The sequence below is a fragment of the Myodes glareolus genome, chromosome 1 (genome assembly GCF_982192425.1).
Source record: "Myodes glareolus chromosome 1, mMyoGla1.1, whole genome shotgun sequence".
Taxonomy (NCBI): Eukaryota; Metazoa; Chordata; class Mammalia; order Rodentia; family Cricetidae; genus Myodes; species Myodes glareolus.
Genome location: NC_142026.1, coordinates 76,622,548 through 76,694,636, shown reverse-complemented (window position 1 = coordinate 76,694,636; position 72,089 = coordinate 76,622,548). Strand labels below are relative to the sequence as shown.

The 72,089-nt window shown below is 38.1% G+C and overlaps 1 protein-coding gene across 1 annotated transcript; it reads left to right on the top strand.

The window, feature by feature from the left end:
• The first annotated feature begins 27,156 nt into the window (after positions 1-27,156).
• On the top strand, positions 27,157-62,353 carry LOC125411817 (uncharacterized). The gene is made up of 6 exons (XM_048452200.3): positions 27,157-27,362; positions 28,517-28,635; positions 28,874-28,952; positions 56,293-56,378; positions 59,254-59,380; positions 60,283-62,353. The coding sequence occupies exons 3-6, from the start codon at positions 28,916-28,918 to the stop codon at positions 61,878-61,880; spliced, it is 1,848 nt and encodes a 615-aa protein (XP_048308157.2). The 5' UTR covers positions 27,157-27,362; positions 28,517-28,635; positions 28,874-28,915; the 3' UTR covers positions 61,881-62,353.
• Positions 62,354-72,089: the final 9,736 nt, after the last annotated feature.

Below are 72,089 nucleotides of genomic sequence, written 5' to 3'. Positions count from 1 at the left end.
TCTGTTCCCTTTCTGCTTCCCCCTTCTTTCTCTCTGTCCTCTTTTCTCTCTTCCTTCTCTCTCTCCCCCTTCTTTTTCTCTCTCTTTCTCTCTCTCTCTCTCTTTCTCTCTCTCTCTCTCTCTCTCTCTTTCTCTCTCTCTCCCTCTTCTCCCCTTTTTCCTTCCCCTCCATAATTTAATAAATATCCAATTCTATTCTGTACAATATGTCTGTCCATGTGCCTCCCACCTGCCACCTGCTCAAACCGCCGGGCCCGCTGGGCCTCCTGGGCCCAGCCTGCCGACGCACGGCTGGGCCAGACACCTTGGTTTGTGTACCCAAGAGCTGCCGGGACCCAAAAATCATAACACAGGGGTTATGCTTACTAATGCCAGGATGGTTGACAATGGCCGAGTAACTGAAGAAGCCTCTGTGTCCCTGAATCTGAAGCATGCATAGATCAGTGAAATAAGAAAAATTAGAAGAAAGGATCCCAGAAGACAAGCTTGCTGGACTGGGCAGCAATTCAAAAACTCATCTGGACCTTGGAATCGAAGACTCTCCCAGAGCATGTGACCCAACCCAGCCCCACCCTCTCTTGTATAAGTACTCCCCTGGGGGAGACAGAGCCTAAGCCTTCCTGTCCCTGGCTCTGCACTCTCAGGTGTTGCGTGTGTCACTTCCTGCTCTTGCACCATAAAGATGTTTTCAGGTCACTGGAGTCATGGCCCTCCTCATGGTCCACCACCCCCTGGTCCAGGACACTGTCACCCTGATTTTCACCATCACCATGGCCCTGGGCACCATGGTCCCCACCATCACCATGGCCCCGGGCACCGTGGTCCTCACCATCACCATGGCCCTGGGCACTGTGGTCCTCACCATCACCATGGTCCTGGGCACCCTGGTCCTCACCATCACCATGGCCCTGGGCACTGTGGCCCTCACCATCACCATGGTCCACATCACTGAGAAATGAGAAGACAAGACGAGAGGACACAAGATGAAGAGGTTACACAGAACCCCCAGCTGACCCATCTCCCCGTCTTACCCAGAATTTTCCCTTCCAAATAAATAGCCTCCTGGAGGCCATGTTTGTTCTCCTCAAAAAAAAAAAAATTGTGTGGAACAATTTAAGGAATATTGGTATTAGTTCTTCTTTGAAAATCTTGTAGAATTCTGTGCTGAAACCATCTGGTCCTGGACTTTTTTTGGTTAGAAACTTTTGATGACTGTTTCTATCTCTTCAGCAGTTATAGGTCTGTTTAATTTGCTTATCTGGTCTTGATTTAATTTTGATAAGTGATATTTATCCAGAAAATTGTCCATTTCCTTTAAATTTTCCAATTTTGTGGAAAACAGGTTTTCAAAATATGACCTGATGATTATCTGGATTTCCTCAATGTCTGTTGTTATGTTTCTTTTTTATTTCTAATTTTGTTAATTTGGCTATTCTGTCTTTGCCCGTTGGTTAGTTTGGATAAAGGTTTGCCTATTTTGTTGATTTCTCGAAGACCCATCTCTTTGTCTCATTGATTCTTTGTATTGTTTTCTTTGTTTATATTTTGTTGATTTCAGCTCTCAATTCCATTGTTTCCTGCCACCTAGTTCTCCTGGGTAAGTGTGCTTCTTTTTGTTCTAGAATTTTCAAATATTCTAATTTCCTTCTGTGGGTGTTTTCCAGCTTCTTTATGTAGGCATTTAGGAGTATGAACTTCCCTCTTAACACTGCTTTCATTGTGTCCCATAAATTTGGGTATGATGTGTGGTCAGTTTCATTGAATTTTAGGAAGTCTTTAACTTCTCCCTTTATTTTTTCCTTGACCCATTGATGCTTCAGGTGAGCATTGTTTAATTTTCATGTGTTTGTGGGCTTTCTGGAATTAGTGTTGCTGTTGAGACAGTCAATCAGAGGCCCAGTCAGTCTGAGGATGTAGTCTGAGGAGGCAATCTGAGGAGAGGGTCACCCTTTTGGTCTGCGTACTGGTAGAGGTAAGAACTCCCTAGTGGCTGCCTGTTCTGATTCTCTGATCCTTCATCTTTCACTCGCTGATAGGAGACTTCAAGTCTGTATTTTAATAGCAATGAGAATTCGTGCTACTTTCTCTTCTTGCTACCATCCCACAAAATTTCCAATATACCCTAATTGCTATCTTTCAAACTTGTGCCCCCTGGTTTCATTAACAGTTAATATATACACATATGAGTATGTATATGCATATATTCCTAAACTAAGCAGTCATTTTAATGTTACTGGTATGTATGCTTTCAAGCCTGACCATTTGGTGTTCAAAAAGCAATTGTTGAGCTCTTCCTGAGGGGAGACTATTGAAGGGAGACTTCTGCTCCCTGCATTCTCCTGCTGCCTGTAGTTCTCTATGTAGGTTTGAGGCCATATGGGGTTGTCCCCATACACTTTTGCGTGTCCATTTTACTTGTGGTTTCTTTGCTCACATTATGTGCATGTGTTGATTCTGATTTTAGAGATTCAGTTTCTGACGTTACTAGGTGTGTTGGCTACTTTTGTTTGTCAATTTGACTACATCTCGATTAAACTACAGTTCCAAAATGGACAGGACACCTGTGAGAGAGAATTTTTGCTTGATTAAAGGGGGTTAATCTACTTGTAGTTCGGACTGTTGAGGTGGGAAAGCACATGTCCTTGAAAGCGATCCTGAGATTGAAAGTTATACTTTTTATCTATGCCACACCTTTTCCTAGAAGGCCACATAAGGACAGGGAAGAATAAAGCATTTTGTTCATTGTCTGATTGTTAGCTCATTTCTTTGCTAGCACATTCGTTCCTTCACTGGCATTGAATCCTGCTTCTTTGGGATCCCAGCATATACTGAAGAATAACTGAATTATTCAGCATTATAGAACTAGAAATGACTGGATTTTTGGATTTTCTGTTCACAGCTAGCCATGGCTAGATGAGCTGAACAGCGGCCTGTAAGATATTCCAATAAAATTCCAATAAATCTTCTCTGCGTGCGCACACACACACACACACACACACACACACAGAGAGAGAGAGAGAGAGAGAGAGAGAGAGAGAGAGAGAGAAAGAGAGAGAGAGAACTTATATGTGTATATATAAGGATAGGGATGAACTCCATGATACAACTAAGTGACTTCTAGCACTTCAGACTACTGTCATGACCACAAAGAACTTATTGATAAAGTTGACTGGCTCCAGATGTAAACAAACAGTCTAAATGTTCCTAAACATGCTCTGGAAGAGAATCTTCTTTCCAGCTGCCATACATCTTGAGTTGAGGAAAACTGGACTGAAGTCCTCAATATAAGGTGGTCTAAATTACAGAAAACCTCAAGAACCAGCCTCAGACAGAACAGGCAGGCCAAGTAGGGGTGTTAATTGGTAGAGAATGGGAGCCTGTAACTGGGTGTGTTGAAGATGTATTGAAGGGCCATACTAAAGCTGAGAACTTTGAATCTTCAATTCTTAAATGCTTGTCTTACTTGAGGAATTAGTACCCTCAGTTACACACCTTGATTTATTGCCTTTTCCACATTTGATGAAGAAACTAATCTTCCATTTTCTGCTAAACCAGAAGTAACTATCTAAGAAGGAAATGCCAGAGGGGATAATACTGATGTTCATCAAGGTCCACCAATAGTTGCCTCTAGACCTATAAGTAAACTTCCAGCAAAGCAGACTTTTAGAAAGGCAGTAGAAAAAGTAGTAAATGATTACCGCGACATCACTAGAGGACTTAATGACTTTGCTAATTTCTTCAAGCATAAGTCTGGGGAAAATGTGTAGGAATCAGTTTGAATGGTGTGGGATAATGGTGGAAGGAACATAAAATTAGATACGGCCAAGTTTATTGATATCCCTCTGAGCAGACATTCGAGGTTTAATATGGAAGCTCACATAGTTTTAAAAGGCATCAAAAGTTTATTTGAATGATTGACTGAAGCATTCATCAAAACATGGCCTACTGAAAAGGAGATGCCTGACATCACTGGGTTTAGGGTTAAACGAGGGAATTTAAGGCCCAGGAAAATTGCGATGCTAGAGAGGGTATGCTGTGTAAATCCTTATCCTCAACAATAGGAAGGCCCAGAAGAAATGTTTTTCACTAATCCTGTAAGACGCAAAATGGTAAGATGGGCACCAGCACATTTAAAGAGCTTGTCCCCATTATCCTTGTGCAAAACCTTGTGGTTGGAGACGTTGCTGTTCTATTGGATAAATTAAATGCACTGCATCTAACAGGGTCATGAGGTAGCTTGGGTCACATGGCAGCACTGAATCAATCACCACAGGAAAGGTGACAGTATTTATCATGATGTGCAGCATAGACAAAAAATGTTTATAGTGTCCTAACCCTTAATGATCAGCATATTCACATTGAATTCTATGGTGGCATGTCTCTTTCGTACCTTTGTTACTGGCCAACCAATCAGTCTTTCCAGGCATAAAATAGAGAAGAAATCAACTGAATTTTTGTTTGATCTCATTAAGCAGAAAAATTCTCACACTAATGAAAGAAAGGCTACACTTTATTGTGGAAAAAGCAACCTAGGATACTGAATGTATTCCAGACTTGAGTCAAATTGCACACCCAGAAATTCTTCAAAGGGAAGAACCTTCATAAAATACCTGAAAGTTTTACTATTAGCCTTTATCTAGTCCTTTCTCAAAGAGTCCTACGTCCATTCACAAGGTAACCACACCCTGGGGTAATTCAAGCAATCCTACTTTCCAAGGTCTGTTTCAGAACTGATGCTGATTCCGGTGGATCCCAAGAAACATTGTAGCCCTCCAGTTAAAGTAGAGGCAAATGGAGGTCAGGTGATTAATGAAGTTTTGCCTGATGTCTGATTCACAGTAGATCCAGTGGGTCCCTGAACTCTCCTGTAGTTGTTTACCCAGTTCCACACCAACATGCACTGGGTTTATGAACTATAGAAGCATGTGAAGGGAGCCAATCTACAAATCCAAAACAGCAGGACATCCATGACACAGGACAACAGGATAGCCAAGAGGCACCTCAGTAAAGCCCATTATTGGTGTTGTAGCAGAAACCAGAGGCCTTGAGCCTGACCAGTGACTTATGGTAATGAACAAACTAGAGGGGAAACTGTGTTTCTCAATGATCCACACTCTGGGGTAGGCTTGAAATCTAATCTAGAGAAAGTTTATGCCCATAAACAGTGTGCCTTTTTGCACCAGCACACACATGTTGGGTAGCAGGTTGGTCTTATAAGATGCATTTTCCAGGGCTAAGTATGACCATTGACAACATTCCTCTGAGAACAGCCTGCACAGTACCTTAAAGTGCTACAAAAGCTAGCCAGCAGGGAAAGTTGCCTGTTATGTTCAATATTCCTCTCTCTATCTTGAAACCAAAGTGGTGTCTTCAGCTACATGTATTCATGATGTCCAAGTAAGAGTGCTGGTAATGGCCTATTTTGTTTTACAATGGGGCCTCCCTGTCCCAGGCAGATAACCGGCACCTGGTACAGAGAGTTCCATTTAATAACCTTGGTTACTGGGAGCAATATTATTTAACCACGTGGTACACCTCTGTATAAAGTTTTTAAAATAGTGTTTACTATTCCTTTGTATGATAGGGGGATTTTATTAGACTACTTCACAGATCTTTACTTTTTGTTGGCCCACACACTCTTCATCCCTTCTCCCTGCTCCAGCCCAGTTAATTTACCACACAGTATCCAATGTTCCATTCTTTCATAACATGATTTCTACTATCCTTTCATTGTAATTTTTAAAAGATTTATTTATTTATTATGTATTCAGTGTTCTGCCTACATGTCTCCCTGCAGGCCAAAAGAGGGGCACCAAATGTCATTACAGATGGTTGTAAGCACATGTGGTTGCTGGGAATTCAACTCAGGACCTTTGGAAGAGCAGGCAAAACTCTTAACCACTGAGCCACCTCTCCAGCCCATCATTGTAATTTTTTTTATGAGTTGCAGAATGATAGGTTACCATGCAACTTTTTCACAGACATTTCATCTGAGTTGATCTTTCATCAGTCCCCTCTCCCAGAATTTTTGAACAATTGTGTCCCCAGGATTGCCACTCTAAATTTATATCATGTGTATTCTACTGTCTATCCTCTCTTCTCCACCTCCCAATTTATTTCTAGATTCCTGGCTTATACATGTAGTCTTACTTGAACAATTTGATTTTTTATTTACACCTAGATTATATGGTTATATAGATAAGTATCACATTTTAATTTACCCATGTTTCACTTCATGGACATCTAGGTTGATTCCATTTCCTAGATACAGTGAATAAAATATCAATGAAGTCGATGGGTAAGTGCTCATTGCTAAAATGGCAAATTTTTGGAGTTCATGCCCATGATGGTTATTGTCCATCAGTTTTATTTGAGATTAAATCCTTTCATCTCGGAGGAATCTCCTTAAAGCACAGGGCATGTAAAGAGAGGTACAGGAATGGGATGCTCTAAGGCAGTGGTCCTCAAGCTTCCCAATGCTGCAACCGTTCAATACAGTTCATGTTCTGATGACCCCAATCCATGCAATTATTTTATAGTTATTTTATAATGGTAATTTTGCTACTGTTATGAATTGTAATATAAATCTCTCATATACAGGATACCTGATATGAGATCTGAAAGAAATAGTGACACAAGCATTGAGAGACACTGCATTAAGGGGGGTTGGTATATTCAGTTCTCCAGAGACGCTATTAAAACTCAAGAATAAAAAATTTAATAGTTTCAGGAAGTCACAGAAACTGACAAGATTCGCTAGTGCCCTCCTGCCTCAAGAATATATAATCTGTAAAATCTGCTGACACTGAAGCTGAACTGCACAGATGATACTTAGACCAGCCCTTAGGAAGATACCAGTCAAGCTGCATGGACCAGACAAGATAAGACAAGTGGCCTGGAGGGGGTAGTAAGTAACTTGAAAGATACTTCTAACCTCTCCTGAGCTGTTTGCAAGCTATACAGTGATCCTCAGGTTTCCAACTTCATTAGCCATCAACAACACAGGGTGATAAAACTGTCATTGAGGTCTTTGTACTTCTATGAGTAACTCCTCACTCACACTCTTTTAAGTCATCCAATAAAACTAACTGTTCCTCCTAGATTTAGAGATGACTCAGTGGTTGCTAGCACTGTCTCCTCTTTCTGAAGACTCACTTTGAATTTCCAGCACCCTCACGTGGACACTCAATATGTAGCTTCACTCCAGGGCATCCAAAGCCCTGTTCTCAGTCATTGGGCACAAGAAAAACACACTGCATGCAGACGTACATGCAGAAAAGAACACATCCTTTAAAAAATCTCATTGCATCATGTTCAGCTTCGTTGGTTTCTCAATGTTGATTTATCATTGCTTCCTTATCTGTGGTAAGATGTTTGTCATTGGTTCCACAGAAATAGTGCCATGTATGATGTTTTCTTTTTCATTTTATCTATTCATTTTTTTGAAAACATATACACTGATTTCAGGTATTGATTCTGCAGTTGTCACTCCCACAACAGTGTATGACCTCCTTCTCCTAACTATAACCCCAGTAGCACAGACAATAAGAGCAACAATAAATAAATGAGACCTCCTGAAACTAAGAAGTTTCTGTAAAGCAAAGGACACAGTCAATAAGACAAAAAAGCAGCCTAAAAGATCTTCACCAACCTCACATCAGACAAAGGACTGATCTTCAAAATATATAAAGAACTCAAGAAATTAGACAGTAAAATTCTAAATAACTCAATTTTAAAAATGGTGTACTGAACTAAACAGAGCTTCTCAACAGAAGAATTTCAAATGACCGAAAGACACTTAAGGACATGTTGAACTTTTTTAGCTATCAGGGAAATGCAAATCAAAACAACTATGAGATATCATCTTACACCTGTCAGAATGGCTAAGACCAAAAACACCAATGATATCCTATGCTGGAGAGGATGTGGAGTAAGGGGAACACTCATCTATTGCTGGTGGGAATGCTAATTTGTGAAACCACTTTGAAAATCAGTATGGCGGTTTCTCAGACTCTTAACTTTTATTTTGACCTTTGTCTTCACCCCTCCCCCTCTAACCTCCAGTTCCCAGTCAGCAGAACTCAACACAGACTTTTTGAGTTTCTCTTCAGCCTGGCATCTACAGTTCTCATCTAACTCTAAAAGTCTCTTCCTAACACGAGAAACCTATTTCTCCAGCTGTCTAGTTGTCTTCTTATTAAATTCCCATCTACTTTGCAGGTATAGAGAAAAATATGGCCACAAAATATCTGTTTTTTGTTGGTTTGTTTTACTGACTTTAAATGTGTGAATTTTCAGGCCCTCTCTGTTTTTTTGCCCTAAAATATTTCCCCCACTTTTTCATCCATAAAATAGCTGTTTTGGTCTCTTTCCTATGCCTAATTTATCTCATGTTGCCCTATAAGGATTCATAAAATTGCCAATCTCCTTATATGTTGTATCTGTGGTTAAGAACTTTCATTTTCATGTGACAATGACTTCAATTCAAACTTTTATCTTTAAGGATAATTTAACAGAAATAAAACAAAGTTCTTACACTATAAAGACAACTAATTTAAATAATAAGCCATTAAGAATAAGTTTGCTTTAATTATAAGCTATTAAAGATAATTAAGAAGTACAGCCTAATGATTAATTATCTAAACAACTAATTTATAAACTATTAAGAATAAATTTACTTTAACTATAAACAATTAAAGATAATTTAAAGACACAACTTAATTAATCAGCTATCTTAAATTATAAACTGTTAAGGATAACTTTCCTTAAATTGTAAACCATTAAAAATGATTAAAACTACAATTTAATAGGTAGCTATATACTCATCAACTCTAAGTATAAACTATTAAGGATAAATTTTACTTAAATTTAATTAATTTAGTTAAAGTAAAAATAAATAAAAACTAATGAATTTACTTAACATATAACCTATTAATAATTAAAAATACAGATTAATGATAAATCTTACAAATATTCAAATATATTCAAAGAATCTTGGAATATACTCTCTTCTATATTGAAAACTATTTTAAAAACTTACTATTATTGATATAAATAATCCATTACTTAGTCCCCTGCCAATTTTAAAATACTTTAACTTTTCACAAAAACCAAAACTATGTCCTGTTCTAATTTCCGCCAGGACTCTATTCTAATTATGTATACTTTGGAGGCAATCATCTTTCTTTATCTGACATAAAGACAGGATCAATTTCCCAAGTTACTCCTTCCCAAATATAATCACAAACCCAAATTTAACAACTATAATCATTGGTCCCTATAAGGCTATGGCTAAATATAACAAACACTCTTGCCAAGGCTTCAGTTGCCTTTTCAGTTTTTCTCATTAGGTAAAAATCAAGCCACTGGCATCATTTCCTTATGCTGATGCCAAATCAAAAAATAATTTACTTTGCTACCTAATTTCAAATAAAAGATAGCTCACCAGACAGATTTCAAAATAACTTGTTAGTATTTCTTCATTCAAAGAAACTTACTCTACAATGGCTAATCTCAATAATCAATCACTTATGTCTCGATAAATGAATTAGAAAAAAGATATTTTAGAATATAAAGTTTTATAGGGATATAAAAGTTTGAACAAATAAATTGTTGGATTTGAATATAAGGTCAGGAGAATAAAATCTTATGTTGTGATGCTTAGATAAAGTAAATGGTATAAGATGTACAGGTCTAATATAAGTCTAAAATGATGACAATACATATTAAGGTAAAAAAATAAAAATTTAAATAAATCTCAAAGGTATAAATTGATCAATGTATGAAAATATATTACGGCTTAGATAAAAACAATGATTCAAAAAGAAAAAAGGTAACTTAAGATAAATAAAATATACATTATTGGGGTATGTAAATAAAAGTCATGAAAGTCTGAGGATGATAAGGTTTAAATTAAAAAATGATTTAAAATGCATAAAAACTTGTTTAGTATTCCCTTATCCTATGATATTTATCTTTTAGGGCTTCAAAAGTTCAAAGTTTAAGATTAATATATTGTAATAAACTCATGAGACAATGACTGCTTGTTGTTCAGCCCCAGACTTGGGTTTCTATGTTCCCTTTGGTCATTTCTTAAGTATAGATTAAAAATGCTTCTGATTTTGATGAAGATCTCTTCTTGATTTATACACAAGCAATCTTTTAAATGAGTAAAAATATTGCTTTTAACCAAAGTTAAATTTAAGTTTCCAAACATATATTATGACTCAAAAGATGAGTCTCCTTGCCTCTTCTACAACATGAATTTCAATACAGACTACAAGGAATAATCATACTAACATATCTGACATTTTTATCTCTTAGAGAAGGTTCTTATAAGCTTCAGGAAATCAGCTTGGGTCCACTAACATCATCAGAGGTCAAAATGAACTCAAGTAAGTATTACTTGTCTACAGTTTGTTTTCTAAACTGCCTACTTGAAAAATTTTGGAAGGCAGGGTTGGGGGGGGTACTTTTTCTCTTTTCCTGAGCTGGAATACCCTTCTCTTATCTGCTAAAACCGTACACTTAAAAATTCCAAATGTGCACCTAAGAGAAAAGGTTTCCTCTCTAAAATTCCTTAACTTCATGTTCTGCCTAAATATACACTTATTCCACCAACTTTTTAATCATTTAAAGGGTTACAGATTGCTCAGTCATACTCTAGAGTGCCAACCTCATCTTTCTGCAGCCCTGCACCCAGCCCTCCAGCTCATACTTCACTGCACTCTCCTGCCTTCCTCTCAGCAAAGACTGATACAATTGATGCCTGCATGGGCAACAAATGAAACAGCCTGCCCTTCCCAGATTTGCTGTGTTCCAGCCTTCACGAACCCCAGGTTTGTGCTCATATCTGCAGCAAGCAACCATGAGCGACTGCAGTATCCCTATGTCACTTACCCCCTTATCTATATTGAACTCTACAATTCTCGGGCTGGACTGTGTTAAAAAAATGTTCTATTACCAATTGTATAAATTCTTCTCATGATCCTGTAATGTATATACTATCAGAAAATCTTATGTTCTTCTGACTTGTTCATGAAAATCTTGCTATGTATACTTTGAGACAAGTTGGTACTGCCCTCTCGTGGCTTATTATTGCCTTGATTACAAATTTGACTTGTTAGGTGTACTTCAACTGCAGCCCTGGTCCTACTGACGTACTCCTCTAATTCAGGTAAACTCTTTATCTAACAATGCTTCATCAAAATAGATATTAATCAAATTAATACAATTAATCAAAGACTTGGAGATAAAACTACAATTCTAAATTCAACCATTCTTTTTTGATAACTCAGAATTATACATTTAGACATGCTTAACCACATCATGTCTTCTATTATAGATTCCTATATTATTTCTCTGCCTTACCATAAACCAGAGATATTCTGAAATCATATACAACTACACTTACAAGATGATTAAACTAATTCTCAGCTTACCATCAATAAAGTTTATTGATGTATTATTAATCATATATAGATTATTGATATTAAATATTGATTAAATAAAATTTAAGTATTATTAATTACATTATCATTACTTATCATTAATTCAGTCACTTTCAGACTTTTTAATTATCCACATTACTCGCTGCCCTAAGACTGACTTACATGCTTCTCTTTTTAAACAGAAAAGGGTGAGATAGCAGGAGCATTTATCATGAACTATTGAGTGTCATGATGCAAGTACAACTTATAGCCATTGATAATTCAGATGTAAACCCACCCAAGAAATTATTCTCACATGGAGGAACCCTGTCTGGCAAAACCAGCAGGGTAACTGACTCTGAAAACTGTTACTTTCAACTGTAATTTCATTGTGCAGTAACAGCTATGATAGCTCCCCATTGCCATGCATTTTCATGTAATGTGCACATGTAATCTCATGATTACATCTCAATCTTATGAGCACACATATTTGTAGATGGTCAGAAGGATGATTTCTTTCTACACTATGTCCTCCACATTACAGTGAGAAACTTAGAATCCCATTTTCTTATCATTGCCCTTACTGACAGAGCAAGTTGATAAGACATGTGTCCTTCTGGACATATCACAATGGATCTTTTACAGATTTTATTTATGAAATTGCAGATGTCTGCCCTTGTAGGCTCTAAGCCTTCCAGAGGATTTATGATGAATTAGGGCAGTATTGCAGGTGTCTGTCCTTGTTATATCTTAGTCCTTAAAAAGACCTGACTAACCATGTCCAGATATTATTGATCACACTTAAGAAATGTAAAATAGTGCACATATTCTTTACCTTTTTCTTAGATCTCTCAATGGTTTAGTTCCCTCCCCCATAACCTGTATCAGCCCCCGCCCCTTTTTTCTGCCTATGGTGGACAGTGGAAGCCTGTGTGTGGGTCATTCTTGCAGGCCGGCAGGGGGCGCTAACAGACGGTATGGAACTACTTGCGCTGGGCCGGGAATCAAGCTCAGGTCCTCGGGCAGGGCGGTCAGGCGCTCTACCCCCTGAGCCGTCTCTCCTAATGGCTGTATCAGCCCCTTTAAAAGATGGCCAGGACCTCCTCAAAGCTGCAACTGAGTTTAGTTACAAATTAGCTGATAAGTTTGCTATGTATCTTCAGAGAATGCCTGTGTCCCAGAGAATTTTCCTTTTAGTTTTCTTATTACAAACAAGTTGTTAGTAAGTGGAGGTGTACATACTTGGGATTTGGTACTGGCGGAAGAATAAGAATATGCTTTGGGACAATGGTTTGTACCCTGTCAATTGTATTTTAACAAAGTGCTAATTGGCCAGTAGCCAGGCAGGAAGTAGAGGCAGGATGATGAGAATTCTGGGAGAGGAAAGTTTAGTCTGGAGTCGAGACCCAGCTACAGAGAAAGAAGATGTGACTGCCTCGTCAAAAAAGCCACGTGGCTAACATAGACAAGAGCTATGGGCTAATATAAGTTATAAAAGTTAATAAGAAGCCAGAGGTAATAGGCCAATCAGTTTATATTTAATGTAGACCTTTTTGTGTTTATTTGGGATGAAATGACTGTGGGATCTGATAGGACAGAAACCACAATCCACAAGAATATACAGAGAAGAAATAAGATTGAGAAGATATAAGATAGGAATGGAGAACGTAGAGTCATTAGAATGTAAAATGCAGAGGAAATAAGATTGATAGAATTGGGACAGAAAATGAGAGCTTAGAAATTATAGATAATTAGGACAATAGAATTTGAACTAAAGAAGAATAAAGGTCATGTGAAATGAAGAGCATGTCCCTCAGATTGTGTGTGAAATTACTATAGAGATCTTTTACCACCTTCTTTGCTCCTGAGAAGCAGTTTACCTTGCAGCCTTGGGCAGGGACTGGAGCTGGACTCTTGGATATTATACATTTATCTCAGCACTTGGGAAGAAGGCAAGCAGATATTTGAGTCCAAGGCAAGCCTGGGCTACAGACTAAGTTCCATGATAGCCAGGACAATGCAAAGCTCTGCCTCTAAAACAAATGAACAAGCAAACAAGCAACAACAATAACAACAATAACAAACAAAACAAAAAAAGATAACGGAAAAAGACAAAAAAAGGAAACGGAAAAAAAATACATGATCCTAAATGTATACAAGTTCTCTGTCCATATCATGTTACTTGTACGTATGTTTTCAAGGATGGGCCATGTGATATTGGATAACCAACTGGTGTATACTTCCTAAGGGAAGACCACGTCTCCTGTTCCCCGAATTCACCAGTTGCCTGTGGTTCTCTACACAGCCTTGTGGGCGTTTTTACATCCATGTTGGCATGTTCATTGTACTTGTCATTGCTTAGCTCACATTATGGAAAGCATGTTGGGGAGATGTTAGAGATGTAGCTTCTGGCATTACCAGGTATGATGACTACACTTGCTTGTCAGGTTGACTACATCTAGCATGAACTGCAGTTCAAAACCGGAGATTACTTTTGCTTGGTTTAAAAGTGGGGGAACCACTTGCAGTCCAGACTCTTGAGGTGGGAAGACACACACCTTAGAAAACAATCTTGAGTCTGGACCTTTCACCTTAAATCTAGGCCACACCTTCTCCTGGAAGCCTATATAAGGACAGGGAAGAATAAAGCATTCTACTCATTGTCTATTCCCTGGCTCATTTCTTTGCTAGCTCATCTATTTCTTCACTGTCATTGGAGCCTACTTCTATGGGATCCCAGAATATACTGAAGACTAGCCAAGACATTCAGCATTGCGGATGAAGTAGATTTTTGGATTTTCTGTTCACAACTAGTCATTGATGAATTAGCTGGACAGCATCTCTTAAGTCATTCCAACAAATTCCCTCATAAATGTGTAGAGATAGAGATCCATTTTATATGTGCTATTACTCAAAAAAAAGCTTGTGTTAATTTTTTTTACCACATTCAAATACACTTCCTTCACTGTCAATTCTAGCAGTCATTTCTTCTAGAGATAACACTGCATTTTTAATAATCTTTCCTTGTAGATTTCAGGATTTTAAAAATACCATTCAATTCACTGCTGACTTTAGACTATGGGTAAATATCCATGAATATTGTATTTTCCTGGTATTTGTTGGTTTAAAATGATAGGAGAAGACAATTGGAAAATAGATGCACATTGTTACAAAATGTAGATGTGAGAAGAACTTGATAGATCTGGGAGATGAGGGAGCCTCTGTCTGAGAGATTATCCAAGGGAAGACTAGACAAGACTGTTGTCGTCTTCTACTACAAATCTTGAGCACCACATTCTGAAGACCACATATAGCTATTTGAGCTTTATCTACTTTAAAGAGTTCACATTGAAACACAAGATAGTGACCTTTGAGTGGAAGCTTCAGGTATGTAAAATGTATCTGTTCAGAAGCCAGTGTTTATTTGCGGAAATGCCATTTCTGGATAATTTCTTTAGGGGAAGCATTTAAACCATGGGATATTCATCCCATCCTATAATGACCTTGTGCTTAGTTTCCATGAAGTGGAAAATATATTTTATCAATTACAGACATGAACAAAATTGTGTCATGGGTCACATTTAGTTTCCATATTTAATATTACTAAAATTGAAATACAGTATCTTACAATGGATCCTGTATGTTATAGGGCAAGAGTCATAAAGTGATGTGTCATGTGGAAATGTCCTGATCTTTCCCATGAAAAGTCATACATTGCTATGCCCATTTTTCCTTGCATTCTCATGCTGACCATTAATCTCCTATGCATCAAATTTTAAAGACTGTAAATTCAGCTGAAGCTTTCTGGCTAGATTTGGTGCTCAGAAATACTTCAACTTTTATCTTCACAACAGATGAACTTCGAATGGCCAAAAGACACTTAAGGACATGCTCAGCCTCCTTAATGATCAGGGAAATGCAAATCAAAACAACTTTGAGATACCATCTTACACCTGTCAGAATAGCTAAACTCAAAAACACCAATGATATCCTATGCTGGAGAGGATGTGGAGTGAGGGGAACACTCATCCATTGTTGGTGGGAATGCAAACTTGTGCAGTCACTGTGGAAATCAGTGTGACAGTTTCTCAGGAAATTGGGAGTCAACCTCCCTCAGGACCCAGCAATTCCACTCTTGGGAATATACCCAAGAGATGCCCTATCATACTACAAAAGTATTTGTTCATCTATGTTCATAGCTGCACTATTTGTAATAGCCAGAACATGGAAACAACCTAGGTGCCCCTCAATAGAAGAATGGTTAAAGAAGGTGTGGAAATACACACATTAGAGTTTTACTCACTGGTAAAAAACAATGGCATCTTGAATTTTGCATGCAAATGGATGGAAATAGAAAACGCTTTACTGAGTGAGGTAAGCCAGACCCAAAAAGAGGAATATGGTATGTACTTACTCATAAGTGGATTCTAGCCATAATTAAAGGTCTTTGAACCTATAATTTGTGATCCCAGAGAAGCTAAATAAGAAGGTGAACCTGAAGAAAATCATATAATTATCCTCCTGGATATTGGAAGTAGACAAAATTGCCAGGCAAACTTGGGTGCATGGGGGTGGGGGAGTGGAAGTAAGGGGAGATGGTTAGAGAGAAAGGAGAGGGGGAGGATTGAGAATGGCTTGGGGGAATGGGAAGGAGGGGAGGGAGGAAGGATGGATATGGGAGCAGGGAGGTATATATCTCAACTAAGGGAGCAATTCTAGGGTTTGCAAGAGACTTGATTCTGGAAGGGTTCCCAGGCCCAAGGAGAGGTCCCCAGATTGTTCCCTCGGCAGCAGAGGAGAGGGTGCCTGAACTGGCCTTGGCCCATAACCATACTGATGAATATTTTGCATATCACCATAGAACCTTCATCTGACGATGGATGGAGATAGAGACGGAGACCCACATTGGAGCACTGAACTGAGCCCCCAAGGTCCAAATGAGGAGCAGAAGGAGGAAGAACATGGAAAAGGAAGTCAGGACCGCAAGGGGTGCGTTCACCCACTGATACAAGGGGACTGATCTATTGAGAGCTCACCAAGGTCAGCTGGACTGGGACTGAAGGAGCATGTGATCAAACCAGATTATCTTAATGTGGCTGACAAGGGGGCTGACTGAGAAGCCATTGACAATGGCACTGGGTCTTGTTTCATCTGCATGGACTGGCTTTTTGGGATCCTAGTCTGTTTGGATGCTCACCTTCCTAGACCTGGAGGGAGGGGGGAGGAACTTGAACTTCCCACAGGGCAGGAAACCCTGACTGCTCTTTGGACTGGAGAGGGAGGAGGAGAGGGAGTGGGGGGAATGGGAGGGGTTTGGGAGGAGGGGAGGAAGTGGATATTTTTATAAATAAATAAATAAGTAAATTTAAAAAATATTTTAAATTCACAACAGCTTTATTTTTTTTATCCTGGCTCTCAAAATTTTGCTGTCACTAAATGTTCAGTTACATGTACTGAGGCATATCCTGATGTTTTCACTCATGACTATTAAAATATTCTGGGAATGTATTTTCACTATTCATTTCCTTTGGTCTTGTGGCTACTACAAAGTTCCTGGAGTTTAACTAATTGCCCTGTTCCATCACTTGCACCTCGAGCTTTCTAGACAGTGTGCACAGTTGCCCTCCATCATTCTCTGTCCCATCCCTAGTTACCCACATTTTCATTCCATTAGTTCCCTTGAATTTCATGTATGTTTTGAGACAGGTTTTGGTCTGGTAGCCAAGCTATCATGTATTTATAATTCCAACTGCCAGGATTTATAACAGTATGGTTTTTCTACAAGTCACTTCCCTTCCTCCAGCTCTTACATTCTTTCATTCCAAGTTCAATAATTTCCCCTGAGACTTGACTATAGAAATAAGGATATTTTACTTCCATGCTGTGCACTTAGCAGTCTCTGAAGTAACAGTTTCCTGTTGCAAACAGAGTTCTCTGACCCAGGCTGAAAGCAGCACCAGACTACGGTGTGAGCAGACCATTTAAATGCAGTTCCAGTATTTTTACATGTAGCAGGCTGTCAGGCGTAGGTTCCCTCCTCGGACCTGTGATCTTTCCAGTCATTGTCCATTTGCCAGTTTCCACTGCCATCTGTGTGTTTGTGGGTTGACCTCAGTTTGAACCCAAAAGCCTCTGTTACTTACAAAATAGTCTTGGCACTATTATACTGATGGGCATACCTTGCCTGGCAGGTTTGTATTTCAGCACAAAGGTTTGGCATCTGGGTAGAGATACTGATATGTCTTCTCACCCAGTAGCCTGCAGAGCATATTCAGCACTTTGAATGCTACAGCAGGTTATCTAAGACAGTATTAGATACTGAGTGGTCTTCTGACTTCTCATCAGATTGTGTTTGAATGTAGAAACCCAAGTGATATAATCTTGGATTTTCATGTAGCTTATTAAGAGGGTTGTAAGCCTTGAGCTTTCTCTGGGAATATTTTTAGTTTTTGAAGTAAAGAATTTTATTTCTTGTAATTTGTGAAAATGTGCCTTCTGAATTTTCTTATTCAGCACATTGAAAATTCTCTCTGTCTCTCTTGCTCTTTTGTAAGCACTAATTCACTGTGTTGAGATAGTGTGGAGGGACTGGATACCCTTGTCTCTTTTGATTAGAGTAGAATGATGGCAGTTTTCTTCATTTTCTGTGATGTTAGGTTCAGAATTCTGGCTGTTATCTTCATGAGGCTAAGGTATGTTCCTTCTGTTCTCTTACTGGTTAGAGCTTTTATAATGAGAAAATGTGATACTTTTCGCCAGGGCTTTTATGAATATTTTGACAGGTTTGTGTGTCTTCTCTCACTGACTCTACAAATTTGGGCCTTGAATTGATTAGTTTGTGGGTGTTCAAACATTCTTGCATCCCTTGTATGAAACCAACTTGAGTTCCATTTCAACATCGATTAGAGAGAATCTCTTTGTCAGTGTCCCTCCTTGCAACTGCTCTGTGATTTTTTTTTCTCTTGAAAGATATTTTTCATTTTCTTCTGCCTTTTGTTTTAAGGTAATGCCATCTTTGTATGATGATGTCCTATCATTGCTTTTCATTCACTTTTTGGCAATGATTTTCTGTGGAGTATTAGTATAGTAATTTGTAAAGGAATTAGAGAAAGAAGTGGTGTCCTGCACAGTCCAGGATTCCTTCAAGACCCCTTATTAGGCAGAAACCATATCAAAACACCTGTTTTCAGAGAGATCTTTTATAAACCAAGAAAGAAAAGTGAAAATGACTTTTGCTTGTTATAACTTTAACAACTGAGATGTGACTCTGGAACTCTGTTTGATATCAACACATAATTCAGAAAAGTACATTCCTGCATCTAGACCTCAAATGTGTATGCTATATATATTCCCTAGAATTTTGCTGATTGCAAGGCTATTATGTCATCCTGTTTTCACAGAGATAGAAAATACAATAGAGTCTGAATATTTTAGAAAGTATATTTTGTTAATATTAAATTGTAATTTTATTTTATATAGTTCCATGTATTTGCCTAAGAGTATGTGTTTGTGTGCCTCTTGCCTATAAGGTTCAGCACAGAGCATTGGATCTCATGGATGTAAGATTTCAAATTTAGTGATTGTGGCAAATATTTTATCTGCTACTCAGGTGTTGGAAACCATCAGAAAATTTATGGAGGAGAGACACCTAGTGGATGTAAGCAGTATAATAAGTTCTTCTGTACATTGTTTCTGAAAGAGTAGCAATGCAGCGCTTCTGGAAAACTCTTGTCATTTAAAAATCGCCATGCCTCATCTATGTCACAGACGTCTCTTTTACCCAAGAAACTGTTTGTTAAGCAGTGCATGGTAAATAGGTAATTTCCACTGCAGGGTCTGTTATCTTTCAGGGATTTAGTTGTGGACCTCTCACAGAAAGAATGGGAATGTCTAGACTGTGCTCAGAGAGCTATGGACATGGATGTGATGTTGGAGAATTATAGCAATCTACTCTTTGTGGGTAAGAGTTCTGTTCTTGTATAATTCCTGATTTATCCTTTTTATTTACCTATTTCTTGTATACATAAAATCTCTGAGCCTAGAAAATTCCAGAAATAAAGGAAATTCTGGTTATAAACATAAGTTTTTATGGTGCTTCATTTACATTTTCTGTGTTCTCTAAAAGAATAACAAATGCTATATTCTCTGTGATCTCTTTAACCCTCATATATATATATATAAACAGCATTGCAAAATTCAAAATATATTGGATTATCAAAGTATATTGTGGTAGTGATCAAAATTAGAATATTTTAATTTTGTTACTGGATTGAACTCTTCATCTATTTCTGATTATAAGCAATGCAAAAATGTTTTAGAGAAAGAGCTGTTGTTTGTGAGAATGTTGGTTTTGTTTATTTATTTTGAGATGTGATTGGTATGTTTAGTATTGGCACATCATGGTTTTAATATTTGCAGTTTGGAGACTGAATTGGGACACAATGTTGAGTTCCCAGCAACCTTGAATCATTAGTTCCTGGCTGACTAAAGCTGCACTGTGTGGCTCTGTCTCAAAAACATAAGAAATAGGGAAACAGTCTACATTTGATCTTTCACAAAGCTTTTTTTCCCCCTCAAGTTCTTTACTTTCCAAACACCTAATTATCTTACCAATGCTGAGGTACAGTGTTTAGATAAGAATGAGAAGGCTATGCACAAGACTGACCTAGGTCCTCTACATATGTGTGACAGTTGTTTAGTTTAATCTATTTGTGGGCGTCCTAGAAGTGAGATCAAAGCCTTTTCCTAATGGTTTGACTTTCTGGTGGGAAGTTATTTCTCAGAGTAGGTTGCTTTATCTGACTTTAATACAAAAGGAGGAGCTTAATTCTACCTTAACTTAATATGCCATTTTTTTGTTGTTGTTGTTGATACCCATGGGAGGCCTGCCTCTTTCAGAACACAAACAAAGGAGAAGTAGATAGGGGGACAAGGAGAGGCAGAGAGAGGGAAAAACATAAGAGGAGGAAAGGGAAACTGTAGTCAGGCTGTCAAGTGATTGAAAAATATTAAATGGAAAAATGAGTAGGCTATTATTTGTTTCTGTGGTTTGATATGAATCAGAATGGAGATCCTTATGAAAATCCATTTAATGACTGAAAAATAGAAAATTCTTCTATTAAGAACTGTGTCCCTGAAAGCTACTAGTTTAAATATCATAGAAAACCTGAGAGAATATCAGTTAGTGGATCTGTTACTCATACATTAATTGCTATTATTCACAATTGTACTAATTTTTCAGAGAACCATTGCATATGTAGTAAATGTGAGAAGGTCTTGCATCAAGGCACAAAGCATTTTATCCATGATCATGAAAAATACTCCAGATAAGTCTTATAAATGTAATGAGATTGGCAAAGTGATTCATGAGCCCTGCCAATGTACACCTCATGACACAAGTGATACTTCAGAAAATTACAACAAATACAGATTCGGCAACCACAGAGATGCCTCTGTTGAAACCTGTGGAAATACTGGAGAAGAACCTTGCAAATATATAGACTTTGTAAGCTGTTTAAATTGGTGTTCCATCATTATCTAAAAATCAAAGAAATCATACAGCAAAGGAAGAACACAAAAATACAGAGTATAATACATCTTTTGACTCTAATACAGAGTCAAACTGCTAGTGGAAAGAAACTGCACCAAAAGCAGGAAATGTGGAAAATGCTTCAAGACTCACTCAAAATTTATCAGGCAACAGGGAGGTCATACTAGAGGAAACACGTAAATGTAAAAAAAAATGTAAAAAAGTAGTAAATACTTTCTGCATTTTTCACAGCTCAATGTATATTACAAAATCCACTGTAGAGAAAAATCTACAAATGTGGAGAATGTGCTAAGTGCTTTAATCATACATCCAAGTTTGAAAGACATTACAGGATGCCCATTGGAGAAAAATCTTGCGAATGTAGTGAATTTGGCAAATTCTTTACCATAAAAGGGTATCTTAGAACTCATCAGCGAATCCACACAGAAGAGAAATCTTGTAAATGTAATGAATGTGACAAATCTTTTACCAGAAAAGAACTATCTTCAAACACATCAGAAAATCCACACAGGAGAGAAATCTTACTAATGTAATAAATGTGACAAATCCTTTTCCTAGAAAAACCATTTTAGAACTCTTCAGAGTTCTAAGGAGAGAAACACAGGAGTGAAAGCTTACAAATATAATAAATGTGACAAATCTTTTACCACAAAAGACAATCTTAGAACTCATCACAGAATACATCTATTAGAATAACTTTAGAAATGTAGCAAACATAATAAATCCTTTACTGTTGTTTCAATTATTAGGAAACATTCCAGGATATTTGATCACATGCTGACACCCAATATTCAGATCACATGATGAATTTTAATAATATCTTCTGCTGAATCTTTGATTCAGATGATGTATACATTGAGGCTTATACTAAGTAAAGAGTTAGAGAAAAGAAGAAACATGCCTGTCATAATTTATATTGTAACACATTTTTCAAGTATTTTTACCAAAAGGTCATAAATTGCTAAAGTGTAAACTTATATTAACATCTTCATATCCTAATATCTTATAAATATATAATATTTTATGTTATATAATAACATAGATATTATATAAATTATAACATTGCATTTACTTAAAGTTATTTATTTTCTTTTTATGTGTGTGAGTGGTTTGCCTGTGTAAGTGATTTGCCTGAGTAAGTGTCCATGCACATGACTACCTGACACCTGTGAGTATCAGAAGAAGGATTCAGGACCCTTAGAAATGGAGAAAGCATTGACCCATTCTTTAGGTGTTGTGAATGAAACCTGCATCCTCTTCAAGATCATCAAATGTTACTGGCCACTGAATTGTCATTATGTCCCCCATCTATGACCTGTAGTGAAACTGTCCAGTGGGTTCCTTTGTTCCCCTCCTTCATGATCAGCTCTCTTACACAAACAAGGAGTTGTTAATCTTCTTTATCTGAGTTAAGAGGTACTAGAAATAATATACATTTACCTTTCAGGAGTGTTGCAAATGCAATACTGAGTTTGTGTTTCCTAGGGAATTTTAACATATGTTTCTATTGTGTCAGGTTTTATAGTTTTCACTCAATACTGTCTGACTACAAACTTGTGTGCTGAAATTGAAAGGCTTTAGCTTCAGGAAAATTTGCAGTTTAATCTGAAGTGATAGCTCACATTGCTCAGATTGAGGAAAGTCAATGGCTACTATTTTTTCAGAGTGATGAGGAGAATCATACTCAGAGAAAAAGATTCATGGGCTGAAATGTAGCTACTGCGCTACATGTACACTACAGATGAAAGAAGCAAATCTCAAGGCTTCCCCATTTCAACATTAAAAAAAACCCATCAATTGGAAGAAAAAGGAGGACTGAAAAGAACTAAATATATCCCATACTCCCAGATATACCTATCCCAATGCACAAAAAAAGACAAGTGAGGATATCAATGCATCATGACTCAAAATACCAATCGTGTACTTAAGAGAGAGTAAATTCAATGACATACTAAAAATGGAATTAAAAGAATGGTTATAAGAACATAACTTAAATCAGAGGGATTTAATTCCTTACAGAATTCAGTAAAATCACAACCACTTGTATATAGTAAGAAATGTATTTTAGAAATGACAGAAATAAAGACACAAAAATAATAAAAATGGTGGTGCGCACTTTTTATAATTGATTTTATTGAGCTATACATTTTCTCTGCTACCCTCTTTTCCTTTCCTCTCCCCTTCTACCCACTCCTATGGTCCCCATGCTCCCAATTCACTCAGGAGATCTTGACTTTTTCTACTTGTTAGACTAGATCCATGTATGTCTCTCATGTTGTCTAAGATATCTGGGATTGTGAATTGTAGGCTGATTACCTTTGCTTTATGTCTAAAAGTCACTTATGAGTAAGTATGTATGATATTTGTCTTTCTGGGTTGGAGTTACCTCACTCAATATTATGTTTACTAGATTCATCCATTTGTCTGCAAATTTCAAGATGTCATTAATATTTTTCTGCTGAGTAGTACTCCATTGTGTAAATGTACCACATTTTTATTATCTATTCTTCAATCAAGAGGCATTTAGGTTGTTTCCAGGTTCTGGCTATGACAAATAACGCTGCTGTGAACATAGTTGAGCACATGTCCTTCTGGTACAGTTGAGTATCCTTTGGATATATACCCAAATGTGGTACTACTGGGTCTTGAGAAAGGTTGTTTCCTAATTTTCTGAGAAATCACCACACTGATATCCAAAGGGGCTGTATCAGTTTGCAGTCCCACGAGCAATGCAGAAGTGTTTCCTTTACCCCATTCCTCTCCAGCATAAGTTGTCCTCAGTGCTTTTGATCTTGACCATTCTTACAGGTGTAAGATGGACTCTCAGAGATGTTTTGATTTGCATTTCTCTGATGGCTAAGAATGTTGAACATTTCCTTAAATGTCTTTCAGCCATTTTAAATTCCTCTGTTGAGAGTTCTCTGTTTAGGTCTATACTCCATTTATTTATTGCATTCATTTCATGACCAGTTTCCTGAGTCTTTTGTATATTTTAGAGATCAGACCTCTGTCTGATGTGAAGTTAGTGAAGATTTTTTACATTCTGTAGGCTGATGTTTTGTCTTGTTGGCTGTGTCTTTTGCTTCATAGAAGCTTCAATTTCAGGAGGTCCCATTTATTAATTTTTTCTCTCAGGGTCTGTGCTACTAGAGTTATATTTAGGAAGTGGTCTCCTGTGTAAATGTGTTCAAGTCTACTTCCCACTTTCTCTTCTGTAATATTCAGACTGGCCGGCTTCATGTTGAGGTCTTTGATCCATTTGGACTTGAGTTTTTTGCATGGTGATAGATATGGATCTATTTTCATTCTTCAACATGTTGATATCCAGTTATGCCATCACTATTTGTTAAATATGCTTTCTTTTTTCCATTTTATTTTTTTGCTTCTTTGTCAAAAATCAGGTGTTTGTAGATGTGTAGATTAATATCTGGTCTTCGATTTGGTTCCATTGGTTCTCATGTCTGTTTTTATGCCAATATCATATTATTTGCAGTAATGTAGCTCTGTAGTAGAGTTTGGAGTCAGGGATTGTGATGTGTCCAGATATCCATTTTGTGTACAGGATTGCTTTGGTTATCCTGGGTTTTTTACTTTGCCATATAAAGTCGAGTACTGTTCTTTCAATGTCACTGAAAAATTATGCTGGTCATTGCATTGAATCTATAGATTGTTTTTAGTAAGATTGTCATAATTTTACTTTGTTAATTCTATCTACCCAAGAGCATGGAAGATGTTTTCATTTTCTGGTGTCTTCTTCTATTTCTTTCTTCAAACATTTAAAGTTCCTGTCATACATGTCTTCCGCTTACTTGGTTAGAGTTGTTCTGAGATATTTCATGCTATTTGTGGCTATTGTGAATGGTGATGTTTCTCTGATTTCTTTCTCAGCCCATTTATCATCTGTATAAAGAAGGGTTACTGAGTTTTTTCAGCTAATCTTGCATCCTGCTACAGTACTGAAAGTGTTTATGAGTTGTAGAAGTTCGTTGGTAGAATTGTTGGAGTCACTTATGTAAACTATCATATCATCAGCAAATAGTGAGAATTTGACTTCTTTTTTTTCTTTCTGTATCCCCTTGATCTTCTTGTGTTGTCTTATTGCTCTAGCTAGAACCTCAAGAACTATATTGAATAGGTATGAAGAGTGGACAACCTTGTCTTGTTCTTGATTTTAGTGGGATCATTGTGAATTTCTCTCCATTTAGTTTGATGTTGGCTGTTGGTTTGATCTATATTGCCTTTATTATGTTTAGGTATGTTCTTTGTATCACTGCTCCTTCCAAGACCTTTATTGTTGGAGGGAGGGGCCACTTGTTGGTTCCTGGCCACCCTGCCAGCTTACACCCAAAATAATAACACAAAAAACTGTATTAATTAAATCACTGCCTGGCCCTTTAGCTCTAGTTTCTTAGGCTGACTCTTACATATTAATTTAGCTCATTTTTATTAATTTTTATATTACCACATTGCTGTGACTTACAGGCTAAAGTTCCGGCATCTGTCTCCAATGGGGCTACATGGTGTCTCTCTGACTCTGCCCCTCTTTCTCTCAGCATTCCATTTAGTTTTCCCTACATAGCTCTGTTCTGCCTATCAACAGGCCAAAGCATTTTCTTTATTCATTAGTGAAAATCATAGCTTACAGAGGGAAATCCCACATCACTTTATTATGAAGTAATGTTTTATTTTGTTGAAGAATTTTTCAGCATCTAATGAGATGATTGTGATGCGAGATTCCCCTCTGTATGCTGTGAATACCATTATTTAATAAAGAAACTGTCTTGGGCCCATGCAGGGAATAGAGGTAGGTGGGGAAAACTAAACTAAATGCTGGGAGAAAGAAGGAAAAGTTAGTGAGAAGTCGTGTAGCCCCGCCAAAGACAGACACCAGATGCTATGCTTAACCGGCATGTATATTATAAAGATATCTTGACGTCAGAATTTGGGTCTAAGGATATGTTGCTTTGGAAAAGAGGTTCTTCTTTTGTTTCTACAGAGAATGAGAATCTATGGCTTTATTCCAGACTAATGTGGTTTGATGGACCAAGATCCCCACAAAAGGTCACTGTGAATACCTCCAAAAATACTTCACCCAATAAAAATAGGAAGCAGTTGAAGAGAACTATACCCATATTCTCAAATATTGTTTATAAATGTTTGTTTACATTTAAAGGGGTTATGATATAGAAATGAATAATTTGCATTGTTATGAATCTTGGTTTATTGATACAAATTTAAGGTCAATTTTATTATATATATATTTCTGTTCTTGAGTAAGGTATTGTGTTTTTGCAGTTCATTTAAAAATGTAATGTTTAATTAAGAAATACAGGTTAATAGATAATAGTCTATAATAGTTAAGCTTGTAGTCATGTTAAGTTTTCTAGATATATTTCAGTTAGAAAGGTATTCTTCAACTCTTTTAGAGACCTTCAGAACATGGCATTTAAAATGTTTTAATAAATTATACTTTTCATGACAATGAGACACATCTGCATCTGGGTAACACAAGTGCCTCATACCAAATCCCCTTATCTAATCAATATGTTTTCTGAGGTAAGCATCACACCCCTGCAACTTTAGTCTTTATTGTACTGTTTGCAGTGCTCAGTAATTCAAGATGCTCCAGGTGTGCCAGGATATTCTTGTGACCAAAGTCATATAAGGGCTTTAAAATTCCTTCAGAAAAACAGTTCTGCCAATCACAGAAAAATAATCATTCTTTTCCATAATGGTTTCTTCAATGTCTGCGTACTTCTATTAACAACTATTCCTTTTACTGTTTAAGCTAGATACAGAGAAAACAGTTACTCGTTCTAATGTTTACCCTAGATAAAATGATTCTACGAGATTACTACTGCTTTGGGCCAGAACTCATTGTGAAGTTCAGACACAGAAGTGCAGCTTTCTCTTAGATCCAGGTCTAGCCTAGTGTGGCAACAAGCATGTGGGGAGGCTGTGCAAAGAGGGATCAGCCTGATAGCTGGAGCTGTGTGGAAGGCAGCCTGAGGCGGAGTGGGAGGGATCTCTGGAGTCTAGGGATAAAACCAACAAAACAAAAACAGCAGGATGTACTTGGGAAGGGAGGGGGTAAGAGCCCGCGGTAGGCGGGTTTCGAGAAAGCACGTGACAGGAAGTGGGGTGTACTGGGCGGGGCCAGGAGGAAGCGCTCCAATGAACCAGGCTGAAGGTACAGGAAATTCCTCCATTCCCTGTTGGGCTCGGGGAGCTGCGTCTGGAACCGGGTGAGGAAGACCCTGCAGTGAGTTCGGGGACCTGGAAATTCCACAAAGCCGCAGTCGCCGAGCGGGGCGGCCTGGGAAAGTCAGCAGTCAGCAGCGCAGTGGTGGGAACCACAGCCCGGCGGCCCTGGAACCTCCCAGGTCTGAGGAGCTGCGGGGCTGGGACCCAGGAGGGAAGGGACTGCGGCGTGAGCTGAGGCTGCTTAGGACACTGTCAGCTCCTGCCGGCCCGTCTGTGGTGGCGACGGAGGCGGTGTCAGCTTAAGTCATCGTCTGTGGTCAGGCACGGCAAATTCCATCACTACAAACTGGGCCCTTCTCTATGCCCCATGCGCACCCTTAAAAGTGTTCGTCTGTCACAGTTCTATTTATTGCTTCTCGCTTGCACTCTTATCTGTTGTGTGTGTCTCTCTGCCTCTCTTATGTCTCCAGTCCGAGACGGCCTTTATCTTTTTTGCTCATCGGCTTCCCCCAATAAACCTCTCACCATAGACCTGTTACAGGTGGCGTGTTTTCTTAGCGGCCCACCATGACCGGCTGCTAGAGGCACCACGTTTTACCCCACTTTATCCTTATAGTTTGAAACATTCTGTTGTTGATATTATTTCAATTGTCGGTAAGTTTGAGATACCATCAGGTGTGTCTTACCGTGATTTTTTTCAATTATTTTATGATTACTAGGCTATTCTGTCATAAAATAATTCTTAGAGCATTTTCATTGTCTGCTGTTAGCAGACAGGGTTCTCTTTGCTACTGTGGCATTTCCAAAGCTCCTGGAATTTAAATACATCCATGCCTTCTAACTCCCCCGTTTTACCACTTGCCCTTACAAGAAGCGTGGTCCTTGCTCTTGAGACTAGGCATTCCCAGGGAGCTTTGTAGATAGTAATCACATGAGGAACCAGTGAAGATACAATTAAACAGAACATATATTTTATGCACTGCCACACATGTGGTTGTGAGCATTTAGTTTATCTTTTACTCCTTACTAATTCCCCATATATATCCGAAATATATGCAGTCTAGGATGTAAAAACAGCATTTATAAATGTGTCTTCATATGCTGTGTTCTTAAGTTACGTATCAGTCCAGGCAAGGCCAGCATGAGAGTATATGAGAGTATATTAGTCCACGGTATTTTATAGTTAGTACACTCGTTATACATTGAATCAAAATTTTAGAAAGCATCATTTGAATTATGAACATTCATCACCTGTATCAGGAAAATGTCTCCTTGGTTGAAGGAAAGCTCTCTACCAATGTACACCTGACTGAACTGTCCTTTTTTATTTCAGGGTTTGTTGACATATAGTACTGTGACTGGAATCCTTGTAAGAGTGGTAATGCCTCGAGTTTCCTCACAGGGTCTTTTGCAGAAATCTGTTGGAGAAGTACAACACTCTGGATTCTGAGGGTGAGGATAATTATCTTGCAGTCTCCCTGGCTCTTCCTCATGGTTTCTGGGAAAACTACTCTGCATGTGTGTGAATGAGACTCAATTGCAGAGTAAAGTGAAATCTTTAGAGAAGAGAGACATTTTTCTTGGTATTTTCTCTCTCCTTCATGTTTTTCCTTTGGCAAATGTTAGTATCTTTCATTTTTGTTCCGTAAAACGGTCTAGGTGCTTTCTGAAGAATCTCTCTCTTGTGCAGGTCTCAGTTACTCCTGCTCACCTGCAGAACCAAGAGCCCTGGATGGTGAAGAGAGTGGAGACTATAGCAAAGGATCCAGGTGTGCTGGAGGGTCTGAGGAATGGATGAAGGGTTGGGGAAGGACTCAAGTGACAGTAGAACAAGGATATGAAATTGGTTTTGCCACATTCTATTTCATTGGAAACGATTCTAGAGAATTCCACTAAGAATAATCTGAATTATGGTTTTGTAGGTGTTTGAAGATTTTATACATAATTATTAATATTCGGTGGCAAATAAAATTTTTTGACTTTGCATGGGAGTGATGCTGTCCATCTTTCATTCACATTGCTGGTTGTGGTTTTATACCACTGTCGAGTGATTTCATTACTATCATTTTAATTTAGTGCTTAATAAAAAACATTAAAGCCTCTTGGTTTGCACTGCATGCAGAGTTTTTGGGACATCATTTAGTTCCTTCAGGTTCTGTGTCTCTATTTCCTATTATAATGCCCACAGGATTTTGATGAGATTTGCTTAATATCTCTGCCAAGTAGTAACCTCCATTTCCCTTGTCTTCTCTTTGGTACCAGTCAGTGTCTGTCTTCAACACTCCACTGCTCGCATCACTCCATTTTTTAAATTGTTTTTGTTTTTATTTTTTGTTTGTTTGTTTTGTTATTCGAGACAGAGTTTCTCTGTGTAAGAGCCTTGATTGTCCTGGATCTTGCTCTGTAGACCAGGCAGGCCTCATCACTAAAATTTTTATATATTTTGAAATTGCCTCTGTTTTTGTTCTTTCTCTCATAATATTTTAATCATTGTGGTTTCTCACATTTTTATAAATTTTAGAAAGATTTTCTCTCTGTGAAAGAATGTCTGTATGATCTTGGTAAAAATTTGAATCTTTCTAGAACGTGAACATCCTTTTACATTTCTTCACTGTTTTGAATCGAACATGGTTTCAGTGAGTCAGTATTCACATGTCTTTTTTATTATTCTCTTTTCTATCTACTGATGATGTCAACATTCAATGTTCTTGTTAAAGACACTTTTTTTTAAAAATTTACTTATTTATTTATTTATACAAATTTCCACTTCCTCCCCTCCTCCTCATACCCTTCCATTCCCCCCACTCCCTTTCCTCCTCCCTTTCCAGTCCTAAGAGCAGTCAGGGTTTCCTGCCCTGTGGGAAGTTCAAGTTCCTCCTCCCTCCCTCCAGGTCTAGGAAGGTGAGCATCCAAACAGACTAGGATCCCAAAAAGCCAGTCCATGAAGATGAAACAAGACCCAGTGCCATTGTCAATGGCTTCTCAGTCAGCCCCCATGTGAGTCACATTCAGATAATCCGGTTTGATCACATGCTCCTTCAGTCCCAGTCCAGCTGACCTTGGTGAGCTCTCAATAGATCAGTCCCCTTGTATCAGTGGGTGAACGCACCCCTCGCGGTCCTGACTTCCTTTTTCATGTTCTTCCTCCTTCTGCTCCTCATTTGGACCTTGGGGGCTCAGTCCAGTGCTCCAGTGTGGGTCTCCGTCTCTATCTCCATCCATCGTCAGATGAAGGTTCCCTCTGGTCCTGCCTTCCTTGCTCATGTTCTCCCTCCTTCTGCTTCTCATTTGGACCTAGAGAGTTAAGTCCAGTGCTCCAATGTGGATCTCTGTCTCTATCTCCATCTATCACCAGATGAAGGTTCTATGGTGATATGCAAAATATTCATCAGTATGGTTATGGGCCAAGGCCAGTTCAGGCACCCTCTCCTCTGCTGCCCAGGGAACAATCTGGGGACCTCTCCTTGGGACTGGGAACCCCTCCAGAATCAAGTCTCTTGCAAACCCTAAAATGGCTCCCTTAGTTGAGATATATACTTCCCTGCTCCCATATCCATCTTTCCTCCCTCCCCTCCTTCCCATTCCCCCAAGCCATTCCCAATCCTCCCCCTCTCCCTTCACTCTAACCATCTCCCCTTTCTTCCACCCCTCCACCCCCCGTGCACCCACGTTTGCCTGGCAATCTTGTCTACTTCCAATATTCAGGAGGATAATTATATGATTTTCTTCAGGTTCACCTTCTTATTTAGCTTCTCTGGGATCACGAATTATAGGCTCAAAGACCTTTAATTATGGCTAGAATCCACTTATGAGTGAGTACATATCATATTCCTCTTTTTGGGTCTGGCTTACCTCACTCAGTAAAGCGTTTTCTATTTCCATCCATTTGCATGCAAAATTCAAGATGCCATTGTTTTTTACCGCTGAGTAAAACTCTAATGTGTATATGTTCCACACCTTCTTTAACCATTCTTCTATTGAGGGGCTCCTAGGTTGTTTCCATGTTCTGGCTATTACAAATAGTGCAGCTATGAACTTAGTTGAACAAATGCTTTTGTAGTATGATAGGGCATCTCTTGGGTATATTCCCAAGGGTGGAATTGCTGGGTCCTGAAGGAGGTTGACTCCCAGTTTCCTGAGAAACCGCCACACTGATTTCCACAGTGGCTACACAAGTTTGCATTCCCACCAACAGTGGATGAGTGTTCCCCTCACTGCACATCCTCTCCAGCATAGGCTATCATTGGTGTTTTTGACTTTAGCTATTCTGACAGTTATAAGATGGTATCTCAAAATTGTTTTGATTTGCATTTCCCTGATCGCTAAGGAGGTTGAGCATGACCTTAAGTATCTTTTGGCCATTCAAAGTTAATCTGTTGTGAATTTTCTGTTCAGTTCAGTACCCCATTTTTTAATTGGGTTAATTAGAGTATTAGTGTCTAGTTTCTTGAGTTTTTTGTATATTTTGGAGATCAGACCTTTGTCTGATGAGGGGGTGGTGAAGATCTTCTCCCAGTCCGCTGGTAGCCTTTTTGTCTTACTGACAGTGTCCTTTGCTTTACAGAAGCTTCTCAGTTTCAGGAGGTCCCATTTATTCATTGATTCTATTATTGTCTGTGCTACTGGGGTTCTACTTAGGAGGTGGTCTCCTGTGCCTATGTGTTGTAGACTACTTCCCACTTTCTCTTTTATCAGGTTCAAAGTGGTCAGATTAATGTTGATGTCTTTAATCCATTTGGACTTGAGTTTTGTGCATGGTGATAGATATGGATCTACTTTTATTCTTCTACAGGTTGACATCCAGTTATGCCAGCACCATTTGTTAAAGATGCTTTCTTTCTTCCATTGTATACCTTTAGCTCCCTTGTCAAAAATCAGGTGTTCATAGGTTTATGGGTTAATATTCGGGTCTTCTATTCGATTCCATAGGTCGACTTCTCTGTTCTTATGCCAATATCAAGCTGTTTTCAATACTGTAGCTCTGTAATAGAGTTTGAAGTCAGGGATAGTAATGCCTCCAGAAGTTCCTTTATTGTATAAGATTGTTTTGGCTATCCTGGGTTTTTTGTTTTGCCATATAAAGTTGATTAAAGTTGATTATTGTTCTCTCACGGTCTGTGAAGAAGTTTGATGGAATTTTGATGGGGATTGCATTGAATCTCTAGATTGCTTTTGGTAGAATTTCCATTTTTACTATGTTGATTCTCCCAATCCAAGATCAGGGGAGGTCTTTACATTTTCTGGTATCCTCCTCAATTTCTTTCTTCAAAGACTTAAAGTTCTTGTCAAATAGGTCTTTCACTTCCTTGGTTAGAGTAATCCCAAGATATTTTATGCTATTTGTGGCTATCGTGAAAGGTGATGTTTCTGTTAAAGACACTTTTTAACATTGGCCTTTACTAATGTTAAAGATTTGGTCTATTTTTAAGTGTATCTACATTGTCACTTGCTGGTTGAAGCTGGAGAAGACTGAGCATCTTCTGCTGTTGTGTAGATGATTCAGTGCAGAGCTGCTATTCATTATTGGTTTTCTGTGCTTCCTGTTCATGGTTGTCTTTCTCAGTGGTTAACACTAAAACTTCCCTGCATCACTGACTATTTGTGTCCTACAGTTCTGTAATTGATCTCCTCATGTATTTGGAAACTTTTATAAAATGCCTTTGTGTTGATCACATAGCATTCTGGAAAGTTATCATTTGGCCATTTTTTAATATCCTCTGTTTTTATATTTATACATTTGGCTTTTCCAGTTACCATAATTATGACTAGCCTTCTTCATAGAAATCTTTTAAAAAATTCCTTCACTCTCAGCACTTTGTATCCCTACACTTGAAGTAAATACTTTTGTAGAAAGTATATATTTTGGTTTTAGGGTGTTTTCTCTTTTCTTTTGAGACTGTATCCTACTTTCATGTTTGTTTTGGGGCATATTAAACATAGACATTTCCACAAATCACTGAAGGAAAATATAAGCACATACTATTTTTGTTAATTTTTCTGTTGTGTTTCTTTTCCTTTTTCCTGAGTTTTTATTTTATTGTTTGCTGTATATTTTATTCCTTTATGTACTGAGTAGTATCTTCTGTATGTTTTCTCTTTTTATTATTTGGCTGTTCACTGAACTGCTTGGTGGCTGCAGTTATTTGAAATTACACCGAGACTGTCTCTGAGTGTTCTTCCTCCTGCAGTGTCTTCAGTGTTTGTAATTATTTAGGACCTTGATTGTAGACACTGACTGGGCAGAGAGATCTTCGTGTTCAATGGATGAGTGTTTTTTTCATGACTAAACATGTGGAGCATGTGCTGTTTACATTTAGGCTATGTCAAAGCTTGTGTGCATTGTCACTTTTTTAGGGCTTATTTATTGATTATAATATTTGCTTTGTACTTTTTTGACTTGTTAAATTCTGAGTGTTTATGTATTGCACTTTGAAATGTTTCCTAGTAATTTTTTCCATTCTGTAGGCTGTTTCTTCATACTTTCAATTATTATCATTTCTATGCAATTTTTTTTAGTTGTACACAGTCAAATTTCACCAATTTATTGCTTTTCATCTGTTTTCATTTTTTTATTCGTGGATATTTACCTTTTCTTATAGGACTGATTGACGAGGCTTTCTATTGTGTAACAAGTTTTTGGTGTTTTGGTGAAATTCAATTCATCATAGAAGGCTGGATTGGTCCTGGATCTGCTGCTGTTACTGCTTTAGGTGTCTGCCGTTCTGCCGCTGCCATGGTGCTGCTGTTCCTGTGGAACTGCAGTGTCATCTGAAGTCACAGCTGAGATGACTCAAGCTTTGCTCTGTGTGTCTGTGCTTGTTCTGCACACTTAGGATCTTTGTAATTTTGTAATTTGTAAGTAATGTAAATCTGTAGGAGTCTCTTCGCTGTGTTTGTGAAGTCAATCATGGGTAGCTTGGTTGTCATGGAATTTGAGTTAATCATAAATCTTTTAACACTGTTATTTTTACAATAATGCCTTCTTTTTCATGTGCATGTCTGTTTTTCATATCTTCCTGTGTCATTTTATATTCCTTCACTGAATTTAAGTTTCTGTTTTATAAGTCTTCCTTGTGCTTGGTTAGTATTTTTTTCCTTTTTTAATAACATTTTTTATTGTTACTGTTCAATTTTAATGAAATAAATAGAAGCAAAACCAGATAGTATCAAAATAAAGTCCTACCTCCAAATAGATATTGCTATCTCTTAAGTTCTATTTGTACAAGTTTGTAATGTATAAGTTTTGGTATTTAGCTTTTCATTGATCTGTTCACTCACAATTACCTCTTTTTACCTTTTGTCCTATTTCTGGGCAGACATGTTTCCTTCCAAGTTGTTCTACCCGTAGTTCATGTATGATTTTGACAGATTTGTGCCAAGAATCCTGGCCATAATGTATCTATAATTCCAACTGGAATGTGATATGTGTAGAGAGTTTTTCACATGTGATCTCTCCATCTTCCAGCTCTTAAAATCTTTTACCTCTTCTTCTGTGCCGTTCCCTGCAATTTAGATGTGAGAAGATGGAATTCCCATTATAGTCTGTGCAATAAGCCGTCAGTTGTTCTTAGTATTTGATGAGTTATGAGTTTCTTTAAAAACAAAGTTTTTTAGACACAGACTGAAAGACCAGTTTGTGGTGTGATCAGAACCAGTAAGAGTCAGTTTGAATATTTCTACATGTAGCAGAATGTCAGTAGTGGATTCCCTCCGAGGTCTTATGACCTTCATCATCACTAGTTTTTTGCCAGGTTCCTAGTACCATCTGTGTATTTCCTTCTGTATAGCTAGCTTTAGGTCAAACCAGAAGGCCTTCTGTTACCCACAAAGTATCTCGCCTCTCTGACTCCAACTGTTGTTTTGTATTGTTAGGTGTAAGATTGTGCCTCATTGTCTTTACTGTGCTGAGGTATATTCCTTTTCTTTTTTTTTTTTTTTTTTGGTCACACTCTTCAGTGTTTTTATAATGAGCAGATATACTTTGCCACAGGCTTTTCATCAATCTATTAGCGTGTTCACATTTCTTCTCTCACTGAGTCTAGATTTGTTGTCTTACATTGATTAATATAGGTGTTGAAACAGTCTTAAATTCTTGTATTAAATCCTCTCGCATTCCATTTCCATGTAATTTAGAGACAATCTCTGTGTCTGTGTTGATCCTGGAATCTGGTCTGTGGTTTTTCTTTGAATATATTTGTTTGGACTCATCTGCTTTTGGTGTCCAGGTAAAGCTAACTTTGTATGATGACTTTCTACCCTCCCTTTTCTTTATGTTTTGTGCAATATTTTCCTTGTGGTATTATTATAAGGTTTGTCTAAAAGAAAGGAGAATTCTGTGCTGAATCTGTCCAGTCCTCAGACACTGATAGAGTGTCTTGCTTCAATCTTAGTTCTGCTTAATTCCTTTTCTAGTTATTTACCTTAGCAGGTTGAGTTTTTTACTTGTTTCTAGTAGCTTATCCTTTTCTTCAATTCCAATTTCTTTTTGTATGACTTTCTACTATACTCCTTAAGGTAAGTCTGATGCCATTGGGATACACTTCAATGCCCTTTTTTTCAACTCTAGTTCTATTATTTCAGGATTCATTCTTTTCATTTGGATTAGGTAAAAAATGCTTCATCTGTACTTTTGTCAATTTACAGAAACAACTTCTGTTTCCTTGACTCATTGTATGGCTTTTATTTCATTGTTTTCTTTATTTCACTAATTTCTACACAACCTTTTTAATATCTTTCGATATACTATTTCAGATTAACCTATTCTTGTGTTTATAAACCCTCAGTCACATTATTATGGACAAATATTTTTTACATCCAATGCCTGTTGCTGCCAAAACTTCTCAGTGTATCTTTGTCGCCCCACTTCTGTGTCAATGTTTTTCATGAGCTGACATTCATCCTGACACTGTGAAAGTGTCTCTAGTACTCCATGAATTCTGTCTTACTCTTGATTGATTTAATACCACAATACCTAATTAAGGAACAGTAAAGCAAGTGCTGGAGATTTTGCTCAGCAGTTAAGAGCACTTGTTGCTCTTACAGTTTACAGGTTTAGTTCCCTGCACATACATGGTGACTTAACCCAGGTTCCAAAGGATTGATTAACCTCGTATGGCTGCTACAGGCACTTCACACATGAGGTGAACAAACCTACCCACAGAAAAATAACCATGCACACAACCTTAAAATAGAGAAATTGTAAGAAAGAGAAACAGTAAATGATCTACAGGTGTTATATAAGAATTCAGTATAACAGGACAGGAAAGAACATGGAGGTGTCACTCCTCGTGCGAAAATAATTGTGGAGCCTGGATATGTGATTTCAAATGGCAAACTAAAGAAATAAATGTCACCAGGTGTGTGTGTGTGTGTGTGTAATTGTATATTATTGTATATATATTTTATTATATAATGTAATATATGTATTAGTTTTATTCTGGGAATTTCATTCATGTATATATCATATGTTTGATAAAAATCATCCCCAATCCATCAGGTCTAATTACCCATGCCATAATACTTAGCCACCTCTTCGTATTCATCTCCGTGTTCATGTTTTTTGGAATGAACTAAGTCTATGGCAGCTTAATTCTATGCATATGAGCCACATCTTTGAGGAAAACTGACTCTGCCTCTCCCAAGGTCAATAGTTGCCTGTGATATCTCACATAGTGCTGTAATGATCCCGTTTACCCATCTTCCAATTTGAGTTGAGTTAAGCTCGTCCAGGTTTATTGCATGCAGGCACAGCCTCCATGGAACTAGCTGGATAATGCCATTTTCTGTGACAGATAAGGAAACCAGATCAGCTGTGCCTGTACTCTAATTTCATCACAATCCTAAGTGCCATGGTGACACAAACAGTTTGTATCACAACAGCAGGGAAAGATTGACAGCCTGGGGAAAACCATCATTCAGCTGGGCAGTTGTGGGAACCAGTAGGCATCCAGACAACCCTGGAACTTCCCGGGTTAGAGGAGCTGCAGTGCTTTGAATCAAGCAGGAGCATAACCTAGGGTGTGATCAGTTCTTTGCTGATGCTCATCAGAAAATGGAGTCTATTATTCTGGTGTAGATATTTTTATCCCTTAGGTAAATTTTAGATCATGTGAACCTTATTCTTTTTTTTCCCCGTTAGACTTGTTTATTCAAGTATCCAAAAACACTCTTTCCACTTCCTCCCCTCCTCCCAATACCCTCCCGCCCCCCCCTCCCACTCCCCCCACTCCCTCTCCTCCTCCCTCACCATTCCCAAGAGCAGACAGGGTTTCCTGCCCTGTGGGAAATCCAAGTTCCTTCCCCCTCCCTCCAGGTCCAGGAAGGTGAGCATCCAAACAGGCCAGGATCCCAAAAAGCCAGTCCATGCAGACGAAACAAGACCCAGTGCCATTGTCAATGGCTTCTCAGTCTTCATTTGGACCTTGGGGGCTCAGTCAGCCCCCGTGTCAACCACATTCAGAGAGTCCTGTTTGATCACATGCTCGTTCAGTCCCAGTCCAGCTGGCCTTGGTGAGCTCTCATTCGATCAGTCCCCTTGTATCAGTGGGTGAACGCACCCTTCGCGGTCCTGACTTCCAGTGCTCCAATGTGGGTCTCCGTCTCTATCTCTATCCATCGTCAGATGAAGGCCCTCTCTGATTTTGCTTTCCTTGCTCACGATCTCCCTCCCTCTGCTTCTCATTTGGGCCTAGGGAGTTAAGTCCAGTGTTCCAATATGTGTCTCTGTCTCTATCTCCATCCATTGCCATATGAAGGTTCTGTGGTGATATGCAAAATATTCATCAGTATGGTTATGGGCCAAGGCCAGTTCAGGCACCCTCTCCTCTGCTGCCCAGAGTACAATCTGGGGACCTCTCCTTGGGCCTGGCAACCCCTCCAGAATCAAGTCTCTTGCATACCCTAAAATGTCTCCCTTATTTGAGATATAAACTTCCCTGCTCCCATAACCATCCTTCCTCCCTCCCCCCTCCCATTCCCCCAAGTCATCCCTGATCCTCCCCCTCTCCCCTCTCCCGAACCATCTCCCCGTACTTCCACCCCCCCCCATGCACACAAGTTTGCCTGGCAATCTTGCCTACTTCTAATATCCAGGAGGATAACTATATGATTTTCTTCAGGTTCACCTTCTTATTCAGCTTCTCTAGGATCACAAATTATAGACTCAAAGACCTTTAACTATGGCTAGAAACCACTTATGAGTGAGTACATACCATATTCCTCTTTTTGGGTCTGGCTTACCTCACTCAGTAAAGCGTTTTCTATTTCCATCCATTTGCATGCAAAATTCAAGATGTCATTGTTTTTTACCGCTGAGTAAAACTCTAATGTGTATATGTTCCACACCTTTTTTAACCATTCTTCTGTTGAGGGGCACCTCGGTTGTTTCCAGATTCTGGCTATTACAGATAATGCAGCTATGAACATAGTTGAACAAGTACTTTTGTAGTATGATAGTGCATCTCTTGGGTATATGAACCTTATTCTTATGTTTTCATTACCTTAAGATTGCCAGGATATTTACAGAACCATGATCTGGTAGATAATTTGCATTATATGTTGTATGCAAACATGATTCTCTTTGCTATTGTGACAATTAGAAAGCTGGAATTTAAATTCTTCCATGCTTTCTAACTCCGTTTTTCCATGGCATCTAATAGATATTAGTCACATAAGGTACCACTTCAGATTTTATTGAATCAGAAACTATATTTTTGCAAGCTTTATAGCTATGACTAGAAGCATAAACATTTACCAAGCAAACTATCTTCTCCAGTTAATTTTCTATTTGGCACTTTTGCAGGGTAGGATGTAAATACAGTATTCAGAAATGTATTTGCATATATGTGGAACTTAATATTATACCCAAGCTTCTGGAAAAGTGCAGTATGCATGCAAACTGTGAGAAGATATAAAGCCACAGTGTTTTTACAGTTATGAGATGCTCTGTAGGTTAGGAAAAAATTAGAAAGCATCTGTTAATTAGTTCTTATCACTCAAATGTATGAGAAGAAAATGATTGTCTTTTGTCTTCTTTTGCTGAGGAAAGTACTGTTCCCATAGCATATGACCATACTGGCCTTGGTGTGCTTGGTTTTGACTTTGCTTTGTTGAATAACTATATCACTCTGTTGCTGTGCGTGACTCAGATATCATGATGCAGTCCACCCTGGTCTCACAAGGGATCTGTCTGCCTTTGCCTTTGGAGTGATGGGATTAAAGCAGTGCAGGAACACAGATGGTTCCAACACTTGTTTTTTAATTTCATATTTTGTTGATAATCAGGGCTGTGACTGTGGACTGTTCTTAGGAGAAGGACAATGCTTGGGCCCACTTAGCTTGTTTTGTACCAAGAATAGATGTGTCATAATTGCAGCAGACTGGTTTTTGTGTGTGAGAATAGTTTTCTTCCAGTCTTCATTGCTCTTCCTCGGGATTCCAGGGAAAAGTACTCTTTGCAGGTGTGTGAGCCTTGTGTGAATGAGTCTCATGTCTCACAGTGGAAAGTGAAATCCTCAGAGAAGAGTGTGTTAGAGGTCTGAGGTGAAAGGTTTCCCCAGTGGAGGTGTTATAGTTGTAAGGGGGAAGGATTTCCCAGTGCAAGTATTTCATCTCTAAGGGTGAGACTTTCCCCAATTCAAGTGTTATAACCCTGAGAGAGATTTCCCCACTGCAAGTGATACAGTTCTGCTCTCACAGGGAAGGTTTCCCCAGAGCAAATGTTATAGTTCTGAGGGGAAAAATATTTTTGCATTTGGGAGCCAAGGAATACCACAAAAACACACACAAGAGATTTATTGAGAGGGAGAACCCCAGCATGTGTTTTCCTCTGTTCTGGGAAGAAACATCACAGAACTGAGCAGAAGACAGGGTTTATGGATCATTTCATGGATGCAGAGCCTTCCAGGGTGGGGATTTTTGGGTTTTCAAATCCAGTGCTGGGGCTTTTTACTATGTAAGACAGAGCTTTGGAGGTGCTTTGTCTGGCCATTAGGGCTGTTAGAGTGTTCTGTGTGTGGACCCTGATGGTTGGAAGGCCTTAGTGTTAGAGTATGACCAATAGCATGCCTCAAAGAGCTTATATTCCTCCCTTTTTGTCTACTATTGATAAACGGTCAGGACAGGAAAGGTTCGTGAGATTTTCATTAGACTACTTTTTAATTAATGGAGGTACTCTATTGAGACCAGTGACCTGTATGAACAATAACTGAAACAGGGCATGAGGATTAAGAAAGAAAGAGAAAGAAGATAGAATTGGGAGGATTTTCAGTGAATACTGTAGCAGCCTCGATTTTATTTCTCAGAGCCCTTTAATACCCAAGCAAAGGGGAAAGGCAAAAGACTTCTTTACCATGGTTCAAGGAACAAAAAAAAGTGTAATCACTTCCTTAATTAGCCATATCCTACTACTTAATTAGCCAGACATCCTACTATTTAGCTTTAAGGAGCAAGCTTGAACCTTGTGACCTTAAGTCGAGATGGAATTGAGTCTCACTGTGGGCTCCCACAGGTATCAAGGTCCTTGGGACCATCTTGACCTTCACCACTAAAATATAAATCTTTGACTGCATAGGTAGATGGTTGTTGGTAACCTGTAGTAGCAACTTGTTTAAAGTCTGTTTAGAAATCTTTTCTATCTGTTGTTGAAGAAATCCAGACAAGAAGTTTATAAGGTAGGGTGAGATAAGTAGGATTAAGAAAAGGAGGGTTAAAAGAGTAATATCAAATTCCATTGGGCTGTCAGTGATTCACTGAATTCACAGATATTTACTGCCATCAAGCTGTGTCTTACATTTTTTGAAGACCCATGTACAATTCTCAGATCTTTTACTATAATTGACTGGTTGATACAGAAGCAACATTCATCCCTTAGAAAGAGAGAAAGATGATCTTATCTCTGATGTTGGTAAATGCAGTCCTAGTCATTGGTGTAGCAGTATTGTGGCCAGTGAATCTAATTTTAGCATTGGAGGGTAAGGATGAACTGAGCCACCCAATGGAGTTCCTGGATGAACTTAGATGAAAACTGATGGTAAATATCTAGGGAAGTAATCAGTCCTGCCACTGCAGTTGCAAGCCAGTGGTTAGTCCCAGGACTGTGAGAAAGGGTAGGACCTGAATCGCTCATTTGTTATACCATATATCTATAAACCACGTAGTGAGAATCAGCAAGGATTCTTCACCAGGTAGCACTCCTAATTTTGGAAAAAGGAACACGAGGGTACAAGGCTCAGAAAACCCAGCAGGTAGGCAGTGGTAAACCTGAGTGCACAGAGGATAGAGGTGTAATGAACGTTCACACATAAGGGTGGATCTCAGTGCTCAAAAGTCAAAGTATTATTATAGTCTGAGGGTTCTCGTGTGCCCATAAATTATGTCCTTGAGGGTTTATACAGTCTGCAGTACTTGAGAAAGATATGGGAGAGATAAGGGATGGTGCTGGTAATTGGCTCAGAGCAATTAATGAGAGACAAGATGACCATCTGGTAGTCCAGTTGTGAGCCTGTGAATGGTGGTCATGAATTTGACCCTGAAGGTCAATGAAGGTCATGAATTTGACACACAGCCAGCCCTTTCTGAAGCAGCCAAGCAGAGTATTATTTGGTAACTGATATGCAATTACAGTGGCTCAGGTTTGTCCCATGGAATTTGCAGGACTGATATGGGTAACATCTTTAAATTTCTGGTCACTTTTTACAGTAGTATTCCCTTTTGTAATGGAGAAAAGCAACATAGAGGAGGTTAAGCCTGAGTGAAGGAAAATTGGATAAGGGAGTGGTAGGGGACTGAATCGATTCACCTTTGACAACCTGATACGGAACAGTTTCCTGACACCATTAAAATGGGCTGTTGACTAGAGGTAGAGCTCCCTTATATATTAAACATCTGTAAGTAATAACAGGTGTAGACAGGAAGAAATAGAGGAGGAGAGAGGAAGTTTAGACAAAAAAGATTTTCATATTTGTGCATTGGCAGAAGTTGTCACCATTGAAAAATCCAGCATGTCAATTTTGACTATTTAACTGTACTGAAATCATGTTGTTTGAAGTAACAGAGAAAAACTTTAGTGAAATCTGAGTCCCCGAAGGAAGATAGGTAGGGTTGCAAAAATCTCCACCCAAAGGAGTTTCTGCCTACTTTGGCAAGAGAAAAACCCAGAAAGGCATAGGTAAGCTGTGAGACTTCCAGGATGGAGCTGAGAGACAGGAGGGACAAGATTGCGGAGGCTTAAGGAAGTTGTGGAGCTTAACAGGCTTCTCCTTGGGGGACGAGCTAAGGAAATAAGGTTGTTGGCTCCAATAGAGGGAGAGGAGCAAATGTCTTAATAACTAGAGAGCTGTCCATATGGTAGGGCTCTAGAGGGCATAGCAGGCTTCTGAAGCAAGCAAGAAGCCACTTACTTAGTAGGTGAGGAGCGATGGAGGTTGGGTCAGGTGGAGGGAATAGGCACATGACGAGGCAGACTCTAGAATTTGGAAATGAATATGATGGGTGACTGAAGTCAGCAGAAACAGATGGTTCATACACACCTCAATACAGTCAAATCAGCAGCTTGAGTCAGTTTGACATGTTGAGACATGGCATGGCTAAAAGTTAAGTATGGCAACTTCTACCAATGCTACTTGAAGACAGAGAACTCTGGAAGGGAGTATTGTTTGGAGACATTTGTTTGTTAAAAGGTGGATCAGGGAGTGAGGACAGAAGACAGTAATAGGTAAACCAAAGTTTAGCTTCTTTGATTTGTTTAAAAGAAGTTAAGCTACGGCAAGGGAATTCTTTTTTTTTTTTTTAAGGATGAGCCATATTTTTATTTTAGTTTTTGTGTCTCTATCTCTTTTTTTTAACTGTCTGAAATTTATTAAATTATAAAAGTATCCATTTCCGCCCCTCCTCCCACCACCTTCCCACTCCCCCCACTCCCCCTCCTCCTCCCTCTCCATCCCTAAGAGCAGTCAGGGTTTCCTGCTCTGTAGGAAGTTCAAGTTCCTCCCCCCTCCCTCCAGGTCCAGGAAGGTGAGTATCCAAACAGACTGGATCCCAAAAAGCCAGTATATTCAGAGGAAACAAGTCCCAGTGTCATTGTCAATGGCTTTTCAGAAAGACTCCGGGCCAGCCACATTCAGAGAATCCGGCCACATTCAGAGAATCTGGTTGGATCACGTGCTCGTTCAGTCCCAGTTCAGCTGGCCTTGGTGAACTCTCATTAGATCAGTCCCCTGGTATCAGTGGGTGAACGCACCCCTCGCGGTCCTGCTTTCCTTTTTCATGTTCTTCCTCCTGCTCCTCATTTGGACCTTGGGGGGCTCAGTCCAGTGCTCCAATGTCGGTCTCCGTCTGTATCGCCATCCATCGTCGGATGAAAGTTCCCTCTGGTCTTGCCTTCTTTGCTCACATTCTCTTTCCTTCTGCTTCTCGTTTGGACCTAGGGAGTTAAGTCCAGTGTTCCAATGTGGGTCTCTGTCTCTCTCTCCATCCATCGCCAGATGAAGGTTCTATGGTGATAAGCAAAATATTCATCAGTATGGTTATAGGCCAAGGCCGGTTCAGTCACCCTCTCCTCTGTCCAGAGAACAATCTGGGGATCTCTCCTTGGACCTGGGATCCCATTTATAATCAAGTCTCTTGTAAACCCTAAAATGGCTCCCTTAGTTGAGATATATTCTTCCCTGATCCCATATCCATCCTTCCTCCCTCCCCCCATCTCAGTCCCCTGAGCTTTCCCCATTCCTCCCCTACTCCCTTCTCTCTAACCCTCTCCCCTTCCAACAACCCTCCCACCCCCCCATGCGCCCGAGGTTACTTGGGACTCTTGTCTATTTCCAATCTCCAGGAGGATAACTACATGATTTTCTTCAGGTTCACCTTCTTATTTAGCTTCTCTAGGATCACGAATAATAGGCTCAAAGACCTTTAATTATGGCTAGAATCCACTTATGAGTGAATACATACCATATTCCTCTTTTTGGGTTTGGCTTACCTCACTCAGTAAAGCGTTTTCTATGTCCATCCATTTGCATGCAAAATTCAAGATGTCATTGTTTTTCACCACTGAGTAAAACTCTAATGTGTATATGTTCCACGCCTTTTTTAACCATTCTTCTATTGAGGGGTACCTAGGTTGTTTCCATGTTCTGGCTATTACAAATAGTGCAGCTATGAACATAGTTGAACAAATACTTTTGTAGTATGATAGGGCATCTCTTGGGTATATTCCCAAGAGTGGAATTGCTGGGTCCTGAGGGAGGTTGACTCCCAGTTTCCTGAGAAACTGCCACACTGATTTCCACAGTGGCTGCACAAGATGGGAATTCTTTTTGTATATAAGTGCATGGAGGTGTAGCTTGAATACTATATTAAAGAAACATTGTTTTAAATTCTATCTTTGGTAAACGGAATACAATGACTAGAAAGTCCAGAGATCAATTTTGCACTCTGACCATCAGGGCAGCCATATCAAGCAGCATTTAGTGGGGGTATCTTGCTATTAACAGTGGCAAAGAATGCAAAATAAAACCAACAAACACAGAACAATGACCACTCACATACTTAAAGAAGACCAGTCATAAATAAAACATGCAGTGACAACTGTCATACATTTAACTTTTACTGAGCAATTTCCATCTCTTCTCCCATGTTTATAAAGAAACTTAGAGATACTTCAGAAAACCTAGACCTATCTGCCTGCAGAATCAGGCAAGTAGACTATATTTTGCCCTTTCCCCTTGATGGGTGTGAAAGGATTTGGAATTGGAGGAGAGGTGAATAATGTTTGACTGTCGAGGGATTTTTTTGGTGTCCCATTCTCTGGAATCCACCTGGGAAGCCAGCCAGTAAGGGAAAAGTTGTATCAGGTTGTATGGTTTGGAGGAGGAGAATGGTGAGGCTGTGGTCAAGCAGATGAAGGGAGAAAACAACTAGAAATTCCTACGTTGACTAGGAAATTCCTTCTCAGCAAAGTGATGGAACACAAGGAACTTGTGGGTAAGGGGAATAATCTTAAAAATATAGGATAAGACTGGTAAGACTGTTCCCCTATTCCAGGAATAGAGAGGAAAAATGGGTTCCCAAAATTCCATCAGTACCGAAACTGTGGCTCTGAAGGAAGGAGATGGATTGCCCAGATATTATAATGGCTTCCCAAGGCTCCCTGTTGGTGATAGTGTTGATTGGGTGAAGGAAGCCAGGGGCCAGCTCAGTCAACTATGGTCAGATGTAAGAGAGATCAGTTGAAGGACTTGAGGACAGTAATCTAATCAGAGTCCCTGTTGATGGCATTATGGGAATGGTTAGAATGGTGTATGAAGGTTTGAACAGACCCAGATCCAGTGACTCTCTTGAACACATCTGGAAGGGACCTTGAAGTTCTTTGGCTTTGTGTTCCTGGGCAACTGCTATGGGTGACTGAAAGTCCTTACCCAGCCCCAGGTATTTTTGATTATTGGCCTTTTTTATTTTTACCATGGTATACTTTGAAGCACATGGCTATGACTTCTACCTGTAGAGCCAGAGTTCCTTTCTCTAGATGTTTGTGTTTGACCTTAAAATAAAGGAAATTCTGGGAGAAGTAGGTCATAAGGGATTGTTCTCTATCTAGGGTCTCACACTCTAGATTGGTATATTGAACCTTTTTAAGGGATTCTAGGAATTGAAACTGGTTTCTGTGTTTGTCCTAGTTGAACTCTTGGATTTTTTTCATAATTTACTTCTTGAAGAGCAGCTTTGCAGGGCTGGAGAGATAGTCCAGCAGTTAAGAGCACTGGCTGTTCTTCCAGAGGTCCTGTATTCAATTCCCAGCAATCACATGGTGGCTTACAATCATCTATAATGAGGTCTGGTGCCCTCTTCTGACCTGCAGGCAGATATGCAGGCAGAATACTATATAGATAATAAATCTTTTTTTTTTTTTTTAAAAGAGCAGCTTTGTAGTTACTGGCCAGTAGTCAAGTTATAAACTGATCCATAGCAAGGATTCACCCTGGATTATTGCAGTTCCATTCAGGATCCTGGTCAAGGACTATCTTAGCTTTGACTAGGACAGTGGAAGTAGTTTGGTGAATTTTGCCTGCATGTGTCCTATCCTGGTCCCAGACTTACCTGTGCTCCTTGGGGAAAAGGTTGTTGGTGATAATCATATAGACATGAGGTTGTAAGATTGGGTAATATACTGTCATTCTTTAATCAAGGTGGAAGAAGTAGCAGTGTAGGTCCCCAAGGTCTCTTCTATTTGAGAGAGTTTCCATAATGAGAAAAGGCCATCACCCAGGCAACCTCCCACAAAGGGAGAACTGTGGCCAGTTTAGGCCAGATGGGGCATGTAAAGGTGACCCTTGGTGACCCTTGGAGCTAGAGGACTACTAGATGCCAGTGGGCTGAAAGTTGGTACTTGAATGGGTTGATTTGGGCGGCCTATCACTTTGGAGGCAGAAAGGGAGACCAGAGACGCCAAAGTGGTAAAGAAGGGACTGTGGGTGGAGGCCAATAAGACGGAAGCTTTAAGGCATAATCAGAAATGGAGGAGTCATCTGGCCTGGGCTTTATGGCTAGGAGGAGTTGTTTTTTCCTAGTTGGCTTACACCATGTGGTTACTTTTTTTTTTTTTTAAGTTTTATTTTGAAACAGGTTTTGTTTGCGAAACAGTGTTAGCCATCCTGAAACTCACTGTGTAGACCATGCTAGCCTAAAACCCATAGAGATCTGCATACCTGAGTGCTGGGATTAAAGACATGCACCACCACCTCATAGCTACCTGGTCACTTTTAGTTATGGTACTGAAATCACATGACAAAATCCACTCTTTCCAACCCTAACAACGATGGCTGCTAGCCATGTGACTCTCCCTATCCCATTATGGGACAACAGGTAAAATGACAGTAAGCAACATGCTTCTTTTAAGGTTATGTATGTGAAATGGATGCATTTTTCATGTCAACCCAGGTATTATGAGCTAACCCTTTTGTTACAGCTTTTACAAGTTTTAAATTATACTCTTTTTGCTTACAAAATTTGAGATAAGATTTTTACCTTAGCAAATGTTTTAGAGAGTTAAACCAAAACCAAAAGAGTATGAGATAAGTATCTAGTCCCCATTGGGAATGGTATGCTGCTTAATTTTGTTTTGCTCTCCTTTCTATGTCATATAATCATATGGCTATCCTGATAAGGGCTGGACATTTTGGAGGAAACCTTTAAATAAACATGCTTGGTTTTAGAGGAGGGGAGCCTAACCAAACTCCAAAGCCATCTTTTAATTGAAATGGGACATCATAAAAAAAATAATCTAATACCACTCATACCTAAAACCCATCAAATATCTGTAAAACTGAATTTAGTAAACTGAGGAAATGAAGAGTTAGAGATAGGAAATACTTGAGCCCTGGCTAAAGACTGAGAATGCTACAGGAGAGAACTGAGAGACTACCAACTTTGGGTGTGTATACAGAGCAGTTGACCTGGTCCTTTGCTTTTTCCCTCTCCTGCTAGGTTTGGCTTCTGGCTTCCAGATTGCATCACACTTACAGTTCCATTAACAATAACTGAAAAGTCCTGTGGGCTGGAGGGGGAGGGGACAAACCTGACAAAAACCAATAGGGCTTGGTTTAGAGAAAACAGAAATTGAGTGTGGGGAATCTTTCCATTTCCCTGATCATTATTAACTGAATATTGTTAGGTACTAGGGTGCTGTTAGCCCTCTGGTTGATTGTTTAAGGGGTATTGAGACTAAAATTACTAGCAAAAGCAAGTAAATTTGGGACCTTTCTGGTCAGCTATCAGGTAGAAAGTCTGGAGATTTTCTAAAAGATGAATGAATGAGTAATGAATGAGAGGGTATGGGAGATAATGTTTCCCTTGGTGAGAGAAGAGCATGGGATGAAAAATGTCACTGCTGCTTGTTGTCTCAGGTATCCCCAGGACTCAAGGAAGACCTAAGCCATTCAGTGTGTCCTTACTGCATTCAGCAGGGGTCATGGGCCTAATCTGGCTCAGTTGAAGGAGAGAACTGGCACCTGGTACCAAGACTTTCCAGAAAGCAAGGAGTGCATAAGATGAGGACAAAAACTGAGCTTTAGGAGAAGGGTCTTATTCACAAAAAGAATTAGAAAATGGAGTCACAAAAGCCACAGCAGCCTAGAGGAGCTAGGGAATATGAACAGCTCCAAAGGGGAGATGGGAGAAGAAGCCAGGAAGTGGTGCATGTAGTAACTCAGTTGGGCCTAAAGAAATTACAGGATTGCAGCTTCAAGGGTGGGGAGCCAGGGTTAGGGGAAGAGGGCCAGCCATAGCCTTCAAACTCAGGGTACCTTCATTCCCAAGAGTACCAGAGGGGTGCTCCACGAACAGTAGTCACTGCATTGAACTCAGGGAAGAATTTACACCAGTCAAAGTGGAAGCAAACTGAATTGACTTTAGTGGATGGGTTGCCACGCAATCTGTGAGCCAGAAGATGAGGATGAGTCTGTTGCAGGTGAGCCTGAGGTGAGGGATACTGTTCCAGTGCAGTTTAGACCCCAGGGGAAGTGCACCAATGTGTTACAGCTCTTAGGTGAAAGACTTCCCAAGTGACATTGTGAAAGCTCTGAGGGAAAGATTTCCTGAATTGGAAGTGTTCCAGCTTAGATGGGGAAGGATCTCCAGTGCAAGTGTTACAGCTTTGCTCCCATGGGGAAGGTTTCCCCAGTGCAAGTGTTGAAGCTCTGAAGGGAAAGGTATTCTTATAGTTGGGTAGCAAGGAATACCAGAGTCACACCACATAGCAAACCTCCTCAACCAAGAGTTTTATTTGGAGGGAAAATAAAAGAGGGTGTCTGCTTCTGCTTACTGGCGGGGAGGAGGAAGCAGTAGAGAGCTGAGCAGAAGTCAGGGTTTATATAGTGTTTCATGGGGGCGGAACTTTACATGTGGAAAATTCCAAGGTGAGATTCCTATAATGGCATCCCCATCCTGTGTATATCTTTTATGTGTGTTCATATCAGTATAATGATTTCCATCCCTTAAAGTTTAGCATCTTATAAAATTAGGAAAATTGGTGCCTCTAGGTTTGTATCCAGATATACTTTTGATATTTTTGGTAGGTTCTTTAGATTTTTTTTTTTACTTTGTTACTTTTCACATTTCCTAAAATGATGCCTTCATGACTTCAATAAGAATTGCTTAGTATTTCTGCAAAGTTTTAAATCTCTCTTAATTGTCATCTTGTTGATGTTACTTGCTCTTTCATCAAGTCAATACTCAATGGTTTTTATTGCATTGATATTAATAGATTTTGAAATCTCATTTTGCTCTTCTGAAGGTTTTTGAATGCTGTGCTTTCTCAAAATTTCATATGAACTTGGCTTATTTTTTCTGTTTTTCAAAAATTCCCCATTCCTGTTGAAATGAATTGTTTAAAATTCTTAACTAAGTGAAAGTCACTTTTGGATTTATTTTAATGAGAACATGAAAGCTGTGTGTGTGTCATTGTTCAATTGTAATATATGTATTCTGATTTCCATCTGCTTTTTCTATTCACATTTGTTTGTCAGTGAGTAGTTCAATTTTGCAGGAATGTACTATAATGAGTCATTTCTTACAGAACCACATGTGTAATATAGTCAAGTCATATGTGAATTTTTGCTTGTTTGATTGTCGAAGAAGCTGTGTGCAACCTGTATGATGGCTGCATTAAGTTGAATTACCCCTGACATTATGTCTCTGAGTTCTTTCTTTCATGTTGTCTGCAGGATTTGTCATTGTAGAGAAATTTGAATATAGACCTTAACTTGACAGAGAGAAAATTTCAGTGCATATTAGGCTTACTTATTTTTAAAATACTGAGTTTGTTTTATTTTTTTTCTCATACATTACATCCCATCCCAACCAGTTTCCCCTTCCTCCTCTTTTCCCAGTCCCACACCACCTCATCTTTCTCACAGATGCTTTTCTCCTTCATTTCCTTTGAAAAATAAAATTACAGGTTACCCAGGCTTATTAACCAAACACAGCTTACCAAGTTAAAATAAGACTAGGCACAAACCCTCATATCTAGACTGGATGATGCAAACCAGTAAGAGGAAAAGTTTCCTAATAGAAAGTAAAAGAGTGTCCCAACACCACTGTTAGGAGTTCACCAAGAATATCAAGCTGTCCTGTTTTAACATGCATACATAGATCCTAGCACAGACCCATACATTGTCAGTGATTTTTGCTTTAGTGTCTGTGATCAATTATGAACTGTTGTTGATTCTGTAGGCTGTGTTCTCATGCTGTCTTTGACCCCTCTAGCTCCCAAAATTCTTCCTGTGCCTCTTTTGTGGAGGTCCCCTGGCTCCACCTAATGTTTGGCTGTGGGTCTCTGTATCATCTCCCATCAGTTGCTGTTTGTCATCTGTCTGATGATAATTAGGCTACAAACCAATCAATGAGTAAAGCAGAATTTCATTTGGAATCAGATCATTGATGTATTTGTTTGTTTTTGCCAGTTGTATTTGGTTTCATTTGTGATGTCTAGGCTATCCAGTCTCTGTTTCCAGGCCCAAAGGCAATGTCATTTGTGGGCTTCCTCTCATGGATGGGCCTCAAATTGGATCAGTCACTGATTGAACCCTCCCACAACTACTCCACCATTGCCCCAGCACATCTTGCACACAGGATAGATTAAAGGTTTCCCCATTACTAGGATTCTTTGCCAGGTCACTCTTAAATTTTAGTGAGCTTCCACTGCACTAAGTTTTCATATTGCCCCCAATTCTTCCACACACCATTCCAATCATCTCTCTTAGTATTCTTTCCCTACACTCCCACCTGATCCTTCTTGTTCCCATTCCCCCTAACCTCAGCCCACCTGCAAAATTTATTTCCCCTCTGTGGATTGTAGAATGATAATCCTTTACTTAACACCCAATGTCTATTCATAAATGAGTATATATGTTTGTTTTTCTGGGTCTGGGGTACCTCAGTCAGGATGATATTTTCTGGTTTCATCTATTTGCCTAAAAATTTCATGTCATTATTTATAACAGCTGAGTAATTTCCCATTGTGTAAATATACCACATTCCCTTTATCTGTTCTTCAGTTGATAGACAACTAAGTTGTTTCCGATTTCTGTCTATTATGAATAAAGATGCTAGGATCATAGATAAACAAGTCCCTTGTGGTAAGATGGTGCTATAACTGGATCTTGAGGTAGGTTGATCCCCAGTTTTATGATGAACCACAGTATTGATTTCCATAGTGGCTGTGTAAGTTTGAATTCCCATAACCAATGGAGGAGTGTTCCCCTTAATCCACAGCCTCATCAGCATGAGCTGTCACTTGTGAAGCTTAAGATGAAATCTCATAGTAGTTTTGACTTGCATTTCCCTGATGGCTAAGAATGTTGAACATTTCTTGAAGTATTTCTAGTCATTTGAGATTCCTCTTTTGAGAATTGTGTTTAGATCCGTAGCCCATTTTTAATTGAATTTTTTTGGTTTGTTTCTTAAGTGCCTTATTTATTTTGGATATTAGCCGTTTGTCAAAAGTAGAGTTGGTGACATATGGAAAACCATATGTAGGCTGTCATTTTCTTATATTGACCATGGTGTTACCTTACAGAAGCTTTTTAATTTCATGAAGTCCTGCTTAATAATTGGTTATTTTCGTACCTGCACTACTGGTTTTCTGTTCAGGAAGTTGTCTACTATGCTAATCATTCAAGGCTAGTCTTTCTCTTCTTTCAGGTTGAGCTTATATGGTTTTATGTTGAAGCCGTTGATTCACTTGGATGTGAGTTTTGTGCAGGGTGACAGATACAGGATCTATTTGCATTCTTCTACATGCCAACCTCCAGTTAGACCAGCACCATTTATTGAAGATGCTGCTTTTCTCCCCCCATTGTGTATTTCTGGCTTCTTTTTCAAAAGTCAGGTATCCATTAGTAAGCATTTATCAGGGTCTTTGATTTGATTTCATTGAAAAAAAAAAAAAGAGTATGTTTTTATGCCAGTACCATGTGGTTTTTATTATGACAGCTTGAAATCAAGGATGGTTATACTTCTTGATGTTCTTTTATTGTACAGGTTTTTATTTTTTAAATCCTGGGTTTTTATTGTTGCTTTCTCATATGAAGTTTATTGTTGTCCTTTAAGGTCTGTAAAGAATTGTGTTGGAATTTTTAAGGGGATTATCTGAATCGGTAGATTGATTTGTTAAGATAGCCATTTTTATTTTTTAATCCTACAGATTCTTGAGCATGGGAACTGTTTCAATCGTTTGACACCTTATATTTCTTTCATTAAAGATTTGAAGGTTTTTCATAAGAGTCTTTTATTTGCTTGGTTAGAGTTAATGGAATATATTTCATATTATTTGTGGCTATTGTGAAGGGTATTGTTTAGTGATATTTTGTTTGTGTTTTAAAAAATAAAGTTTGTCTTAAGATCAGAGAAGAAAACTAAGCCATTAGAGACCAGGAAGTGGTGGCAGACACCTTTCGTATCAGTACTCAGAGGACAGATGAATCTCTGTTAGTTCAAGACTACCTCGGACAACAAGAAATTGATCCAATCTGAAATAGAAACAGAACTCACACAAAGGTGATCCCAACAGTTGGGATAACACACCTTTAATCCCAGCACTAGGGAGGTGGAGACAGGTGTGATATGGCTGATCAGAGAGAGGATTGTAAAGTGGGAGGAAACTGGAATTCAGTGCAGTCTGAGGAGACAGTCTGAAGCAGTATGGGAATACAATCTGTGGAAGCAGTCTGAGGACAGGATCTCCCCTTTGGTCTGAGCATTGGTAGAGGTAAGAAATCAGTGAAGGTTTCTGTCAGGTTCTGTGTGATTTTAGTAAATGACTCAATCTTCTTTCCTACTTCTTCAATTCTGTCCCAAGAATTCCAAGATGCTGCCTGCCATAAAACCAGGGTATGGGCATCATCATCTGGATTGCCTTCTCCTTCTCCAAGAAGTTGATCTTGGGTGATTTCTATACCTCTAGCTTTACAAAATTGTTCAATGGCCTTAGTCTCTTCTTTCCAACAGGCCCTCCATTGTAACTATGGACCAGGTTCCAAAATTGCTGATTTCTTGCAAAGATTGACATAAGCAGTAAACAGAATGATAACGAATTCAGAAGCTAGACAAATAATAATTGAGTCTCTTGAAAATATGACTCACTTCTGGATTATGCGGAAGTTGTGGCAAAGGCAGGCATTGAACTACTGAATGTAGTTCACAAGTAACATTCAAGATAACCCTTTGCTGTCAGATATCTCATTGAGGGACCTCTAGCAGGCCTCTATGCCAAATTTGATTCAGTTGTTTCCTGTTATTGTAGAGGAAATCCCTTCTCAGAGCAATTCAAAAAGCATAATGCCTGTAGTAAGAAACCATACTGCTCTGGATAAGAGAACAGAAAATTCAGGAAAAACAGTAAAGTGAATATTCTTGGAAACTCCTATGAATGAACAAAGATCAAAATTAAAAATGTGAATGAATGGCGTCAATGAAGGTCTGGTAAGCACAAGTGTGGATGTAAAAATTACTGCACCAAAATCTTGGCATCCAAGTTGGCCTCTTCAGGACATAAATGGTCAGCTTTTAGGGACTGGAACTTTACCTCAGGTAAAACAGAGCATGAGATGGTTCGAATGTATAGGGCCCGAAGGACAGAGAGGAAAATTAAAAGCATATGTAGCTAACATACAAATGATGTGGGGATGTAATTTGTTACAACAATGAAATATTCAGATTAACATCATACCAATCTTAGAAACAAAGAGTAAATTAGCGTACATTTCTGGAAAAATATTAGAAGGTATTATAAAGAACAATCAACGACCATTCAGGTTGTTCAAGAACAAGACACAATAGCTGCTGATCTTTCAAAGACACCCACAACCCTAACTTTAAAATGGTTGGCAGACAAACCTGTATGGTTTGCACAATAGCCTTTAACACCAGAGAAACTTCAGGCTTTAGAGTTGCTGTTATAGGCACAGGTAAATGCTCAGCATATTGAAGAATCAACCAGCTCTTGGAATTCTGTATTTGTTATTAAAAAGAAATCTGGAAAATGGAGAATGGTACCTGCTTAGTAAGTTGATTCAGCCAGTGGGCTCTCTACAGTCTGGAATTTCTTTGCCTTCCCTACTACCTAATGATGACCTCTTATACTTGTTGATTTAAAAGATTGTTTCTTGTCTGAATCTGTCCTACTGTGTATCTATAATTCTTTACTCTCCAGGAGCACTTCTTAAAATGTTAAACATTTCTTAAAACCTTAAGCTGCACCATTACTAGGAGAAATATGGTACTGTTTGCTTGCCCTGCCCAGCCCAGTATGGTAGAGCTGTTCGCTGCCTCTGAGAGCCATGCCCACAGCCCCATTCTCAGACACACAGAATTATGAATGATAAAGAGTTGTTTACTTAGGGGTAGACTCACAGATCACAATCCTCTGCTAGAACGGGGAACAGCAACTGAATCCCACAGCCAGAAAAGAGAGGTGGAAACAAGAGAGAGAGCACACACTTTATAGCTGCATTTACAGTATAAGAGACCATGCCCAAGTGGGCTGGTATCTTAAATGCTATTGGCTGAAGGAGTAGAATGTGCTACTACAGCACCTCCCCCTTTTGTTAAAATAAGAGAGTTCTAAACCCAATACAAAACCATATACACTAGGAACAGATATCAAGTATAAGATTAGAATTGCAATCAACATAAACAATATTATGCAAGGAATGTATGACAAATGTTTTAATAAACATTCTATTCTAAGGGGTCTAAGTCTTGTATTGGAAATGTCTTGGCTAGATCATAAGAGGGTGGTAATTATGATTTATCAATTATTCAACCCCATCCAAAGCATGAGAAGGGAGATAATATTACTTGAGCAGGCAGGAAGTACAATCAAGTAGCTTCTAAAGTGAGCAATATATGACAAAGACAATTATCTACTTGAGCAATCACCCAAAATCTCACTTACACCTTTGAAGCAACCAACTCTGGCTAAGGCCTAGCATAACTGACAGACCATTATTAGAGGCAGGAAACTTTTCAGAACCATCTTACCCTGTCTTGACAAGATTTAACAGTCTTTTTCTTTGTGTCCTGCTTATCCATTTCCAGATACCATGCACTTTGTCAGTGCTTGAGGTATGGGCAGTTCCTTGTCCAAAGACTAATTGTGCCAAGAAGAAAACAAACTCCGAGTGGAGTGTCTTTGATGCTCAAAGTTTTCTCGGGAATAGATTGGTGCTATCAGAAGCAATCATGTCTCATGTCAGTATAGCCCTAAGTCATTTAAATGTCATATTCTGAAGTTCTCTGCAAGATAAGAATATCTAACTGAAATATATCTCTATATATCTAGAAAAGCTAACTAACATGACTACAAACTTGACTTATAGATGCCTATTAAACTATATTTATTAATTATACATTACATTTTAAAATGAACTACACAACTACAATACCTCAATCAAGAGCAGAAATAATACATATAACAAGACTGACTTTAAATTTGCATCAGTAAACCAAGATCCATACCAATGCAAATCTCTATAGCATCTGTTGAAGTTTGTTCTATGGCATTACAGTTTTTACTGAGATCTTCTTATCACATGACATTATTTTGTGAGTTTTTCTTTTTCTTTTTTTTTTTTAGTATTCTTGTTGATAAAATTACTAGTATTAATGTATTTTCTTTTAGTTGGAAATGGAAGTTTGCTCGTTTTGTGTGTTGGACATAGTCGAGTACTCCCTAGTTCTCCTTTATCTATTATATAAAATGCTGTATTTGTTGTGTTGTGACTGATAACACTCTGGTTTTTCTATGTATTCTTTGCCTCTAATTATGATCTGCAGTGCTGCATGAATGAATGACGTTTATTACTTCATAAACTTTTTTCTGTACCCTTCTCCATGAATTTTTAGGAGACAATGTCTGTTGATGCAAAGATTAGGTTCATAGTCATTTTCTTTCTCCACTCAAAATATATCCTCCTGTGCTCTCTTGTCTGTAGAAATGTTGAAAATTTTCTGATATCATTTTGATTTCGAGCTCTTTTTATTTGGTTTGGCATTATTCATAACAGAGTTGGATTAATTTTAGCTTTGTACTTTTGACACCTTTATGTGAAATTTCAGCAAGGATTCCCATCTTGGTTCCACACACAGAAACTCAGAGGAGAGCAACAAGAAGAATGAGTGTTTTTCAGATAAATACTCCTGAGGTCAGTGTCATGTTTACATTTCTATGACATTTATTTTTAGTATTAAAAGCTTTCTAGACTTTAATTCTGTACCTCTGGTAATATTATCTAAAGTGTTTCTTTTGTATGATTTATGTTTTTTTCTACTCTGATAATTATGAGTAAGTGTATAGATTTTTTTCACATGTATTGAACAGCACTTCACATTATATTTTCATTCCATGTTTTACTTAGAGGACATAAATTCTTTAAGTCCTGCAACTCTTAAAATAATCTATTGCAAATGATACCCAAAGAAATATATTGGTGGCCAGCATCTACATAGGATAGACATTTGTCCTTTTATATTATTTATGAAAGATTGTATTTCTGGGATGGTCAGATTTCCAGATCCAGAAAATGAATGTGGACATGCAAATATATGGACTTTTTAAATTATGCCACTGAGTCATTTGTGGAAATGTAGAATTAGAAGAGATTCACTGTCTTGAATTCCAATAATACATATATCAGCACCCTAGAGAGTATAGGTGATGAAAGGAACAGTACACTGCCTGGCCCATTAGTTCTAGCCTTTTATTGGCTAACTCTCACATCTTGATTAACCCATTTCTAATAATCTGTATGTCACCACATGACTGTGGCTTACCGGTTGAGATCCAGCATGTGTGACCTGGTGGCTGGCTCCATGGCAGCTCTCTCAGCCTGCCTTCTTCTCAGCATCCTGTTCTGTCTACTGCGCCCACCTAAGGGCTGCCCTATCAAAAGGCCAAGGCAGCTTCTTTATTCAACCAGTGAAAACAACACATAGACAGAAGATCCTCCTACACCAATGCAGATTGTAGTATGCTAGTTTTTCCTTTTGACATTTACATTACCCAGTGTTGTTGGGTGTGTTACTAACTGAAATCCATTCATCTGAGGAGAAGTCCTGATCATATTCTTAATTCTCAATTATAAGTTGTCAATAGACCAATGTTTTAATTCTTCAGATCAGTTTTAATATCTCAGAAGGACATAAGCACCACTGTCTCCACCTTTGTGTTGTATCATGTGGAATCTATTAGCAAGAATTTTCTGGAATTGGTGTTGTACATAAGCCATTAATTTTGAAGAATCATTAAATGTCCTATTTAATCACTTTACTCTTTGCTCTTGGTAGTATAAGGCTCCTCCACCTTGTTTTTCCTCTTCCTGAAGCTTTGTATTACATAGAGATCCTAAAGTATTGCGGTGATTGGCAGGTTTCTATTTCTCTTTTTACAGCAAGATATTATTTAAGTATATGAATGTTCTCCTGCATAATTTTATGCATACTACATGATACATTATGTGAATCCCTGAGGTCAGCACCAAAGCCTTGACACTTGAGTCAGAGACTGTGTAATGAGCTGCCATGTGTGTAGAGAAAATTAAATTAGATTTCTGTGCAGGAACAGTAAGTGCCTTTACATCTGGGCCATTTCCCTTGCCTTAAGATTTACATTCCTGTTGTATGTTTGTGAGATAGATAGTACAGAATCTGGCATCTTCTAGTTTGTGGGTAATGAAGGAAGAATTATAAATGACATTTAGATGACTGAGCTCAGATACTGAAGAAAAGAATAGAGTTGAAATTAGAAGGCTTGACTTTTTAATTGAGCCAATCTCATGAATAATAATGTATTCAAAATTAATGAAATGAGTATAATTCTCAAAAACTTAAAACATTAGCTTCAATTAGAAAAAATGTTTCTACTTTCTATGAATGCATTGTCCCATGCTGCTATTTATTTACACATATATTTCTAGCTATTCTATAGTGAAACACCATACTGAATATATGAAATTATAATTATCTAAACTGGTGTGTCAATTTTCAAAAATTGATACATTTAATTTTGTCTATTGCTGCTTTTTTATTTACTTAATGGTTGTGAAAATATTCTCATAAAATAACTGCACAAACTATTTAAGTCTGTTGTTTGGAATATTGGATGCATACACTGATGGTACACTCCTTACTGTTTAAAGAAAACATTGATTTAAATTCATAAATAAATTTGCATTCCATATTCTATTCCTTTGCATTATAAAGGGTGCATTTAGGTCTCTGGATCTCAACTGAACCTGTTAGAATATAATATGATGTTGCTCAGCTGCAGATAGGATCAATGCAGTTTTCATAGTTTAGCAAAGTTGATACTTGTAGAATTTGGAAGCATAGATCCTACTTGATATTAACACATACTTCATAAAAGTAAATTCCTGCATGAAGACCTCACAAGTATGTGATATTCCCTAAAAGTTTGCTCATTGTGAAACTATTAGGTCATCTGTTTTATAGAGATAGAAAATACAACATAGACGATGACGTTTTGAAATCATCTATTACTATAATTAAATTTATGTTTTATTTTTTCTACGTGGGTGTATTTGCCTGAACATGTAAGTATGTATTATGTAAGCCTCCTATCTGTTTAGTTCAGAAGCGAACACGGGATTTCATGGAATTGGAGTTAAAGTCTGTTGTGTGGTACCATGAATGTACTCGGAACCAAACTACATTTTAAAGGATTATAAGTCATTACTGACTCTAAACAACAGAGACCATTTTCAAATGTGGTGATTGTAGGAAACCTTTTATCTGCTGCTAAGGTCTTAGAAAATGTCAGAAAATTCATGAAGGAGAGAGACCTTAAGATTGTAAGCATTGTCAGTCTATACATTGTGATTAACATCTAACACATTTCTGTAGCCCTTATAGAAAATTTTGAACAAATTTGAACAACTTGTCTTTGAAAAAATGCCATGCCTTATCTATATCACAGAAAGTATCTGTAGTTCTTCAGCCTCTTTTACCTAGGAACATATTTTGTCCAGCCGCACATAGTATATAGATAATTTTCTCTTACAGAGTCTGTTAACATTCAGGGATGTGGCTGTGGATCTCTCGCAGGAGGAATGGGAATGTCTTGATTGTACTCAGAGGGCATTGTACTTGGATGTTATGTTGGAGAATTATAACAATCTAGTCTTTGTAGGTAAGAATGCTTTTTTTTTTCCTTTAGGAATTCCTGATTCATCATTTTTATTTATCTACTTCATTTAATATGTAATCTATCTTAACTGTCTAGACACTTCTAGAAATAATGGAAATTCTGATTATTCACCTAATTTTTTTCATGGTGCAGTTTACACTATTCTGTGTTCCCTAGAAGTGTAGATAATGCTATATTCTGTGTGATCACTCTAGCTGCTTCTATCTAGTTTTAAAAGAAAATATCAAAGTTCAAAGGAAATTGATTATTCAGAGCATGAAAATATATTGCATTACACATAATAATTGGAATATTTTTATGTTATTATTGAATTAAATTATTGACCTATTTTTGATTTTTAAATTTCAGGAGGTTTAAATAATGAGAGCTGTGGGTAGTGAGCATGGCTTTTTGTTTATTATTTAGTTTTTGAGATGTATTCTCTATGTTTAACCCTGAAAATGCATAATTTAATCATAGCAATGTGAATGCTGAAGCAAGAGGATATGCTGAATTCCATTACAGCCTGGGTTACATAATGAGTTCTTAGCTGACCAAAGCTACCCAGTGTGACTTGGTCTCAAAAACATGCACAAGAAATTAGAGGAACATTGTTCAGCAGGAGGTCCTCTATTTATTGCTTGACCACTATTTGTCCTATCTTCTGCAAAGTACACAGTATAGATAAAAATGAGAAGGTTACTGTCAGTTCTTGTGGTTTAATATAGATCAGAGTTGAGGTTCTTCTGAACATTGCTCGAGTCACGTGAGACAGAGAAGACCTAGGGTGAGAGCTCTATCCCTGAGAATTGCTAGTTATGTTTCTTAAAAAACTTAAGGCAAATCAGTTAAGTCTCTTACTCATGCATTAATCCCTGTCTTCCCTCATTGTGCTAATTTTTCAGGGAACCATTGCATATGCTATAATAATGAGAAAGTCTTGGATCAAAGCTCAGAGCACATTGTCCATCAGCAAGTATATACCAAAGTGAATCCTTATAAATACAATGAGCCTGACAAAGGAATTCATGAATTCTGCAAATATAATCATAATGCTAGGGCTGAAACAAAAATCTACAACAAGTACATATTTGGTAACCACCAAGACTCTTCTGTTGAATCGTTACACTTATACAGCCATAAATGTGGAAACCCTGAAGAAGAAGCTTGCAAAGTTAATGGTTGTGTAAACTGTTTAAATTTGTGTTTCATCATTAGTCAGAATCAAAGAATACACACAGGACAAAAAGAACACAAAAATACAGAGAATGATAAATCTTTTGACCCTAAGCATGAACTCATGCTAAAAAGAACGAATAGTGTGAAGAAACCTCAACAAAGCCATAAATGCTTCAAGACAGACTCAAGCCTTAGTAGATATCAGAGAGGTCATAATAAACAGAAATTCTATAAATGTACACAATGTAGTAAATCCTTTCTACATTTGTCACAAATCAAAGTACACTGCAAGTTCCATTGTGGAGAAAAAACCTACAGTACAGAGTGTTCTAAGTGCTTTTCTCATACATCAGAATTTAAAAGACATTGCAAATTGCATTCTGGAGAGAATACCTACGAATATAGTGAATGTGACAAATTCTCTATCAGTACCTCAGAACATGGAATGCATCAGAAAATTCTTACTGGAGAGAAACCTTACCAATGTAGTGAATGTGACAAATCCTTTACCAAGAAAGACCATTTTAGAACTCATCAGAGAATTCATAGACAAAAGGATCCATATAAATGTAATGAATGCCACAAATTCTTTACCCAGAAAAGCAGTCTTAGAACACATCAGAGAATCCATATAGGAAAGAAGCCCTATAAATGTAGTGAATGTGACAAATCCTTTACCCAGAGAGGCCATCTTACTAATCATCAGAGAGTTCATACAGGAGAGAAACCTTACAAATGTAATGGATGTGACAAATCCTTTACCAAGAAAGACCATCTTAGAATTCATTACAGAATTCATACCGGAGAGAAACCATATAAATGTAATGAATGTGAGAAGTCCTTTACCCAGAAGAGCAGTCTTAGAACTCATCAGAGACTTCATATGGGAGAGAAACCTTACAAATGTAGTGAATGTGATACATGCTTTACCCAGATAGGCCACCTTAGAATTCATCAGAGAATTCATACAGGAGTGAAACCTTACAAATGTAGTGAATGTGATAAATCCTTTACCACAAAAGACCACCTTAGAATTCATGAACGACTTCATACAGGAGAGAAACCTTATAAATGTAGTGCATGTTACAAATCCTTTATCAGTTGCTCAAATCTTAGAAAACATCAGCGAATTCATATAGAAGAGAAATCTTACAAATATAGTCAATGCAAAAACTCATTTCCCACAGAAATCACCCTGAGAACACATCAAAGAATTTATACAGGAGAGAAACTTTATAATGTAACATATGAGGAAAACCCTTTTTTGTCTCTCAAGTCTACAGAAACATCTGAAAATTCACAAAGGGGAGAAAAGTTTCCATAGCAAATATTGTGGCATACTCTTTATACTCTGCCTTAGCAATACTTTTGAAAGTATGAATACTTTATTCATACTCTGCCTCAGCAAAACCTGAAGGATGTACTGGTATATGGCAATTTCTTGGAGACTGTATTGATCCATATTGGATGAGAGCTGACTAAGATAGGAAATAGACACCTCAAAATAACTTCCAAGAAATTCCTGAAACTGACAGGATTCAGTATGCTTAACTCAAATGGAAAAACTCAGATCATACTGCTCAAATTTGACAAAATGATCCACCAAGATAGTATGCTCTTTAACTTGAAGATATGCCTACAGGTGTACAGTGTGCTCCAGGGTCCTTAATTTTTATGCTGTATCCCATGCTGATTTGAAGCTTCATGGTTACAACTGTCTTTGAGTCCTTTGTAGTGCAATAAACATCACTTTCTGATATTCCTCTAACCCCAAAATAAAGCTGATTGGTTCAACAAGTTTGGCTTAGTTCTTTTTTCAGTTCCTTGTTGGGTGAGTAGATACCTGTGTATGTTCCATCTCTGCAGGAATAAGGTCTCATTAAATACTCTCTGAAGTAATTGTTCCTTGAAATTTGTGGTACGATGGAGAATAGATATCAGAGAGAAAGCATTTGAGTCACCAAAGTAAGTAAGTCAAGTAAGTAAGTAAGTCAGTGAAACACATCATCCAAATTGGGCTGTGTCCCTTCATGGCTCTGAATCAACAAAACACATCCACAAAACATGGCTCCCCATGGTTTAGTAATACATTGTGGTGATCTGTTCTGTTGTGTAATGCCTGTGCCTGCGTTACTTTCAGTACAGTGTGTGCTCCACTGTACCATATGCAAGCCGGGCAAGGGCCTGGAGATTGAAAGAACACACAAGAGACCTGGGTCATTTGAAAGGAAATCAGCCAAATACCATTTATTTAAACTTAGGAAAAACCTTATATACCTATCTGCTGCACAAGGAATTTCCCCCAGGCAGGTGGGAAATTACCATGCCCAAGATGGAGTAAACAATTAGGAATAGCTAATCACCAGGCAGGGCAGAGGGAGCACAGGAACAAACAAGATATTTTAGCTGACTGGCCAGAAACTGTCCTCAAGATGAAACCCGGGATCTGGGGTAGACCCATGGGCCCTACACTGCTGTACTTTAGAATTCTATTCTACAAGCCCCAAGGAATACATTGAATTTCAATTCTTTTTGTTAAATCATTTAAAGAATGCTATTATAGACATCCTGGAAAATTCATCATGAAACATAATAAGGCTTTATAAAGGACTCATTTTCAACTTAATGTCATGGGTCAATCTGTCTGCACCTATCATGAAAAAGTATGAAGTAGACATAATGTCCATTCTCATGTTAGCTTAGAAATCCCCAAAAATGTGCTGGAAGATTCTTTTGAAGAGCTGAGAGTGGCTGAAAAATATTTAGTCCAGTTCCAAAGCATTATATTGATACTAAAAGTAGGAAGACTCAGAAATTTCTGGCCTTAGACAAAACATTATGTTACCGTGGGCAAAACCATACTATTACGTAAGAATTTCACAGATTTTAATACAAGAAAGAAGTTATATTCAACTCATAAGAAAATATGTTTGGGAGTTCTCGGTATTAGAGTTTGTTGACATACAAGTTAATACAACCTTGAGTAAATTCAAGCTGTAGGTTTCAAGTAGTCATAATTTGTATTAGTTGCTGGTGTGCCAGGAACATTGAACTGTAGAACTTAAACTAACTTTAAAGCCATTTCTGACAACTTTCAGTCTCAGCAGTAATGCTCCACCCCTTTCCCCCTGGGAACCAAGGACCTAACAATTGCCCACACACATACTGAAATGTTGGGAACTTTCCATCATCTCCCTGAGTCCTTGTGGATGTTCTCCAAATAGAACTCAGTTATTGAATAGGGGCAAGATAACCCTTAGATGTTGACTCAGTTCCTGAACAATTACCCACAGACGTATGTTTTGACTCAGTCCCTGGGAAACGGGATCAAAGTGATCTCTTACCTCATCTGATCTGGCAACTGCTCTCCAGCCAATTATTGATAGTAGCCCTTTTGAATGAGCCAATCATAATAGTCAAAGAACAACCCCCCCAGACACTCCCCTTTGCTTCTATGGCTTTTCATTTAAAAGTAGTCTGGACCAGCTGTTTGGGGTCTTTATGGCCTCTAATGCTGAAAAACCCTGTCATGACAGAATTAATCCTCATGCTTTTACATTAGCTGTGGTGTGAGAGGTGGTCTCTGGGGGCAACTCCTCGTCAGTGTTTGGACCCTAGGGTCCAACAGAACCTGAGACAGGAGGCAGTGGAAAGTTAGATCTCTGACCTTCCCCAAAAGAATATGGTATTTGCAATCAGATGAATAGACCTGGGATTCCAGTTCAGGTATTCAATGAATGAATTCCCTCTGCTTGAAGACCTTGTGATCATCCTAATTCAGCACAGACTTTTCACTGTTCTTGCAAATTTGAAAAACTATGTGCAATGAGTAGATATCTAACCTTTTACCCACCGCAGTATTTTCATTTGGTGACCATTTATACACACTGTTCTTGCCAATGGTTGCAGAAATTGTGGCAACTCTGTATAGAGCGAGTCCAGTTTAGTCTGAGAGCCAGATCTGTGGGGTCCAAGGTAGTCAGAGAGCAAGGACAGGGAGAGAGGGATGAATTATGAGTGGTGCAGGGACAGTCAGCTTATCAGAGCAGAGATAGCAAATAAAACAGGGATTCTCTGGGTTGGAAAATTCATAAGCGTTTGTGAAAGTGCCTAGTAAAAAACAAAATACAGGAACTTGATTAGAATTCTTAGGGGAGACTTCTGGAAGCTATTTTTTTTAATAGTTCAAAAAAATAATTTTTTTTATTAGTTCAAACAGGACTCAGGATGTTATAGGAATAGGCCACCTTCCTTCATCTGCAGGATACCCTGAGGGACAACCTGGGGAAGTCATAAGTCAGATGTGCCTTGGGAGGAAAAATAGCTCAGTAGAATTGCAGGGCTGGCAAATAGGCAGTTTGGTCTGAAACAGGAGTGTAGTCAGTTTCTCTACTGCTTATTAGAAGGACACTCCCAAAGTTCTGTTGTGGATATCCTAGAATTTCAGTAAGCATAGATCATATAAACTGAGTCTTATTAGGATTGCATGTCTTTCACTTATGTTAGGGTATTTGCAGAAGAATAATCTAGAAGAGTATGGTATGCCTTGCAAACATGCAAACATGGTTCTCATGCTATCATAGCAGTTAACAAAACTCTGGAATTTAAACTCACCAATACTTTCTTCTTCCACTGTTGTATCACTTACCTATTTGAGCAAGTAGCCTTTGTGGAGGTTAGGCATTCACTGAGAACTGGTTAATGATTAGTTGAACCAGTGTAGATTTAAATGAACCTGAAAGTATTATTTGCCAAGTCCCATAATAATGATTGAAAATATTAATATTTACCAACCAAATTTTGATTTCCCAATAATTTTCTATCTGTAATGTATGTGACCTAGTATGTAAATACTGCATTCCGAGATATATCTACATTTACTAAATTCTCATTATGATAGCTTAAAATGGAAAAGCATAGCATGAATGCTGTGAGAGAATATCAAGGCACACTATAATTACAGTTACAACATGTACTATATAGATTAGTACAAAATGGGAAAGCATATTTTAAATAATTTTAGTCACTAAACTATATTAATAAATTCTTTAATTTTCTGTTCTCTCTTTGGTCCAAGAAAAGCACTCTAACCATGAATGAGTAGCTAAATTCCCTTCGTGTTGTTTGGCTTAGGTTTTGTTTTATTGAGTAAATATATCAGTCTATTTTCCTGACTGACTTAGAACTCACCATGTAGATACCTAGCATTAAGTGGGATTTACCTGCTTCTGTCTCTTTAATGCTAGGATTAGATACTACACCAACACGTTTGGCTCAAACACACTCTTTATCATAGGAGTTATAGATATTCTGTTTTATGATTTGGTGCTTTCAGGAGCAATGGAAATACCTAGTCCTTTCTTACTGTGCTATCTAAAGAGATTGGATGTTGAAGAATTGTAGAAGTCTGGTTTCTGGGAAGGAAAAATAGCTTTCTTACAGACTCTACTGCTTCCAATGAAATGGAATGAAATTGAGTTTCCAATGAAAACTATTCTGTAAGTTTGAGAGCTTCGTGTGAATGTGATATGTGATGTCCTGTATCTACATTGCTTTTATTGGCTAATTAATAAAGCTATTTTGGCCGATGGCTTAGCAGAGTAAAGCCAGGCAGGAAATCTGAGCAGATATAGAGAGAGTAGATGGTGTCGGGGAGATGCCATGTAGCTGCTGAAGGAGACAGACACTAGAACTTTACCTGGTAAGCCACTGCCTCATGACAATACACAGAATAATGGAAATGACTTAATTTAAGATTTAAGAGGAAACTAGAAATACACATAAGCCATTGGCCAAGCAGTGTTGTAATTAATCTAACTTCGCTGTGATTATTCAGGTTTGGGCAGCTGGGAAACAAATGAGCAGTCTCCATTTACAAAATAGCACCCTATGTAGGGCAACTATATCCACATAAAATCTGAGAGAATTTGGGAAGGGATTCTAGGAACAAAAGAACAGAGTTAAGCACAGCTTCTCGTAGCAGCATTTTCTCTTGTGAGTGCTGCTTGCTGGCAGCAACCAGTGGTGTGGCTCCTTTAAGAGAAGGCTTTCTACCTCAGTATTAGCAGCAAAAACTGTGTGGCTTCTTTAAAAGCTGGCTTCCTAATTCATGCTGGTTTCATGAATGGCTCTGACGCTTTGGGGAGATACTGCTATGGAGCACTTAAATGGATTCTGTGAGCAGCATGTTACTAATTGCTTCATCAAGATATAGACCCACTCTGCCCCTAGAGCTGGGGCAGTGAGTATGACTCACAGAGATGGTGAACATGCCTCTGCCATGTTGGACTGGGTAGAATTAGTCCTACACATGCCTGTTTAGCATTAAAAAATACTCTTTTGATCAGAAAAAAATGATTACAGATATACAATAGGACAGATTCAGACATAAAGAACTCTAAATGAAATACAATGTGTTTAAAAAATGTATGTAAGTTTGAGAGAAAGAGGGAAAAGAGTATAGTTATAAAAAGAAGTAGTTTTTAAAAACTAAAAGTCTTTAAAGAGACAGTAAAAGTAATATAAAAGAGTACAGAGAGACAGAGTAAAGGAATAAAAGATGGAAAATACACAGAGTCTGGATTATGTATATTATTGTGTTTTCTTTGAATTTTTGACTGTGAATAAGTCAACTACAAAAAGGCATTTCATTGGACAAGCTGCTAAGCTAAACCAACATAAGAATTTTAAAAGTATATTGACTTCAAAATTTGAGTCTAAGGATATGTTACTTTGGAAAAGAGGTTCTAATGTTGTTTTCATAGAGGATGGGAACCTATAGATTCCTTCCAACTTAATGTGGTTTTATGGAACAAAACCCCCCAAAAGGTCTCCATGAACTCTAAAAATACTTCACCCAACAAACAGCAGAAAGTAGTTTGGAGAAAACAATGCCCAAATTCCCAAATATAGTTTATGAATGTTTGTTTTCATTTAAAGGAGGTTGATTATAAGTTATTAATGGTTACAATCAAGGTCTTTTTTAAGAAAGAAAAAGAGGATATGATATAGAATTGAATACACTGGTATGAACCTTGATTTATTGATACAAATTTAAGGTCAATTTTGTTATATGTATATTTCTACATACTTATAGTATTATGTTTGTGCAGCTCATTTAAAATAGTGTACAATTAAGAAATATAGATTAAGGCAGAGGGTGAGATGCTTCTGGGAGGAGGAGCATCAGGGAGTGGTGGGCAGGCTGGTAGGTGTTCTGCTGTGCAGCTATCCCAGCACTGTGGTTCAAGTGTACTTCCCACTTTCTCTTCCATAATGTTCAGTGTGGCTGACTTTATGTTGAGGTCTTTGATCCATTTGGACTTGAGTTTTGTGCATGGTGATAGATATGGATCTATTTTCATTCTTCTACAGGTTGGCATCCAGTTATGCCAGTACCATTTGTTAAAGATGCTTTCTTTCTTCCATTGTGTAGTTTTAGCTCCTTTGTCGAAAATCAGGTGTTCATAGGTGTGTGAATTAAGATCTGGGTCTTCAATTCAATTCTACTGGTCAACAACTATGTTTTTGTGCCAATACTAAGCAGTTTTCATTACTGTAGCTCTGTAATAGAGTTTGATCCATTTGGACCTGAGTTTTGTGCATGGTGATAGATATGGGTCTATTTTCATTCTTCTACATATTGATATCAATTTATGCCAGCACAATTTGTTAAATATGCTTTATTTTTTCCAATTGATATTTTTTCTTCTTTGTTCAAAGTCAGGTGTTCAAAGGTGTGTGGGTTAATATCCAGGTCTTTGATTGAGTTCCATTCCTCCTCCTATCTGTTCTTATGCCAATACCAGGCTGTTTTCAGTACTGTAGGTCTGTTGTAGAGTTTGAAGTCAGAGGCTATGATGCCTCCAGAAGTTCTTTTATTGTACAGGATTGTTTTGGCTATCCTGGATTTTTTGCTTTTCTATATTAAGTTGAGTTCCATTTTTTCGATGTCTGTGAAGAATTATGATGGGATTTTGATGGGCATTGCATTGAATCTGTACCTAAAATAATGGTATCTATAGTCAATTGGCAAGAAAATAACCTATGGCTTAATTTGACACATGGAAATTAAACAATCTTTTTGCATCAAAAGAGACCCATCTATTCCCGGGCTGTTGAAAAGAACTTGCATGGCATAGGAGTCACTCATAAGCATTATTAATAAATAACAGCAGATAATATAGAATTCAATGGCAATGATATTTACAAGGCCTGCCCTGATATTCCTGTCAATGTTGTTTTCCTATCACATTATTAATGCTTTGAATGTACTTATATCCTTCATTGTAATTCCACTTCCAACCATCGTCCTTTTCTCTGGTAAACAACTGTGATAGGGATGGGACTTTTTTTTTTTTTTAGGAAAATACTTATACTCTCCTTCCTGTGGGTTATAAAGGCTTATATGGAATAGGACATCTTACAACCATTTTATTCAGTAAATCCCTGCAACTGATCAATAGAATTAGGAGAGGCCTCCCTAAAAATTCTGATGATCTATTAGATCCTGTAATTGTTGCAGCCACTTCTGTTTTTTTTTATTGCCTGTTTCAGGACCAGTTACTGAAATACAAAAAGAAATATCTCAAATGGCCTGTTTGATTAGTAAAACCACTAATACTACAGCAAAAGTATTAACACAGATCAACCAAAGATAGGTGAACTGAAGATCACAGTTTTACTAAATAGAGCTACTACAGATTATTTGTTACTCAGTCAAAATCTTGGTTGTCAACAATTTCCTGACATGCATCGATTTAATTTGTCAAAATTTTCTCGTACTATTGATGATCAAATTAATGCGTTGTACAAGGAGATAGATAAAATCTCTCAGGTGACCTTTAAATGATCCTCATGCCTGTGAACATTTTCCCTTTTCCTTGGTTCTTTCTTAGATAGACTTATAATTCTCTTATGCTTGCTTTGTACACACAGATGAGCACTGAAGAAGCCTGGAAAGTTAAATACACAGCTTACGTTTTTCAAAAAAATGAGGTGCAGCTGGGCAGTGGAAGTGCAGAGGCAGAGGCAGGTGGATCCCTGTGAGTTTGAGGCCAGCCTGGTCTACAAGAGCTAGTTCCAGGACAAGCTTGACAGCTACAGTGAAACTCTATCTTGAAAAACCAAAATAAATAAATAAATAAACAAATAAAAATAAATAAATAAACAAACCAAAACAAAATGAGGTGCAAAGCTGCTTTTCCTGAAATGCTAGAAATGAAGGAATGATGTCATTTTACAGTCTGGTTATCCTTTGCTGTCTGATGAGGCAGGTTCTGCCTTATCGTTCAGAATTTATACTCTTACTTATTCAAGACCTTTCCCCCTAACTCTCAAGCACTGCTTTTAGACCACAAATTGCACTCTTCTGAGTGAGGTCACTTATGCTTTTCAATATTGTCTTAGGGCCAGGCCAATCCTAACACCCATAGGCATTACCTCAGCCAAACTCCCTAAACCCTAAGTCTTGGGCACTATCTCTCAGTTACCAGTACCCATTATTATGAACAAAGTCAGATGTACTTTGTAAGAAATCTCAATGTAAATATGTCTTAAATTTTTGGCACTTGGAACTGAGTTAATCAATATCTGAATACATCTTTAAAAATTGTGCTGTTCTTAAATATGACTAAAGCAAAATGGTCTGAGCAGAGTCTAGAGTCCTGGTTCACCACGAGTTACAATAAGATGGACTGTGCCTAGCTAGTTTCATTCTTGTCTGTTCATGGATCATTTTTCCCTGTCTGCTGTAAAACCTTCAGGGAAATCAACACAATCTGAGATGGAAAATTAATGCTGATATGTTACATAGTAAATTTTAATGATTATAGTCATACCTATGGATCTTGAAAAAATACACATAGTGACCGATCACAGGTCACAACTTCAGTGAATCCTTAGATGATGAATAGCCAACAAGAATTTTAAGATAAGCACTCTCAAGATCTAAATGCCACTCACTTAAATAAGTTAGTGGTAGAACATAAAAGTTGAAAAGCAAGAATTAACTGAAATGTCAAAAAAATTTGCTTTTATTTGATATATGAATACATAAATTTAATGCTGTTAGATTATGTTTAAGAGAATATTCTGGTAACCAGAAGATGAATAAAAAATCAAGAAAGGCCCTATTTCTTTTAGAGGTATGTCTTGGTATGTATGTGTATGCCTGCCTGTGTGTCAGTGCATGTTCATCTATTTATGTGGTATGTGTGTGTGTGCACATGTGTGTCTGTTTATGTTTGTTTATTTTGACAGAATCAAAATTATAGAAATATGATAATAATTTTGTTATTTTTCTTTCATTAACTTTTCTCTTCTTGGCAGACTTAAGAAACTTGCATTTTGAGGGAGAGATTAAAGAATATAAGATGAAATCAGATTTTCTGACTTAACTAGGGGCACACTGCACTATACAATGCTTCCTGTTTTTTAGAAAAACTCCTTTCTGAAGAAGACCCACTTCACTAATCCTGTTGGAGAAGAAGAAATTATGACCAGAAAGAAATGCTATAGGCAGATCATGATATTTTCCAGATTTGGAATTTCCCACATAGTTTTGCGCTTAAGGTAAAATAGAAAAGTTTAGCAATGTTTTCCACATGGTCAAAAGCTGTACTTATATAAATGATATGATATGAAAGATATGTGTCACAGAAAGTGGACAGGTAAATTTCACCTAATGACACTGATTTACACTATGCAGCTGCAATCACTGTCAAGTGGGTTCATTTGAGCTTCCTAACTCACTGAACTAAAACAGATTGTCAAATAATAATGAATTTTTATTCTCCTAGAACTGGCACAGTAGAAATCCCAGCTGTAAAATGTATTTGGGGGTCACATAAATGAAACATTTCATTTGTAGGTCTTCAGAAAATGAGTTCTTTTTTCCTTCCTCTTTTTAATAGGGCATTTTTATTTATTATTATTTGGCCTCAAAATGCCAGTCATGCACTTAGGTGAGAGTAAACTCCATAACATACTAAACAAATAATTCAAAGAATGGTTATGAGAATAAACTAGAATAATCAAAGAATGCCCCATCACTTCCTGAGGAAATTCAGTGAAGTCCCAACCATTTACATATCATAAGCAATGTATTTAGGATGTGTAAAAGCTGATCAAAATATATTGCATAAAAATTCAATAAAAGGTACCAAAAATAAGGTCAAGTCATTAAAGAAAGAAATTGAAGATTTCAAAAGATGAAAATATGTCTCATGATCATGGATTACTTGGAATAATATAGGAAACTCGACCATCCTAACAATAGCAAACCAAGGTTAAAATCCTAACATAATTATCCAAGTATATTTTTTACTACTTTTTTTTTAAGACAGGGTTCTTCTTTGTAGCCATAGTGATCCTGAACCTCACTTTGGAGACCAGGCTGGCCTTGAACTCAGAGATCTGCCTCTTCTTCCAGAGTGCTGGGAATTACTTGCATGCTCTTTCTGAAGAAATTCAGTGAAGGCATGCACCATCATTGCCAGACATCATCTCAGATCTTAAAAGAACAATTTTCAGC

Coding starts and splice junctions, on each gene's coding strand:
- LOC125411817 (XM_048452200.3), top strand. CDS start 28,916: ATGGTGAAGAGAGTGGAGACTATAGCAAAGGATCCAG. Junction 28,953..56,292: donor GACTATAGCAAAGGATCCAG/GTGTGCTGGAGG, acceptor GTGAAATTTCAG/CAAGGATTCCCATCTTGGTT. Junction 59,381..60,282: donor TAACAATCTAGTCTTTGTAG/GTAAGAATGCTT, acceptor CTAATTTTTCAG/GGAACCATTGCATATGCTAT.